The 72,089-nt window shown below is 38.3% G+C and overlaps 1 long non-coding RNA gene and 1 gene segment (V, D, J or C); both read right to left on the minus strand.

Annotated features, from left to right (window-relative positions):
- Positions 1 to 21,828: 21,828 nt before the first annotated feature.
- On the minus strand, positions 21,829 to 27,561 carry LOC101434079 (uncharacterized). The gene is made up of 3 exons (XR_011648393.1): positions 27,355 to 27,561; positions 27,135 to 27,249; positions 21,829 to 21,920 (listed from the first exon to the last, which is right to left on the minus strand). It is a non-coding gene; the product is annotated as an uncharacterized lncRNA (long non-coding RNA).
- A 12,019-nt stretch (positions 27,562 to 39,580) lies between these two features.
- LOC101433219 (T cell receptor alpha variable 20-like) lies at positions 39,581 to 40,145 on the minus strand. The segment is given in 2 exon segments: positions 39,581 to 39,927; positions 40,094 to 40,145. Coding segments are annotated over 2 exon segments (399 nt in total).
- Positions 40,146 to 72,089: the final 31,944 nt, after the last annotated feature.

Raw genomic sequence — 72,089 nt, forward strand, 5'->3', positions numbered from 1 at the left:
CTGGCAGTGGAATTGTTGGATCATATGGCAGTTCTATAGTTAGTTTTTTGAGGAACAGCCAAACTGTCCTCCACACTGGCTGGACCATTCTACATTCCCACCCGCAGTGGGTGGCGGTTCTCATTCCTCCACATCCTCTCCAACAATTGTATTCCTCTGTTTTTTAATAGCCACCAGTGTAATGGGTATAAGATGGTATCTCATTGTAGTTTTGACTTGCATTTCCCTAATAGCTAGTGATTTTGAGCATCTTTTTATTTGCTTTTAGCCATTTGTATTTCTTCTTTGGAGAAGCTGTGGTTGAAATCTCTTGCCCATTTTTTAAATGGATTGTTTGACTTTTCATTTTTTGAGATATAGGATTTCCTTATATATGCTGGATATTAGGCTCCTACCAGATATATGGGTACCAAACATTTTCTCCCATGGGGTAGGCTGCATTTTTACTTTCTTGACAAACTCCTTTGAGGTACAAAAATTTCTAATTTTAAGAGGTTCCATTTATCTACTTTTTCTTTTTTTTTTTAAGATTTTTTATTTATCTCTCTTCCTTTCCATGCCCCCCCCCCACCCCAGTTGTCTGCTCTCTGTGTCCATTCGCTATGTGTTCTTTGTGTCCGCTTCCATTGTTGTATTGTTGTCAGCGGCACCAGGAATCTGTGTCTATTCTTGTTGCGTCATCTTGCTGAGTCAGCTCTCCACGTGTGCGGCTGCCACTCCTGGGCTGGCTCTCCCTACGGGGTGCACTCCTTGCGTGTGGGGCTCCCCCACTCAGGGGACACCCCTGAGTGGCACAGCACTCCTTGAACAACATCAGCACTGCACGTGGGCCAGCTCCACATGGGTCAAGGAGACCCAGGGTTTGAACTGCAGACCTCCCATGTGGTAGGTGGATGCCCTATCCATTGGGCCAAGTCTGCTTCTCTTTACTTTTTCTTTTGCTGCTCATGCTTTGGGTGTGAAGTTCATGAAGCCATTTCCTATTACAAGATCCTGTAGATGCTTCCCTACATTATCTTCCAAAGTCTTTATGGTCTTGGCTCTTATATTTAGATCTTTGATCCATCTTAGGTTGATTTTTTATAAAGTGTGAGATGGTGTTCATTTCTCATTCTTTTGCATATGGATACCCAGTTCTCCAAACCAACCATTTGTTGAAGAGGCCAGTCTCTCTCCTAGTTGAGTGGGCTTGGTGGTCTTGTTGAATATAAGATGACTGTATATGCAAGATTCTATATCAGAACTCTCAATTCAGTTCCATTGGTTAGTATGATTGTCCTTGTGCCAATATTATGCAGTTTTGACCACTGTAGTTTTGTAGTATGTTTTAAAGTCAGGTAGAGTGATTTCTCTGATTTCATTTTTCTCTTTCAGTATGTCTTTGGCTATTCAGGGCCTCTTTCCTTTCCAAATAAATTTCATAGTTATTCTTCCAATTCAATAAAAATGCTGTGTTGATTTTTATTGGGATTGCATTCAATCAATAAATCAGTTTGTGAAGGATAGACATTTTAATGATGTTTAGTCTTCCTATCCATGAACAAAGAAAATTTTTCCATTTATTTAAGTCTTCTTTGATTTCCTTGAACAGTGTTTTGTAGTTTTCTGTGTTTAAGTCATTTACATCTTTAGTTAAACTTATCCCTAGGTATTTGATGCTTTTAGTTACTATTGTAAATGGTATTTTTTTTCTTTATTTCCTGTTCAGATTGCTCATTACTGGTGTAGGAGAAATGCTATTTTGCAAATTGATTTTATAACCTCAACTTTACTGAACTCATTTATAAGTTCTAAAAACTTTGTTGCAGATTTCTCAGGGCTTCCTATGTGTAGGATCATGTCGTCTGCAAATAGTGAAATTTTTACTCCTTCTTTTCCAATTTGGATGCCTTATATATCTTTTTCTCAGTGCTCAAGTAAGTATGTCTAACACAATGTTAAACAGGAGGGATGATAGTGGGCATACTTGCCTTGTTCCTGATCTTAGAGGGAGAGCTTTTAGGATTTCACCATTGTATATGATGTTAGCTGTGGGTTTTTCATGTATACTTTTTATCACATTCAGAAAGTTTCCTTCTATTCCTATCTTTTGCAGTGTTTTTATAAGTAAATGGTTCTGAATTTTGTCAAATGCTTTTTCTGCATCTATAGAGATCATCATGTGATTTTTTTCTTTCAAAATGTTTATATGGTGTATAACACTGATTGATTTTCTTGTATTGAACCATCCCTGCATACCCAGGATGAAACCCACTTGGTGTATAATTCATTTCATGATTTGTTGAATATAATTATCAAGTATTTTGTTGAGGATTTTAGTATCTAGGTTCATTATAGAGATTCATCTGTAATTTTCCTTTCTTGTGGAGTCTTTGTTTGGCTTTAGTATTAGGGTAATACTGGCATCATAGAAAGAGTTAGGCAACGTTCCCTCTACTTCTGCTTTTTGGAAGAGTTTAAGCAGAATTGGCATTAGTTCTTTCTGGAATATTTGATAGAATTCACCTGTGAAGCCATCTGGTCCTGGTTTCTTCTTAGTTGGGGGGGTTTTGATGACCCATTCTATCTGTTTACTTGTGATTGGTCTGTTGAGTTCATGAATTTCTTCTTTCATCAATGTAGGCTGCTTGTGTGTTTCTAGGAAACTATCCATTTCCTCTAAATTGTCCTTCTTGTTGGCATATAATTTTTCAAAGTATCCTCTTATAATACTCTTTATTTCTGTGGGGTCAGTGGTGATATCCCCTTCCTCATTTCTTATTTTGTGTATTTGCATCTTCTCTCTTTTTTTCTTTGTTAGTCTAGTTAAAGGTTTGTTGATTTTATTGATCTTCTTGAAGAACCAGCTTTTCATTTTATCTTTTCTAGTGCTTTCTTATTTTGTATTTCATTTAGTTCTGCTCTAAGCTTTGTTATTTCTTTTTTTCTACTTCCTTTGGGGCTAGTTTGTTGTTCTTTTTCTAATTTCTCTAGGTATGCAATTAGGTTTTCAGTTTTAGCTTTTTCTTCTTTTTTGACATATGCAGAGCTTTGAACTTCCCTCTCAGTACAGCTTTTGCTGCATCTCATAGGTTATTTTTATGTCATGTTGCCATTTTCATTCATTTCAAGGTAGTTACTGATTTCTTTTGAGATTTCCTCCTTGACCCAATGTTTGTCTAAGAAAGTATTGTTTAACTTCCATATCTTTGTGCCTAATCTGGTTCTCTGGTCTTTACTGATTTCCAGTTTCATTCCATTGTGGTCAGAGAAATTATTTTATGTAATTTCAATCTTTCTTAATTCACAGAGACTTGTTCTGTGGCCTATCTTGGAGAATGATCCACGTGCACTTGACCAGACAGTATATCCCCTTGTATTTGGGTTTAGTGATCTGTATGTCTATTAAGTCCAGATCCTCTAATGTATTATTCAAAATCTGTTTCTTTATTGATTTTCTCTCAAGATACTCTGTCTAATGGCAATAATTCTGTATTAAAGTCCTCCACTTTAATTGTAGAAGCATCTATTTCTCCTTTTAGTTTTTCCAGTGTTTGCCTCATGTATTTTGAGGTGCCCTGGTTAGGTGCATAAATTTTTTTGATTGCTCTTTCTTATTGAAAGATTAGCCCTTTTACTAATATACAGTATCCATCTTTGTCTCTTTCAATAGTTTTGCATTTTAAGTCTATTTGTCTAATATTAGTATAACTACTCCTGCCCTTTTTTGGTTATTGTTTGCTTGTAAAGATTGTTTTCCAGCCATTCTTGAATGGCCTCCTTGAATCCCTGAGCCTAAGGTGGGTTTCTTGTAGACCACATATAAATGGGCCATATTTCTTTACCCATTCTTCCAATCTATGTCTCTTGACTGGTGAGTTTAATCCATTAACTTTCAGGATTATTACTCTCAAGGATTAATTTACATTAGACATATATTCTTTAGGTTTATGTTGTCATGTGGTTTTTTTAGTTTTTCTTTTTTTTTTTTTAATTTTTTTATTTTTTATTGACTTTGTAATAATATTACATTAAAAATATATATGTGAGGTCCCATTCAACCCCACCCCCCCACCCCCCCTCTCCCCCCCCCCAACAACACTCGTTCCCATCATCATGACACATCCATTGGATTTGGTAAGTACATCTTTGGGCACCTCTGCACCTCATATACATTGGTTCACATCATGGCCCATACTCTCCTCTATTCCATCAAGTGGGCCCTGTGAGGATTTACAATGTCCGGTGATTACCTCTGAAGCACCATCCAGGGCAGCTCCATGTCCCGAAGATGCCTCCACCTCTCATCTCTTCCTGCCTTTCCCCATACCCTTTGTCCATTATGTCCACTTTTCCCAATCCAATGCCACCTCTTCTATGTGGACATTGGATTGGTTGTGTCCATTGCACCTCTATGTCAAGAGGAGGGTCAGATTCCACCTGGATGCTGGATGCAATCCTCCCATTTTCAGTTGTAATCACTCTAGGCTCCATGGTGTGGTGGTTGTCCTTCTTCAACTCCATCTTAGCTGAGTGTGGTAAGTCCAATAAATCAGATTGTAGGTGCTGGAGTCTGTTGAGGCTCAGGATCTGGCTATCACATTGTCAGTCCAGAGATTCAAATCCCCTAAATATATCTTAAACCCCAACATTAACTGCACCTCCAGCACATTAGCATGAAAGTCTTATGAAGGGAGATCCCATCTGAGTCCAGATTCATCACACATAAACACCAGTTCCAAAGAGGGGCCATCTGACCTGGTAGTTAACCCCATCGGCCATGACCATAACTCCCATGGGTCTCTTTAGCCCTCAAAGGAACCAATAACCGGGGGTTGTATCTGCTTTATCTGTCTCTCTGACTCTGCTCAGTTGTGCATGAGGGCAAACCTTCTGCCAGCCTCCAGACTCTTTTTTAGAAACTCGTAGCCATATAAACTCATTTCTCCTTTCCATTTCCCCCTTACTTTAGGTCAAACAGCATTTTAAAGTCATGGTATTTTATGTAGACATGGATATTCTGCTGATCCGCATTGAACCTTCCGTATAAGGTCATTTTCCAGTTGCATCATCAGTTGGTAGTTGATAGTGGTCCCTCGTTGCCAGGGAGGCTCATCCCCGGGTGTCATGTCCCGCGCTGGGGGGAAGGCATTGCATTTACATGCTGAGTTTGGCTTCGAGACTGGCCACATTTGAGTAACATGAAGGCTGACAGAAGGAAATTCCCAGGCACAAAGTTGCTCTAGGCCTTGTTCTTATTTTGGGTTTATCAGCTCACAAGCATAGTCATTAGCATGTGGGGCTCACTGTTGAACCCTCACTCCCTCCCGGTCCCCACCACTGTACCTGGGAGACTGTCGCTGCTCCCCTAGGGACCACGACAGAGCACCACTGGCCAGGAACCCAGTACCCCCCCTACTGTGGTTTTTAATTTAGTTTTTCTTTTTATCTTTTTAGTTATTCTTACACTGTCTTCCAACTCTCCCTCTCCTGTTTTTTTCCTTTCAACCTGCACAACTCCCTTTAGTATTTCTTGAAGAGCAGGTTTCTTATAGGCATATTCCCTTAATTTCTGTTTATCTGTGAATATCTCGAACTCTCCATCATTTTTGAATGCCAGCTTTGCTGGAATGAGAATTCTTGGCTGGAAGTGTCTTTCTTTTAGCACCTTAACTATGTCATACACTGTCTTCTTGCCTCCATGGTTTCTGATGAGAAATCAGCACTTAATCTTATTGAGCTTCCCTTGTATTTGATGGTTCTCTTTTCTCTTTCTGCTCTCAGTATTCTCTCTTTGTCTCGACCATTAGACAATTTAACAAGTATACGTCTTGGAGTAGGCCTGTCAGGATTTATACTGTTTGGGTGCACTGAAAAAGCACAGCTCTTATAGCTCAGTAATCCCACTTCAAGGTGTACAGGATACAATATTCTGCATCTGTATACAAGGAAACATTTATAATTATATTCATTGCAGGAACTCTTAAAGTCTGGGTGGCCAGTATGGAGTTGTTCCCTCATACCTGAGTACTTGGCACTGGAAGCTGAGGAGTTACAAAAAGATTAGTCACTGAAACCCTGCATGGACATTTGAGGGGGCTCCCTTTGAAAATTCTCCTGCATTTCTTGTCCTATTCTGAGGGAAATCAATGCATATGTGGCCTGTTGTGCTTTTTAAATTTTATTGTCCAGCAGAGCCCAAGACTTTCATTGGTGGCATGGCCAACCCCAATGCCCGTCAAAAACACATGGCATATCCATAAAATGGAAGAATACATAGCAGTTAAAATCAATGAAATATACCTAAATATGTATACATTTTTCTATATCTCAAATTTTAGTGAAAAAAGTTGATTAAATACACAAATAATGGGGTATCATTTGAGTAAATTTTAAAAGCACATTTATAAACATATATGAATTAGAATAAAAAAGATGGATTTAACAAAGTTCATAGTAAGTTTGCCTTGGGAAAGAGAGGAAGAGAATGGGACTGAGAAGAAAAAATAAAAGAGACAGCAATTTTAACTGAAATGCTTATTTTTTTAATTTACATTTTATTCTAGATTATTAATATGGAAAGATATGGATAATATAATATTTTGAAAGATGTTACAGTTTGTTCATATGGCATAACACAACTGCTAAAATAATTAGAGATTTCTCCTCAATATATTTAAGTATTATATAAATTTTTTCACAATTATAATTTTCTTAGCAATAATTTTATACTTCTTACTCCACTTCCAGCAATCCCCACAATTGCATATGCCACAAATAGCCATGTCACTATGACTTGAAAAATAATGCTGATCCCACTGATGTCCCATTTGTCTAAGGCAAATCATTGACCTCAATCTACTGTTATTCTCTTTATCTTTAAATTCCTGTTTCCTTAGACTCTTACTTACCACAGGATCAGGAAGTATACAACTAAAAAGCCCATTCCTCCTTCTCCTTCTCTTTACTGTCCTTCAAAGTCATTTAGGCTTCAAGCACTAAAGGATATAAAGTCTTCTTATAGAGTTTATTTCATCCCAGCCAGGGGAAAGGTATCCATCTATCCCACGCTCTCTGACTTTTTGGTTCCCAATGCAAGCCCTAATCAGTAGGAACTGAACATTACTAAACTTAGCACATCACTAATTACAGCAATGTTAAACAGATGAGAATAGACTTCTAGTATTCCAACTGTGAAATCATATGAAAATAGGATAAGAGTAAAAGGGGGGTTGGGGTGGGGATGAAAGCATTTGGGAAAATTGGCAAAAGTTATCCCACCAATATGGAATATTTCTGGTGTGAATTTGAAGAATTTAAGATAACAAAAGAATAGAATCTATTCTTACAAATGGGAGAAATGAAACAACCTCTATTTTAAAATGTAATTAGCTATCGAAATTTAGCATCTCCTCTCTCCTTAACATTTGAGAAATGCTAAAGAACTTGAATCATTCACTCCTCCTTCTGCAATATTCCCAATAAGTTACTAAAATCCACATGAGTATACCTTGTTCTAAGCTGTGCACCAACACAAACAATCTTCTCCATCCTAATGGGAGCACCTGTATCTGAGGGCAAATTGTCAGCACAGAGTGGAGCCAGGAAGAAAGACTTCAGGAATGCCGTGTTAAAATTACAAGGTTGAGAAGGCAGAACATTTGCAAGAAGCCTCCCAAAGGAGCTCATCTTTTATTTTGGGATTATTGAAAGAGAAAATGATGGATGAAAAGCAAGACTCTCCTGGCCATGTCATGGTTCCATATCCAGTCACCTGCTCCTGCAAGCCCCTGAGCACCTCCACACTGAGGGCTAAGAACACCAAGTTGCAACCGTGTCAGAATCCAGACTCTTTCAAATGCACTTGCCTCAGGGACTGAGAGAAGTCTCTCCTCTGTACCAGTTCTCCTTCGTGTCTCATGAGGTTTGTGCTCAGCTCCCCCTACAGGCCCAGGCACTGTGTCACTCACAGCACAAAAGTATTCAGCAGAATCTCTCCAATGGATAGAGGGTTTCCTCAAGTTGAAGGAAGATTCATTCTTCCGAAATTCAGCCTCAAAATCATTGATGCCTTTAACTAGTGTGTCCCCTGAAAAGTACCTGAGGAGAAGCTGGAGACCTCGGCTGGGGTACTGGACATACCAGTAGAGATAAGTAATTCCACCAAAAGAATGGTTGCATCTCAACTCCAGGGAGGCTCCTTCAGAAATAGAGACGTGGACTTGAGGCTGGGTCACTGACTGGGCTCTGGCATCTCCTGCAAAACCAATATCATATCAGAGAATGCAGAACAAATTTGACTATGGAAAACATATGTGCTAAGACTCAAATTAGAAAACAGTTACTTTTATGGAATAAAGACCATAGAATAATTTTACTTACTCGCTGTGAAAATCATCTCGAGAACTGGGATGAATAACAAGATCATGACTGAGCAGTGGAAATGCTGCAGGCGCCTGTCTGGGAAACCTCTCCTGAGCAGAAAAGCAAGTGGCCGTCAGAAATAGGAGGTTTGAGGAAATTTGGGTAGACAAATCCCCTGCTGCTGAATAACTGCTGAAATGATCCTGGATGCTTTCTGACCCCTGAATCTCCTCACTTGCCCTGGTCTTCAAAGTACTCCGTATAGGTACCTCAGCCAGCTCTAAGGAGGGGCTGAGCAGAAGGCGCTCCTTGTTGTAGGGACCAGCATCTCCAGTGTGTGCAACATCGCCCTCTGGTGGCAAGATGCAGAGAAGAGGCGCCACACTCCGTGCAAGAAGCTAATCCGTGGTTTCCTTCTGTTTTGAAACATAGCAAAACTTCCACTGAACATGTTTCTTCCTTCCCTAATCCATAATCTTATTTCCCTCTGAAGTAAATAATATTAATCCTGGTCTCCATGAGAAATAGAACCTTTCCCCTTTAATGAAAAAAGAATAAAGAATAGAGAAGTAATTTATTTTACAGAGAAACTGATTACACAATAAATCCATCAGACGTTCAAATCCTAGTCCATTAGAGACTTGCGTAAAGGCATTGGGAACATTCTTTCAGCAGAGATGATCGGATCACCTGTCTTAGGCTAAGCTTTGTTGTGCTGGCGATGAGCATCAGATTTGAAAGGAGGGTGTGGTACAGTGTAATCATGACCTTGGCTGGTGTTGAAATTAAAGGCCAGGCATACAAAGCAGCCAAGAACCTCACCTATGAAAATGAAGTAATATTATCATTATCTACTTCAAGCAGAATCATGGAGATTCAGTGGCTTTAGATCAAACAACAATAATAAAATATTCAGTAAAAGGAAGTAATCCATTTTCAATGCTCAGAATATGACTAAAGAATTATACCCAATTCTGGGAACCATACCATCAAGGGATCTTTGATAGACATGAGCATATATACACAAATTCTGCAGACTATGAAGACATTACAAAACATAACATAAAAATTAATTTTGAAGAAATTAAGGGCAGAGTAAAAATGTATCTGCATTAACCTTTGAACCTGGCAGGAGTGCCATCAGCAGACCAGAGTTAAAAGAACCTTCTGCAGGGAATAAAAGACAGAAGCATTATGATAATGAAATTCATCATAGCAAGGCAGCCAGCAGTTTTATATGGATGAAAGACATTAGAAAGGATGTGGAAAAATAGGAATACTCATTCATTGCTGGTGGCAATGTTAAATGAAAACATCTACCTAAACAATGGTAGAGGGAATCCAAATAGTTCCATACTCTTTTTTTCTTATAATATGAAGGATAGCAAAGAGATTAGTAGTAAGTATAACACAAGATGTATGAATTTATAATTTAAAATTTTTAAAAACAAGATGCAAAAGAAAACAGCAAATTTGGTAATAAAGAGAATGTTCAAAATATCTAATTAATATAACTTGAAAGCATAAAGAATATATTATACTCATAAAACAGGAATTAAGTTATGAAAATTAATAATCAGAATACCAGGAAGAGATCTTAGAGACTAACAATTTTTGTTAAAACTTAAAAAATCAACACATGATCTGAAAAACAAAATTGAGAAAATCTCTCAAGACATAAAAAAAAAAGACAAAAGAAGCAAAAAACTAGCCTAAAATTAATACTACATAGAAATTCAATCCTGGAGATAAAATAGGCAAATAATGTGTGTCCTAGAAGAAGATAACCAGAAGAGAGGGAGAAATTTATAAATAAAGTGGTATAACAAATTTTCCTGCAACTAAAGGACATTCATTGAGTCTTCAATTAAAATATAGCCCATGAAGTGTGGATATCACTAATTAAACAGACTTACACTGAAACTCATCCTAGTTCTAAAACTACAGAACACCAAGGATAAAGAAAAATCTGAGATGTGTATGGAGAGAAAAATAAAAAGGATCACCAATAAGCACAAAGAAGAATGACATTAGTATCAGATTTCTTATCAACATCAATAAACATTAGAAGATAACATGGTGACGAAAAATTGTTTGAAAAACTATAACTGTAAACCTCGCCAACTTACTAGTCAAGTATGAGAGTATACTGAAGATATATTCAGAAATGCAAAGCCACAAAAAATGTATTCACCCCACAATACCTTTTCTTAGAAATTTGCTTAATGGAGATATATTTCTTTTGGGATATGAAGTAAACACCACTAAGGCTTTGGAAATAAACAAATAAATCTTTTAAAAAATTAATAATAACAGTAGTTGAAGGATAAGTACCCAAGTTCCCTTCCATCTCAGGTGGTACAGCTCAGAGGTGTTCTACATTACCAAAGCTCTCTAGCAGATTTGAGCTCTATTTTCCCACAATGTAACATAGCCAAGGATGCACCCTTCATTGACTTTTTTCCCTTCCCTGTTTCACCCACTGAGAGCTGGAAAATGTCCTTATTAAAATTTCTTCACTTAAGCCACACTGAGAATTCTAAAACTAATTGAGTTGGTGTTCTATTAATCTAATCTTAGAAGTTTACTCTTCACACTTAGATCCCTGAAGGATATTAACCAGACCTTCTCTATTTTGCTTACAGGAATAAGATAATGTCTCAAAGTAAAACCAGACAGAACGGTGTACATTTGTAACTTTTCTCAGAGACAAAACCCTGGTATCCTTGAGTGGTTGACTGAAAAAGGAACCATGAAGGCCTTGTACCTGCACAGCACAACTATACCTAAACTGTGGTTTATTAGCCATTGAAATCAAGGATAAGTTTGATGTGCTTGTGATAGCACAGCACTGAGAAATTGCACGTACCTTCACAAGACCCCTGGCATAACTTGTTTTTCTCTCAAATACCCCCTTTTTTTCCCCTACCAAAACCCTAGCTCCCATTTTCACTTTGAACTGGTTTGGGAAAGATTTCCCCAGTTTCTTGCTTCTTCACTTGCTATAAACTACCTTCTCACTGAGAGAAATGTTTCTCCTTTGCAGCACTGGATCAGGCAGGCCTTTCTATTGGAAATAGCCAATTCCCAAATGGTGTTTGTTGCAATCATATCTCAAATAAACTCACACTTGAATCCTTATCTCTGGGTCTACATCCAGAACATCCAACCTAAGACATAAAGTATTTCCTAGTGTTTCTCTGATGGTCAGATTTTAACATATGATTCTATATATTACACAATTTCCTTTTATGTGTGGGAGGAGGTATGTGCTCATTACATGCCCAGTGAAGAGGTGATGTCCAGCATGGAGCAATGCCCACACAATCAGAATGTTTAGTACTTGATTCTTATCCTGCATGGAGATAATGCCATGTCCTATTGCTAACTGGGAACAGTAAATGTGCTGCCTATAGACAACTGGAAACCTAGGGCAACATACAGTCTTATCTTTCTCTTTTTTTTGGAATTGTATTTTTTTATTTGAGAAGTTATGAGTTTACAAAGCAATCATATATCCCATACAAGCCTAATCTCTTGCCTTTCCCAAACTTTTAAATATTTTCAAAACCATTTATCAATAACAAGATTCTTCATCCTAAGAACTGAGAACAGCTCTGATAAAAATTAAAACAAAGAAATTGGAGTTTTTATAAGCGTTTTCCTTTAACATAATTTTAAATAAAATAATTCCTCTGAAAAATACCATAACTAAAATTAACAACTCAGCAGATTAGAAATAGTTGAAGGAAGAATTCATTAATTAAAAGATTGACCATAACAGCATATCCAGATTGAAGCAGGGAGATATTTTTTGTAAAATATTGAAAATACACAAGGGAAAGTCAGAAGCCTAGAAAATACAACAGAATGTCTGTCATGAGACTGAAGCAATGTTTGAAAAAATAATTGCTTAGAATTTTCAAAACTTTGAAGATATTAGCATGCAAGTACAAATTCAAAAAGCTCAAGAGGAACAAAAATTAAAAAAACATACACCTAGATTCCACAAAGTGCAACTGCAGAAAACCAAAGAGGAAAAATCTTTAAAGCAGCCAGAATAATAAGAAGAAGATTATCTTCAAAAGTAAGGAAGACAGATAATTCCCCAAAAGTAACAATAGAAACCAGAATAATTTCCAAGGAAGGTCAAATTAATCTGAAAGAATTAAAATATCATTTAATTGTAATTGTGAAATACATACATTTTCAGACATTCAAAAACTGAAAGAGTTCATAAATAACAGATTCTCCCAGAAAGGAAAATTCTGAAGGATCTGCTGCAGGTATATGGAAAACAAACTCAGTGGAAATCCTAAGATGCAAGAATGAATAAAAGCAAAGAAAGCTGAGATATTTTTCAAAACTGAATGTATATTGATATGTAAAGCAAAAAGAATATTGTCTTATGGGGTTTTAAATAAAAATAACATTAAATACATAACAACCACAGGTTTCCATTTTCTCTCTCTGCTAACCCAGTTATCACTTCTCCATTTGCTTTCCAACCCATTAACTGTATCTTGACATCTCTTGTGCTGTCACCATAGATTCTGTCCCTGTATACTTTTGTATTTATATATGTTTGAATTTCTTTATTAGCATATTACTAAGGTTTCAGGAGGGACCAGGGATAACCATGAATATTCAGCTGAGCAGGCGGCGGACTTGGCCCAGTGGTTAGGGCGTCCGTCTACCACATGGGAGGTACGCGGTTCAAACCCCGGGCCTCCTTGACCTGTGTGGAGCTGGCCCGGGCGCAGTGCTGAGTGTGCAAGGAGTGCCCTGCCATGCAGGCGTGTCCCCCGCGTAGGGGAGCCCCACATGCAAGGAGTGCATCCCGTAAGGAGAACCGCCCAGTGTGAAAGAAATTGCAGCCTGCCCAGGAATGGTGCCGCACACACAGAGAGCTGACACAACAACATGACACAACAAAAAGAAACACAGATTCCCGTGCCGCTGACAACAACAGAAGCAGACAAAGAAGACACAGCAAATAGACAGAGAAAAGACAATTGGGATGGAGGGATGGGGGAGATGGATAAATAAATAAATAAATCTTAAAAAAAAAAAATTCAGCTGAGCATAGTCAACCAAAGTCTTCGACTTTTTAAAAAAATTTTACCAATAATCTTTAGTAGAAAAATGCCATTAAACACATTGCATTACTTTTGAAATTTCTCATTCTATCGTTTGTAATACAGATATTTTAAGTTCAGTTTATTTAATATTTGATTTTTTTAAAGTTTTATTCTAGTAACATATATACAACCTAAATTTTCCGTAGTAACGTAGATACAATCTAAAATTTCCACATTCAAATAAATAATTCAATACTGTTAATTACATTCACAATGTGGTGCTAGCATCACCGTGATCCATTACCTGAAACCGTTTTTTATGATATATCCCTTTGCACTTTTTAAAGTATTGTGTTTACCAGATATATGTTTTATTTTTTATTAAAAGAGATGTCACTTAAAAACAGAGGTCTACAAAAAACGAATTTGCAGAAGCAAAATATATTAGAGGTCACCAGATGATAGGGGGGCAAGAGGAGTGAGTCTATGTCTGGTGGATGATATGGAGTGCAAATAAATAAATAAGAATTTTAAAAATTTAAACCAAGAAGGCAGAACTACTAAAAAATTTAGAAAATAAATGAATGAGAGGTTATTACTTCAGCTTATTTATTAGACTCACAGAGAGGGCCAATGATAAAAGGAAATGTTAGAAAAGTCTAAGGAAGGAGAAGCATTAAGAGGAGATTAGAGGGAAAGGACACTTCAATGATAATGGCATTTTCCCTAGCTTCCACAGTTGCCTTCCACCGCAGCCCCTGAGAGAGTGAGACACACTAAACACCTCTATCACTCCTCTGCCTTAACATGGACCTTTCTTTCTTAAAAAAAATGTTTTTAGTTTAATGGGTGAGAAAATGAATAATTAAATGTCAGTGATATACAAGGAATGTTACCCCAATATTTTCAGAGCCCCCCCGGGAAAATCTGCAATGCAATCCAGGGAAACCTCTTCTTTCCCTTTCACTCTCTTCTGCTACCCACTCTACTACCTCCCACTTCTTCAATTATCCTCTGGGAGGAAAAGGAAAGACTTAAAATGAGTTAAAGAAGCTACAGGACTTCCCCTTAACCACCATCCCCCAACTATACTGTCTTGAAGAATTTGAGTGTGAATGTTTTCCTTTTTCTGACTTATGGGCACTGCCCATCTCTGTCTCCAGTAAGGATTGGCTTTAGGAAGCCAACTAATCAGGATACAGTCGGGAGAGTGGAAGGGGAGAGAGTGCGTACAGGATCTGGGCATGGGCCTCGTTCAATTATGCATTTGTTTCCAATTTTATGAAAATTAAGGCTCAGAAATAGCAGTCTGTGTCTGGTATTTGATTTGCACTAAAATAATTTGTGGTAAATGTAATTGGCCTTCCATTATCTGTTTACGGTGGACTTCCGTCCCTCTTCCTTACTCCCTCACGTTTTCTTTTTTCCTTAAAAAACTGCTTTGAGGGCTGCAAAATCCTTAGGAAAACTCCCTTTTTCTGTGAGAGCGTTATTAAGCAGAAACATGGTGTGTCTGCAGATTAAATAATATACAACAATATCTCTCTGACTGAACTGCTGCAAGGCCACGGACCCGACTTAGGTTGAGGACATATTCCCTTCTTGTTCTTCTGCCGTGTTCTTAAGGTAGATCTGGATGATCTTCACATCTGCCAGAGTACCTGAGTGTCAAACCACAGTAGACTGTCCTGAGACCAGAGTGAAGCACAAAGTCCAGTCCTCCGCGCCTGGGTCCCGCTGGCGTCCTGGGGGTTTGTGCTCCCCGCGCTGGCCCTCTCACTGCGGCATGGCTCACAGCCCAGCAGTACACAGCAGCATCTGAGAGTTAGACTGAAGGTTTCTCCCAATGAAAGGAAGTTTTCTCTTCATGATACATGGCTTCAAAACCTTAGTTGCTTCCAATATCATTTTCTTTTGTAGTTCTCAAGAGGAGCTACAGAGTTTCACCAGGACATTGAGCATACCAGAAAAGGGTAGGGTACCAGAAAAGGCCGCGGCAGCATAAGAGCAGTTCACAATAAGGAAAGTCCCTTCAGAGAGAGTCACCTGGTTTTCCGTCTAGGTCACTGAGTCTCCACTGTTTCTATCCCTGGGGGGAGGTGGGGAGCTGCATATTGACTTGGGTATGAACTGGACAAAATTGTGGTTCATTATTATACCCACATAACTGATTACAAGTATCCAAATTATAAGAGCCATTTTATTTCCCAAACTTAAAAACTTACCAAACATTAAAATATCATAATCACTGAACTTGGTGAAAAAAATCATCTTTAAACCCTGTAGTGTTCTCAATTCTTAGCTGCTTAGCAGGAAGAAATGTCACAACAAAATGCTGAATGTGAACCTAGAATTCCAGCAGGAAAATGGCTTGTTTTAGGAAACTGTGCTCCCTTGTAGGCTAGGGACTACTGAAGGAATGCATATTACTTCCCAAAATACAGTTCCACCTCCTCGCCTCATTTCAAAGTCACTTCAGCTGTCAGGTGACTCTTTTCAAATATGGAGAAGACCCATCAGCATCCTCAGATTCTTATTTTATTTCCAATACTACTGGCATGGAAACTCTTTACTGGAGAACCCAAGCCTAAAAAAGGACCACTTTTACTTTAATGTAAAAACAAACTTTTTCTTCTCTTTTTTTTTCAAATTAGAGAAGCTGTAGGTTTACAGAAAAATCATGCATTAAAAATATAGAGTTCCCATATACCACCCTATTATTATTAATACCTCACATTAGTGTGCTATATGTGTTATAATTCATAAAAGGACATTTTTATAATTGTGCTTTTAATATAAACTTTTACATTCTCGTTTTTTTCTTTTTTAGGTGACCCTAGATTCAAATGAAGTTTCATTTTTATGATTTAGTAGGAGGAAACAGAGAAAGCAACAGTAACCCATATTAAATCATTGGTAGTTGATTTTAGATGACAAGAACCTGATCTGCCCTTTTTATCACTATATCCTTCGCACCCTAGAACAACAGTTAATAAATATTTGAACAGATGAATTGTCTTTGATGAATTGCAGCTACTTAAAATACTACACATATCCTCAATTCTATGGCAATAACCATGATAAGAAACATTGCCAATTAAACAGTAAGTTGTAATTTAATGAGGTTTCGGAAGCCATTATATTATGATTCACTTATAATGAAGGCCCTGGTTTCGCATCCCAGGGCCTCTTCGCAAAGGCAGACTGGCTGGCATGCCCTGTAGAGCCACCAGCCCCCAAGCTCTGCAGAGAGCTGACTCAGCCATTGGACACAACAAAAAGGGAGACAAGTAAAAACACAGAAGAGCTTGCAGCAAATGGACACAGAGAGCAAACAACAAGCAAGCCACAAGGAGGGGTGGGGATAAATAAAAAATAAATACAGACACAGAAGAACGCACAGCGAATGGACAGAGAGAGCAGACAGCAAGCCAGCCGCAAGGGGGGGAGGGATAATTTTTTTTTAATTATTAAAAAAAAAGTGGTATAATAATATGCATCTTAGAGTTGAGGAAATACAGTATTTAGAATTGTTGACTTTCTGTTAATTACCTATTACCTGAGCTCAAGTGTTTACCCTTGGATTTCAATGACTCTCAGATAAAGTAATTGGCTTTTGTAAGTCAGGCAAAAATCCTGATTCTAATTTGTTACAAAGATCATGCCTCAAGGATTCTCCCTATTTGCATTCTTTTGCCAACATTATTTACCAGTAAACTGAAACTTAATTGTTTTCATGCAGAGGATAAAAATAAGCAGGTGATGATGATTTGCTTCAAAATACTGCAGAGTGAGATCAGACATTCTTCTGCCCCATCTTGTCGGATTGGTGGACACATTCCCGGAAGTTCAGAAGCATGTAACAGTAATGGTTCTCACACCTGGCTGTGTTTCAGAATTAGCTAGTGAGCATAGTAAAAAGTACAGCTTCTGGGATTCCCCTATTCTCACTAAACAAATAACTCCATGACAGATACTTGAGAAAGTTGTATTTTTTAAACATTTGACAGATGATTTGTGTTTCAATCACATGCTAACCTGACATTTGGGGTCACTGACCAGGAAGATCATCAAGATTCAGTGACAGAGTCCCAGGATCATTATGGGAGTATGCTCCCAAACTTCCCAACTCTTAGAAAAGAATGTGCTCTCCATGGTAAAAATAAATAAACACTGTTTAGTTTGTTCTTCTTCGCTTTTCAGCTTACAGTAAAGCTGCTAAGTGTTAAGGGGAGAGAGGGTCATCTTTCTGGAAAGCCCTGTAAAATTTTATCCTTGGACATAGAAGTTTTTCTCAGTGTATTTCCTGCTCAACCCGTTCTTCTAGGTTTTTTTTAGAGAAGTGTCCCTTCTCCTCTTTTCCTCCTTCCTTCTTCCTTGTATCTTATCTTCACGGAGGTCAGAGGCAGTATGTCTTCCTTTTCCTGATCCCCTGGACCCATGCTTCTAACCTATTCAGCTTGTCTCAGCATAGTTGTAAAGTGAGCAGACTCCATTTTCATAATGGGCTTCACCTTTTCAAGTGAACACAGATGAACAAAGATGATATAAGGGAAAAAATAAGGAAATGAGATGACAAAGTTATTAACTGAGCAACTGCAGTCACCAAGAAATGTTGCCATGCCAGTCTCGAAGCCAAACTCAGCATGTAAATGCACTGCCTTCCTCCCAGCATGGGACATGACTACCGGGGATGAGCCTCCCTGGCGTCAAGGGATCACTACCAAGTACCAGCTGATGATGTAACTAGAAAATGACCTTGAATAAAAGGGTCAACTTGGGCCAGCAGAATATCTCTGTCTACATATAATAACAGGAGTTAAAAATGCTTTTTGAACTAAATCAAGGGGGAAATTGAAAGGACAAATGAGTTTATATGGCTATGAGTCTCTAAAAAAGAGCTGGGAGGTTATCAGAGGAGTTGCCCTTATGCACACTTGAGCAGAGTCCCAGAGACAGATAACGTAGATACAACCCCAGGTATTGGTTCTTCTGAGGGCTACAGAGACCCACAGATTTTATGGTCATGGCAGATGGAGTTCAGTGCCATGTCAGTTGGCCCTTCTTTGGAGTTGGTGTTTCTGTGTGATGGAGCTGGACTCAGATGTGATCTCTTTTCACAAGCCTTTCCTGTTACTTTACCAGACTTGTAGTTGGTGCTGGGGTTTAATATATACCCAGGGGATCTGAATCTCTGGACTGACCATATGATAGCCAGGCCCTGAGTCTCAACAGACTTCAGCTCCTACACTCTGGTTTGTTGGACTTACCCCACTCAGCTAACATGGAGTTGAAGAAGGTCAACCACCACACCATGGAACCAGGAGTGCCTACAACTGAAAGCAGGAGGATTGCATCCAGCATCCATGTGGAATCTAAGCCCCCTCTTGACATAGATGTGGAATGGACACAACCAATCCAAGGTCCACAGGATGGAATATGGATTAGAGTGGGCTTACTGATATTCTATTCATGAACTATTGTGATTAGTAATCAGAGAAAATGTGGCATTGGTGTGGAGAAAGTGGCCATGGTGGCTGCTGGGTGTGGAGAATGGGAGGAAGAGATGAGATGCGGAGGCATTTTCGGGACTTGGAGTTGTCCTGGGTGGTGCTGCAGGGACAATTACCAGACATTGTAAGTCCTCCCATGGCCCACTGAATGGAGCGCAGGAGAGTGTGGGCTATGGTGTGGACCATTGACCATGAGGTGCAGCAATGCTCAGAGATGTATTCACCAAATTCAATGAATGTCTCATGATGATGGAGAATGTTGCTATGGGGGGAATAGTGGGGTAAGGGGGGTGGGGAGTATATGGGGACCTCATATTTTTTTAATGTAATATTAAAAAAATGAATAAAGACAAAAAAATAAAAAAGAAATGTTGCCATGAAGCAAATAAAAATTCTGAAAACAATATTTTGCCCTGAAATGAAGGGCAGAATAGTTATGCAATGGGAAACAAATAAACACTTATGGGGGTCTCTGGAAATAAAGGAAGCCAGATGAAAAGCTAGATCATAGTTAAAGATATAATTAAAGGAATCTTTCCCATAATATAAGAAATAATCTTGAATCAAAATATTGAATGTGTGTACTATATTCCAGGGCCAACTGAGACATTGAGGAGATAGTATGTGAAGTTATTGGGCCTCAAAGATAAATTGATTCCTATCAGTCTATTCTTTCTATTAGTCTGAGCTCCTTGGGAGCTGTGATAGGTTGAATTATGTACCCCAACAAGCATGTGTTCTCAATCTTAATCCCCATCCCTGTAGGTGTGAACTCATTGTAAATAGGGCCTCTTGAAGATGTTATTTTCAGCTAATGTATGACCCAACTGAATGTAGGCAGGTCATAATCTGGATTACTGGAGGATTTATAAAGAGAAGCTGGAAGTCAGCAAGAACCAGAACAGAAAGGAGAGGACATCCGCCATCACCATGTGATGTGAAACAGAGTTGCAAGCCAAGGAACCCCAAGGATTGCAGCAAGCCTGCTCCAGAATCTACTGACCCCAGGAAGAAGCAGGATTTCGAGCTTCTAAAACCATGAGACAATAAATTTCCATTGTTTAAACCTGCAATGGGTATTTGTTATAGCAGCCTGGCAAACAAAAACAAGACTAGATTGCAGAGTTCCTGGCACTTAGTAAGTGTAATAAATTTTATGAGTAATTGTTAATAATCAACTTTTTCCCAATTACAGAAAGGTTAGCATACTTAAAAGAGGTTCTCTATGTCTGGCTTTTGGTACAAATAACATGTCCAGGTTCATGCTTGCATTTGCAGTTCTTTGGTACAATTTTATGGAAGAGGCAGAACAGTCTCAAAACTTCTTCAACATGTATTTCTGCCAGGCTGGGGAAGAGATGTTCTCTAGACCTGTAGCCTGAGTTGGGCTCTGAGAAGAGAGGAAAGGTCAGGATTGATGTCGGAGTCTTGGTCGGTGACCTGAGGTATCGGGAATGAAAGACAATGAAAGATTGGGTTCAGGGGATCTGAGAGCATTGATTTCTCAAGCTCATCAGACAACTTTATTGAGTCAAGGGGCTAGTATATATACCCCTAACATATGTGACATTCAGCACAAAATCAAGTTACCTATTACCCTTGCCTCATTCTATATTAACTAGTGATTGACGAACACCAACAAACTTTACTGGAACTATTATTATAAAAATCAGTAACTATAATCATAAATCTTGTTGCTCAGGTCGTTCTGTTCTATATGTTATTATTCTGCCTGCAGGTGTGTTTTCCCTGCCAAGATTGTGATCCACACCAATAATCACAAGGGACAGTTTGACTCAGTGGTCAAGGAAGTAACTTGCTTCCATGGAAACAACATGCCTTTGTTTCCCACAGATTGATGCTTTCAAATTGAGGCACAAGGAGAATGTTAAGGAAGTCTGATTATGTATACATTGGTCAAATGACCAGCAACACTCATCTCCTCAAATCATCTGTCATCCCTAACTGCATTAGTCAGTCAAAATGGGTACCGAAGCAAAGTACCAGAAATCTGTTGGCTTTATAAAGGGTATTAATTTGGGGTAGAAGCTTACAGTGACAAGATCTGAAACAGTCCAACTCAAGGTACCATAAGCGGTACTTTCTCACCCAAAGTCATTGGCCACATGTTTAAGCAAGATGGTGGGTTCAGCTTTCCTTCTTCGTCTTAAGGCTCTGTAGTTCCAGGTCTTCCAATCTCAGCTGTAGGCTGGCATACAGCTCATCTCTCAGGGCTTCTCAGCTGCTCTGTTTTCTTCAGCTGAAAACTTTCCGGCTCGTCTCTCTTGCCTGGACCTCTGCCATGTCTATGGGCTGTCTCTCTTCCTCTGTTCTTTTCTGTCTCAACTTCCCTGTTCTTGACTGAGCATCCATTAATATAGCCCACACAGGGGGCAGGAACTCAAACCAGCACATGCTAATGACATGGTCAAATCAAAGCCCTTATCTTAATTTAATAAAGTAAAAGAGAAACCTCTGAATTTAATCTAATCAAAAGGATATCACACCCAGAGGAGCAGACCAGTTTACAAACATAATATCTCTTTTTGGAATTCATAAATAATATCAAACTGCTGCACTAACCCTTACTTCTTCATACCTCTGCAGGCTCAGAGCCCCTGTTACTGCTGCTTCTGTGGTGCTGCTCCTGCCAGCTGCAGGTTTGGTTACAGGCTGCAGGTGCCTGGGGAGCACTGTGCGGCTACAGCACAGAAGTAGGTGGCTGAGTCTCCAGGCTGCAAGGCTGTGATGTGCAAGCTGCTTGCTTTCTGCAGCAATGTTGCTCTGAGTCTGCCTTTCTGCTTCTCATCTCCAGACGAATACATGGAAAATAGGTGTTGGGGACCCATTCCTACATCTTGTCTGTACCACTGCAAACTGTTAAAACCACTGCCAGTGTAAGTACAACTCACGGAGGTGAGGTCTCCTTCCTGGGGCCTCAAGAACCGAGGGCTCTGCTCCACCCGGTCTTCTCCAATCACCCCTGTTCAGAAAGACAGCATCAGAAACAAGGCATAGGTTTTAGTTCAGACTGTTCCTAATTTTGTACCTAAAATGCCAAAAGAGAACAGACCACACCCCTCTCTCTCCCCCTAGGACTTGGATGAATGTCCCCAGGGGCTGCCAGCTCTTAGAACCCTTCAACTCACAACCAACATGAAGCCAAAATGCAATTAATGCAGATCCCAGCATCTTCTCTACCTGATACTTTGTCTTGAAACCTGAACTCCTGACTAAAATTCTTAGCCTGAAAAAGCAATCTTTCTTTCATGGTGTTTTTAGTCCAATAAGGAAAAGGGCCTCTCTGCCCATCAACCAGTCAGAGAAGAGTTTCTCTAACGTAAACCTACTTCCTAGTTAAAAAGAAGTTATTGTATACAAAGTGAAAGAAAGACACTGTCACCATGTGGTCACAAACAGAATCATTAAAAAACTTATTACCACAGTGTGCACCTCTTCCACCATGTGCACAGTGATAATGAGAGGGAATTACTCAATTTCTATAATGGTAGAATTTTTTATCTTATAAGACTGTATAATTAAAGCAGCAGTCATCATTTTTTAAAATGTTTCATTGAGGTCTGACTTGTCTCAAAGCAAAACTATTACCAATGATTATAAAGAATGGGGGCAAAAGGAATAGAAGAATTACATAGGGAGACTCTTCAAAAAGCAACAAGATTCTCAACTGGTAAAGTCAAAGAAGGGCCAACAGAGGAACCTGTGATTCTGCAGAATCACACAGTGCAAGATCACCCATAGGCTCATCAAAGAACAGAGAGTTGGGAAATGCACTTTTTAAGCATCTTAGTTTCCTAGGGTCGCTATAAAATGCTGCAAACTAGGCGGCTTAAAACAGAAATGTATTGCCTCATACTTGTGGAGACAGAAGTCCAAAATCAAGCTGTCGGCAAGGCCATGCTTCATCCAAAATCTGTGGAGAGAATCTGTTTCATGCCTCTCTCCTGGCTTCTGCGGTGCCTGCCAGCAATCCACAGCACTCTCTGCCTCAGTGTCACACAGCATCTCTATCCATCCACCTGCAAGTGTTCAATTCTCCCTTATAAAGACAGCAGTCATACTGGATTAAAGCCCACCTGCATACAGTTTGGCCTCATTTTAACTAATCCCATCATCAAAGATCCTATTTCCAAATAGGATCACAGCCATAGGACAGGGCTGAGGACTTTGAAATATCTTTTCCCCCCATAACATTAAGGAACATGTGAACATCTCTGTAGGATCAAAGATGGGCCTGCTGAGAATAAGCACACCAGAAATCTTTTGCATGAGGTAAGAGAACATGATGATAAACTTTAGTCACTCGGTCAAGAATGCAGTGTAAGGAAGAAATCTCCTTCTCTAATCAGAAAGTAAAACATATATTTAAAACTTCACTATTACATTGATAGGCAGTAGCATCTGATTATATCATTGAGGTATAAAATTAATATTTAATAAAAATATTGGTGACTTCATATGCCCCTCTTTATCAGTATCTTGATTTAAATTGCAAATTGCATGTGTTTTAAGTAATGAATTATACTACCAAGGAGTAATCCAGAGTACATCTCTTTTGACAAAATCAAAATCCATTTTATTTTATTCACGTCATTACAGATAACATTATAAAAATGTTACAAATGACGTACTTTGAAAAAGCCCACTCAAAAATAAAACTAGAGGTTCCCTTTGACTCTGCCAAATGAACACAGCACCCCTGATAGCCACAACCCACAACCCATCCCCCCAAATTAGTGCAGATTTGATGCTTTAGGATTTCCTTTTTCCTCTCTTCTAAACAGCAGAAAGGTAAGCATATGAGGTTGTGTTCATACTAATAGTATAAATCAGTAGGTAATAATGTATATTAAAAATATAAATCCTTTTACAAATGGTTTCTTCATGAAGAATCAAATAGTTTTCCATTTTTACCTGCAATTCCAAATCTAACACGTATAATTATAAAATTGACACATATTTTAGGTTATCTAACAACATTGTGGCTTTTATAAATCTCCCCAAAAAGCAGCTCTTCATATATACTTTTTAGATATGCCCATCTGGAAAATAGTGGGAAAAAATGATACAAAATAAATGCAGATTGCCTGGAAAACCAGCACTGTAGATTAGATGTGCCCCTTCGCAGGAGCCTGTGGATCAGGTTAAGTCCTGAAGGAATCAGAATATCTATTTTTGAAGCAAAGTTAGCATGATAAAAATATATCTTAATATTTGTTTATTTGGAAATTAATCTAAAATATCATTTAAAATATAATGTTAATTTAACATTTACTTTCAAATGCTTCTGTAAAAATTATTTCATAATAAATGAGAAAGAGGATGTGGTGATATTCCTTTTCCTGTCAAGGTGTAATAAAAAAGACTTTGGATTTACTCTCCCTCCTGAAACAAGCCAAAAAACAGACAAAATATATAGAACAACACTTGTCAAGACACTGCATCACACAATAAAGGACGATGAGCCCCAAGAGAAAGGAAGTAAATGAGGCAAGCCCAACAATTGCCTCAGTTTTACCACCTTGAGAGAGAGTCCAGGGAAAGAGAATGAAGAAAAAATGGGTTCTGCAAGTTCAAAGCCCTGGAGTTTGGTATGGGCTCACTCAATGCAGACACATACACTGTTGTTTCTCCCAACAGTTGCTGAGAAATAAAAAGCATAACCTTGCAGAAAAAATACCTAATGAGCCACTCCTGCTCCAGCTTCTGTAAATCAGCCCGTGAGAACATGTGAGAAAATGGCCTAGCAGGAGAATATCACAGAATGACTCTTGCACCCTGTTTCTGTAATCTAACAAACCATTCCAGCCCCCTATTTCTGTAAATCAGCCCACAACCTTGCACCTGCATTCTGCTTCTGTAACCCTGCTTGCAAAATTTCGCTTAGCAATGCATTAGCCAATGAGCAAAAGTCATGCTGATCCTACATAAAATCCTACATAAACCTATGAAAACTGAAAAATGGGGCTCAGAATTTGGAGATTGACTCTCCTCTGGGCCCACACATAGTAAATCTGTTCCTCTCCTTCTCCTGAGTGCTGGATTTGGGTTTCTCTGCAGTTCAGTATTCCTGGATTTGCTGCAACACAGTCACTAGTAAGATATGAGAATTCCTGTTACTCTACATCCTAGCCAATACTTGGAATTGTTGGTCTTTTAAATTTTAGCCTTTCTCAGTGATGAGTTGTGGTCTCTTATTGTTGTTTTAATTTGCATTCTCCCAGTGACTGCGATGTTGAGCATATTTTCATGTGCTTAATGGCCATTCATAAAACTTCTTTTATGAAGTGTCTATTCAGTGTCTTTTGTCACTTGTAACTTTTTCTCTTTTTATGTTGAGGTGTAGGAGTTCTTTATCTATTTTGGAAACAAGTCTTGGTCAGATATAAGCATTGAGAATATGAGAATGTTTTCTCCCAATCTTAAGCTTGCCTTATCTTTACCATTCCAAAGTTGTGAAGATTTCCCCCTATATGTTCTTCTAGAGGTTATATGGTTATCCTCTTTACCTTTAAGTCTATGGTTCAATTTGAGGGAATTTTGGTGTACAGAGTGAAATAAGGATCAAAGTTTATTTTTAACCTCTGTATGAACACCCAGTTGTTTGATTGCCATTTGCTAAAACTTCTTTTTGGATTAACTATCCCTTAATTCAATAACAATGACATTTGAAAATACACATAGGTAAATTTTAATGTTGAAAGGAAAATAGATAATTCAACCACCCACTATATTCAGCTATTTCATGTTATGGAGTATTGGGTGTTTATAATAAACACTATTTATAATGGGCTGGGAAGCTTCTTGAGACCAGTCATCCCTGTTCAGAAAAACCAGAGCTTGATCCTTAGGTTATCAAGTCTATGGAGCATTAAGTCATCAAGTCCTTGAAATTACTTTGTTCCCACAACCCTAATGGAACCCCAGTAAGGCCACTCTGAACTCCTAGTTTGCATCCACAAGCACTTCGGGAATATTTCTTGGGTTTTTCCTCTCTCTCCTTATAAATCCTCATTACCCGGCTGAAATCATAGGGTCAATGCTGTAGCTCCCAGTGTCTTCTCTGATTGTCATTAAGCCAACTAGAGGCTAAGTTTTGGGATCAAAAATATGTGTCCAGTTCACAGTGAAGGATTCTTTTTCTTTGTTTCCTAGTCCTCAGAAATACAGATTCATTATACTAGTTTGATTTCCAAACCACTAAAAGAAATGGTTCATCCTCTTTGTACACTTCTCATTCCTCAGCACTTTCATGGAATTAGTACCCAAGTTGACTTAAAACAGCACTATAAAGAGATCAGGATTCACTTCCAGACAAAGAAGTACAAAGAATACTAATGAATAGAAAATTATCTTAAACCACACAGGAAGAGCTGGCTTCAAATCAAAAGTCTTCTTATTCCAAATAATGGAATAGATTCAAAGTCCTAAATGAAGGATCCAGGACTTTACCTACAGCACTTTTTTTAGAATTTAAATAAAAAGCCCAGGTGAAGTTAGTGTTGAAGAGATAGAGGCTGGGAATAAGCAAAACTTTCCACAGCAACACTGCCTTTCCTGACAGGGCTCCCCCTCATTGGCTAAGCCAATAAGAAGATGGAAAGAGACTCCGAGCTGAGGTCTCTCCTTTCCTAACAGTGTTTTTGTGCAGTTGCAAAGGAAAAGAAGGGCTGGACTTGTGAGGATGCCAACATCCCTCAGAACATGTGCTACTTTTCAATCTGGGAGAATTGCATTCTGATTGAAAATAGGAGCACTTCTGGCAATTGGAACTCAAGTTTTCACCGAGATTGTCTCTCCCCATTCCTAGCTCAGAGTAGCACCAGGGATCTTGAGTTCTGAAACATCAGCTGGAATTATTCCTTTTCCTCTAGTTGTCCACAGCCCAAGACACTACCTGGGGAATAAACCATAACATGTCCTCCCAGGGCTGCCCACCCCCAGGCCCCACCTGTGCTTAGGGTTTACGCTCAGCTCCTCCCCAGGCCCTCTCACTGTGTCTCTCAGAACACAGTAGTACACGGCCGAGTCTGACATTTGGGCTGGGGATTTCTTCAGGTGGAAGGAGCTGTCACTCTTAACATGAGTGGCCTGAAATCCTCTGCTGTCCATCTCCTGGTTTTCCAATGAGCTTTTCAGGAGGAGTTGAAGTGCTTTGTTTTGATGCTGGACATACCAGAAAAGGAAAGCTGAATAGCTGGTCTGGTAAGTGCAGTTCAGGGTCAGAGGTGCGCCCTCAGGGAGGACAATCAGGTCTGCTGTCTGGGTCACTGAGTCTCCAGTGGTCTTTCCTAAAAAATAAAGGCTTGTTATATTGTCACCGTTAGAGGGAGTTAAAGATCTTCCTAAAATCAAGGACTAGAACATCTTCAAAGTTCTGGATAAACATTACTCACCAAATATCAGCAAGATTATAAGTCCTGAGCAGGAAGCTGAGAGCATGGCTGCCTGGGAAGCAGCAGCAGGTTTTGTTCTGGAACACACCAAAGCCGAGAGGGCTCTTTCTCTAGCTTCTTGACTCTTTGGTGAAATCTTGTAGACTCTCTGTGCTCGTGTGTTAAGCAAGACTAACCGCCCTGCAAGTTCATGCCATGGGCTGTAGGAGAGAGATGTGCACAGAAATGGAGGAGGAGTTTGTGTCAAACCACTACCTGAAGGGAGCAGCGCCCTCTTGTGGTTGCTCCTCGGGCCCTGCAGCCTGCTCTACATATTTGAGTTTGATCCTATTACCTTGGAATGGAGCTTACATTGCAGGCATAGGAGGGAAATGGGTGTCTGGGGTCATGGGTGGAGCTCCAGGAAGGACACAGTACACATTTTCTTTACAGACTATATAGCAGTGCCTGGGGCAGAAGCAAGGGGAAATCCTCTGTCACCCTGAGGTGCAGGGCAGTATGGCACCCTTGAGTCTCCCCAGCACCAGCACCTAATGTCCATCCACACTAAGCCAGTTTTAGGGTGTCCTGAGAGCATGGAAAGGAATGTTCTGAGATATTTTCTTGGCATATTACCCACCAGGCCCTGGAACCAGGGAATGAGTGCCTTTGCCTAGAATGCCTCCCTTCTCTCCCCTATGCTTTGCCTGGATCATGCCTTTTCATTCTTTAAGAGCCAGTTTGCAGCTATGTCCTTGTGAAAGCATCCACCTTCAGCCTGAGGTATGCCCATCTCTTTTCCTACCATACCTGTGTACAAATCTACCACTGTCTTTACCACACCCTATTAGAATCATTTGTGTTCTGTGTCTCAAACTGGACTTGGTGCTCCTGAGATCAGAACTTAACTCAAATCAGTCTCAGTAGTCAATTCCCAAAATATACAGGCCCTTAGCTCATAGTATGTGCTCAAAAAAATATCTGAAGAGTGAATGCATAAATGAAGATGTGAATATATCTGGTGAGTACAATTGTCTTCTGATAAGGAAGAGTCTGTGTGAAGGGCTATTGTCTTAGGTCCTGGCTTGACCATCTTCTTCCAGGAAAAAACTGCAGGACCTGGATAACAGATGCCTCTCATAATTACCCCAGTGTTTCTCTAAGTTAAGTAAGGTATGGGTATTCTTAAAAGGCCCCACTCTCACTGGTAGAGAGTGTAAACTACAATGTAAACTATAATCCATGCTGTACAGCAGTGCTCCAAAATGTATCCATCAATTGCAATGAATGTACCACACTAATGAAAGAAGTTGTTGATGTGGGAAAAGTGGGGAGCGTGGGTAGTGTGGCATATGGGAACCTCCTGTATTTTTTAATGTAATATTTTGTGTGATCCATGTATCTTTTAAAATATATTTTTTATATTCTCATGGTGGCTATTTTTTTTTAAGTGCTGGTATCTTAATATATATAATAATCAAATTAGGTATAAATTTCTTAAGCTCATAGATCTTATACAGCTACCAAGCAGACTATAAATCCATAAAATGCAAATGAAAACATTAATGTGAGGGATGTCTTTTGCTGAAACTTACGGGTTAGTATAGAAGTAATAAAAAATCTGTCAAAGTGTGTCAATTATGAACTTGTTTAAAGTGATATGCAGTTTGATGTCATCTGAGTGATTGAAGTTAGTAACTGATGCTATTTTTACTTTTACTTTTCAAAAATATTCAAGTTCTCACTATACAAATTTGTTATTTGATGAAGCACCTAAAAACTAAATGCTGAAAAATACATAATGAGCATTTACTACTATTCTTGCATCTAATGAATTGCATGTTGATACATACCTACCCTGAATGTAAGCAACACATCCTCTTTCAATGAAAGATGGTGGTAACTCTGGTAACACAGATTCTTTGGCTCATGGCCTGTTTGTAATACCTTGTGTGATAGAATAACCAAAAATTTAGGGTACTTCTCTCCATTTTAAGCACAGTGATGCCTTAATGTGTAGAATGCCATTATACCATATGCCCTTTATTTGATAAAAATTCCATAGAAAACACAAAAGCAAACTCAGGCATCAAAACCAAGGGAGTATTCTGTTATAAGGTGATCATACAGATCACTGGAACTATGCCTTTTTATTGTATTTTGTTGTCATCAAAAAGAAACCTCCAAATCTAAAAGTTCGCATGTATGACTCTACCCCAGGGTTTGACAAACTATTTTTCTATACAGGACCAGCAGTAGATCTTTTATGTCTTGTGGGTCATATGGTCTTTGCTGCAGCTTCTCAACTGTGCTTTGTAGCCACAAAGTAACCATAGGCCATGTGTGTATGAATCTGTATGGGTATTTTCTGATATAACTTTCTTTGCAAAACCAGGTGGCCTACTGCTTTGACCTATGGGCCATAGTTTGCCTCTACTATGCCCTAGAATTTATCTACATACCTCAAAAGATCCATGGACTGCAGTCTGAGAAATCCAGGCTTATTTTCTTGTTGTTTTTTTCACTATTACAACTCTTTGAAGAGGCTTAAAATAAAGGTTTATATTAAATAAGTTAATGAATAGAAAGAAGGAGATTTGATGATCTTAATGCCTAAGACACTTTGCTGCTGAAGATTCCAGGACAAGAAACACAGATATGACCCCTACCATAAAGGAGCACCCAGGGTGTCAGTGGAGACAGCTATTCTAGATACTAATCAAATAACCAAAGGAATAAAGGAACAAGTGAAAGTTTGAAAAGGCAGAGGAACATGATTCTAAGAGAGCACATTGAACTCTCTTCAGTTACTGACTTTTGAACAGATGTGCAAGTATCAGTAGACATTTACTAGTTTTTACACTTTTGAGAGGAAGAAAATAATTTTAGGAAAAAGAAAAAGAAAAGAAAAATGGCTACTGGGAGAGAGTAATAAGAAGGAATGAGGTGCTTTCAAGAAACTTGTATTAGGCTAGTATTGAAGAAAAGGAAAAGAGAAGGGAATGGGGTGTGAAAGAGAATGAGAGAGTACACTGTGGAATGAGTCTGAAGAGGTAGCAAGGGCTACTAAGCTATGCAAAGTTTTATAGCTCTCATTAAAAAGTTTTTCTTTGTGCGAAGAGCAAATGGGGTCCAGGTGCCTAGCATGATCAAATTTGTACTCTGACAAGATCACCCTTGCTGCAGTAAAAAGAAGAGTTTTGAGAAGTGACAGGGTATGTCAAGTGTGTGAGGGACAGGAGAGCAAAAAAGGGTGAAGGTAGATTTTTAGTTAGAGTTGTGGAGATGAAAATGAAGAGAATGGCTATCTTCTGGAAGACTTTTAGGAGATAAATTCAACATTAGCAGAAGATAGTTTGGATATGGTGTGTCAAAGAGGAATAATTATGTACCAAAAAATCATGAGTTCTATTTGCCCTAAACTGAGGTTATGGAAGAAAGTGCTAGTTGCCCAACAATTTCCACTCTCCATATTTCTTACTAATAGAACAACACTTGTGATGTGGAGGGAAACATGCTCAGATAAAATATTTATATGTATTTTTGATATCCCAGGCTCCCTTGCAAATGGGAGAGTATGGAGACATTGGATAACACAAGTAAATGAAACTTAAGTGGAAGATTTTTGATGAGACTTCTGGAAATGATTGACTCAGCTGACATGTACCACTTGCTCTTTGTCTTCCTTCTTTGTGCCTGGAAGGTGTATACATTGGATGACTCCCTAGCAGTTTCTTGAAAGCATAATAACAAGGTGACATTTTAAGATTGAGAAATAGAATGACTCCAGATCCTTGATAATAAAATGAAGCCATCACACAAGGCCTGGACTGTATAGCATAGAGCTTCTTTATGTGTGAGAAGAATAAAATCCATTGGTTAAGACATTCTTATTTGAGTTTTCTGTAACAGAAAATTGAACCAATCTGTAATAGACACAAATGATGTTCATTAATAATACAAACTCCTGGGACACTTCATGAAAGATTGATTGAATAAGCTGGGCTAGAGTCTGGAAATCCAGTCTTCAAGGATGCTCTAGGTGATTCAGATGTGGGTGATGATGATGTTTCAAGGTCTAGTATTTGGGAACCCCTGCCCTTTACAAGCTTGCCCCTGGCCCCTAAATTTTCTCACAACAATGCACATAAAAACAAATTCCCTTGTTTCCTCTGCAAGCACATTTTAATTAGTATTAAAACTATGTTGCATGAACTTTAGTTAGCATTTATTTATCTGACTAGAAGCAAGAATAAATGGAAAGAAAACTGTAAGTATTTGACAATAGATATACCCACTTTCAAAAATACGTTTCAGAATCTAGTAGTGGAAAACATATATATATCTCACTGGATGGGAAAAAAATATATGACTTTCTTAGAAGTTCCCATTTTCCTTGCAGAGAAATTGAAGCTTGAAAAGCACACAATCAGTAAAAACCTCAATGATACTCAGGTCTATGTCTCTGTTACTCCAGAGTTCAGGTGCTTTCAACAACACAATGTTTCCACTCCCTCGGCTGTAAAATAAAAAGTTAGAGAGTACTAAGACCCCTCTAATGTCAATGCCTGATAAATCTACTGTTTCCTATACAGGAATTAGAGGAATATAATAATAATCTCATCCATCTCAAAGGCCCATCTTGGACTCAGGGAGCTGTGCATAGGAGAGACGAGACCTTCTAATACTGGACGGTTCCTCTCATAATGTTCAATGCTTCTTCTTCTCCTTCTCCTTCTCCTTCTTTTAAATTAGAGGTTGAAAGATATTTTCAGCTCATCAATCCAAATCCTTCATTTCAGGTAAGGAAATTGAAGGTTGTTATAATAATGATGTGTCTAATTTGCATACTCAGTATTGGCAGAACTGAGTCTGATATTTCACTTTCCACTCCAAATTTGTTGTCCTTTGCCCCAGGTTAAGATATTTCCAGAGCATCATGAATTTAAGAGGATACTACATTTCACATTGCCAGCTGCTTCTAACTCTCCTTATTAGGAAGATATAACCACTGACTCTACCCACCCATGTAGAAGTCAGAGCTTCCAAACAACAGCTCAGGAAGGGTTTGGGTAGGGGCTGCAGGTGCCTGGTGAACACTGTGCATCCACAGCACAGAAGTAAGCCGTGGTGTCTGCAGTCTGAGAAGCCATGATGAACAGTGAACTGAACTGGGTGGAGGTGTCAAGCGTGGCTCTTAGTCTTCCACTGAGTTTCTCCCTCTCATTTGTACGTATTAGAATTAGTAAGGAAAGGCCTCTGCCTGAATCTTGTCTATACCATTGTAAGCTCTCTATACTGGTTTTATAACTGCAGTTCATGGTGGCATTTTCACCCTCCTGGATGTTCAAGGCCTGGGGACTCTGTTCTACTTGGCTGTTCACACCTAGGAAGAAACACAAGGCAGAGACCAGCAGTCACTCGTGGCATTTTCATTCTCTAGTGTTTGCATTTTCCCTAATCCCTTGTACATTTCCAAATTAGCAAGAACCCTTTATCCCTCAGTTTTCTTGACTCTGTTCCCATCACCAAGAGCCCGCAACTCACTGGCTAGAAGAAGCAATAAAATCACCAAAGACATTCCCAGAAGTTTCTCCATTCTTCTTCTAATTGTGCTCAAGAAGACCCAGTTCTGGAACTGAAATGGAGCCAAGGTCCAAGAGTCAGTTCTCGTAACAGAGTATGTATCAAATTCTTGCCTTCCACCCCACCCCTAGTGTGATATTCAGTTGTCTTACCTCACCAATCAGAGGAAAGCTCAATCCTTTGCTTTCAATACACACATGCTGATTTCAAAGCAAGTAGGTGACTCTGAGAAGGGAGAGGCACTGCCACCTTGTGGTGGCAACATCATCACGCTAATAGACTGCTCTGGTGGAAGAGTGCACTGCCTAATTCTGAAGAAATTATACAGGTGTTCCATCTTCTCTGTCTTTATTGAACTCTTCTGTTGCTCCTTTTTGCATGCTGGGAAAGATTGCATGATTTCCAGATAAGGCAAAGCCCCAGGATAACAATTGTATTTGCTAATCTTTACTTTACCCTTAACATATACTTTTCTAAGGACTTTAGTGTGGGAAACAAAGGCATGCTGTTTCCATGGTAACAAGTTACTTTCTGACCACTGGGTCATGCTGTCCCTGGAGATGTACCTGCAGGTGGCTAATCTCTCTGGGAAATATAACATTCCAGCAGAACCCAGACTTGATATCTCAAGTAACCTGGGCAACAAGATTTATGAGTATATTTGTTTCAATAACATAATAGAACATCTTGGGCTTTAGTTACTATCTTAACTGTGCACTGTGTTTTCATTAATGAAGTTATGGAAATAGTTAGCTAGAATAGTTGCTGGTTCTCACGGTTGCTTGGGGTATATAAAGAAGCCCCTGATATTAATAAACTTGTCTGATGAGCTTGAGGCTTCAATGCTCTCAGATCCCCTGATTCCAATCTCTCTTTGTCTTTCATTCCTGATACCCTTCAGGTCCGTGACTCCGACACTTTAGAGTTATTTTATTTAACCCTCACAACAAGTCCTATAAAGTAAATATTACTATTAATTCCAAATTTACATGAGAAGACTAGAGTTTGTGATAAGCACTGTTAGGTTTCTTACAAATATTGCAACCTCTGAAAATGTATGTTGAGCGTCCTTTTCTTCCTCTTTCCTAAATTGCCTAATGCTGGAATAAGATTACATACACATCAAAGTTTTAACTGACTCTGGCTGAATTAAAGTAGAAAAGGAATAAATGAAATGATTGTTGGGTTTGCCTCTGAGTCTCCAGTAGTGTCTTAGAACTCGACTCAAAAGTTACCTAGTTAGGAATGATGCAGAAAATAACTTTGGAGAATTCTCCCTGAGAGTATACAGCTGGCTCCTTTTCTGAGCTCCAGGCGTGGCAGTTTCTGCCTTTAAGGCTGCTGGTGCAGGACACTGCTTGCCATTGCAGTTCCACTGCCCCTGCTGCCCAGGAAATTGTGATCTACACCTTGTTGCAACTAATGTTATTCCTCAAAAAGAAAACTCTTGGTCTTTTCCTTTTTGCATAAGACAACATGAGTAAAAGTGTGATGATGATGTGTCTGATTGTTGGATCCCAAGCCTTGTGCCCACATCTATCTGTGTAGGAGGCTGATATGTGAATATTTGATATTTCCAGTTTCTGTGGCAGAATGCAGTAGTGTACAAGACAAAAAGGTCTGCAGGCAGACCATCTAGGCCAATTTTAGATGTCCCTATGCAATATATATCCTCAGTATATATCCTTTTGACTGTAAAATATGAGTGATGGGTATTAATTTGTTGAAAAGTATGAATGAGATTAAAAAATATATAAACTATTTGAAGCAGGGCCTGGCATTTACTTGTTAACTACTCAAAAATTTTATTATTGTAACAAGAAAATGGGTCTTGATTCTGGGCAGTCAAAAAGAATGACAACAATCTTCTAAAGTATTTTATAAATGTTTTAAAAACTGGCTTTGAGATGTTCTATACATAAAATAGGAAGAGTGGAGAAGAGGAGAGAAGGAAGGGGGGAGAGAGGAAGGAAGGAAGGGAGGGAGGGAGGATGGAAAGAAAGAAGGAAGGAGACTAGAGAAATGGTTTGGGGTTGCATGATTGCCAAAATAAATTTGTATATTTATCAGTATATCAGTAGGAAACAAATATTGAACAAGCAACAATTGTTGTTTAATTTTAAATTTTAGTCTGTCTGCTATCTGCTAGCTAGTTCTGAAAAAGTTGTTCTTGAAGAAATTTAGAATAGTGGTTAAAAGATACCCTCTAAGGTGGGGGAGAGTTTGGGGTCACCTTACTCTTTTATCCCTTCTCTCAAGCTCAAGAACTCTTTGTGACTCTTCAGTAGCTCTGTGATGTGGACCTGGAACTCTAGCCCAGAACGCAGATTCTCATTGTTCAGTTGCCTGAGGCAACAATTTGCCTCACATGACGCAGAACATTGGTTTGTTTATTCTGTGTTTTAGTGAGCTCTGGAGCTTTGGTTTCATATTTTTTGTTTGTATGGGAGTTGGAATCTTTTTTATGTCATGCTACTCTAGTAGTGTCCATACTTATGTGAAAAATATATCTGGAAGTTTACTAAGTAAGAGCATACATAGTAAGAAAAATAAAATATATCTTAATAATAAATGAATCTTAACAATAAATACACCATAGTAACTATGATAAAATAAAATAAATATAAGTAAGATATATTTTGTGTGATCTATGTATCTTATAAAAAAGATAATAATAGAACAATAATAAAATAAAATAAATGCGTAAGATATATAAAAACTATCTGGAGGCACAATAAATGACTAACAACAATGTTGTCCTCTGGGGAACAGTAAGGTTTTCAACATTAGAATATCTATTAAGATAATTTGTCAGGCTAAAAAAAAAGAAAAGAGAAAATCCATATAACCATGCAAGATAAGAAAAAAGTCAATACATTTTGAAATATGTTCCTGATGTGAATTTTCAATTAATTAAACCTTATGTAACACTGTAATACTGTTATAAGATAAAGCCAATGTATTCAAGATTATCAGAAAATGTTATTCCAACAGTCAAAATCTAATGCCATGTATCTTAAAATTAAGACAAAAAATAAGATTACTAACATATTCACTGAGTGAATTCCCAACAATAATCACATAACAGTATAATACAGAGAGATTCTATTAAAAAAAAAAAAGAGCAATAAAATTCTATAGTCTAGTAGGAAACATAAGCAAATTAAGACAACAACAAAGTCTTTACAAGAAATCTAAAAGAGATGTGCAACAGTAAAATTATATGGGAAATGGACAAGAAAATATAAATTATGACATGTATGGCTGCTTGAAAAATAATTTTTAAATTTAATAGAACACATACCAGAGAAACAAAGAGTTTTCAGATAAATTAATCCAGAAAGCATTTGACGTAGCCTTTGATAAAAATATTATCTGAAGAAATATCATTTTTTTCCTTCCTATTTGGAAATTTGGAGAAATTTCCTTTTTATACATAGAAGTCACAAATTTGACAGAACACAGCTCTGTGTTGGGGTGCCCACCTCCAATCCTACTAAGCATTTGGTCAGCCTTTTTGACTTGATGCTAAGTTTTTTACCTCAAATTAAGGACAAAGTTTTATTTGCTCCTGGTCAGAAGAAGAAAATTACCTACTGTGATGGTTAGGCAAGAACGCCATGGTAGTTTTCTGATCTTCTCCTCTTAATGCAAGATATATACATTGTGCAGACTGTAAGGCTGTGAGCTGAAAAGGTTAATAAACAACAAAACCAGATGATATGAGTAAAAGGACATTTCTATCTCTCTCCATAAATCAGGAAGTTTCTACTCTTCTTTTCCTTCTAGACATTCCCTCATCCCCCTCACCACAAAGGAGATGTAGGGATAATTAATTTTGTTTAGACTCCATTAATGAGTGAGTGATTAGTCATCAGTCCTTTTTTTTTTTTCAAGATTTATTTATTTATTATTTATTTCTCTTCCCACCCCCAGCCCGGTTGTCTGTTCTCTGTGTCTATTTGCTGCGTCTTCTTCTTTGTCCGCTTCTGTTGTTGTCAGCAGCATGGGAATCTGTGTTTCTTTTTTTGTTGTGTCATCTTGTGTCAGCTCTCCATGTGTCAGACACCGTTCCTGGGCAGGCTGCACTTTCTTTCGTGCTGGGCGCCTCTCCTTACGGGGCGCACTCCTTGCATGTGTGGCTCTCTTACGTGGGGGACACCCCTGCGTGGCAGGGCACTCCTTGTGCACATCAGCACTGCACATGGGCCAGTTACACACAGGTCAAGGAGGCCCGGGGTTTGAACCGCAAACCTCCTACGTGGTAGATAGACGCCCTAACCACTGGGCCAAGTCCCCCACCAGTCATCAGTCTTCATCAAAAGGTAGTCAGATTACACTCAGTGTCTTTACATCTCTTGCATTTTTAAATCCCTGCCTCCCTATGATGAGCAAATCTATTGATTTAATGCAACCCAAATCAAGATCACTGCAGAAATTTTGTGGAAATTGTAAAGCTGATTTTAGAATTTCTATGGAATTGTAAAGGAGCTAGAATAGCTAAAACAATATTGAGAATAGAACAAGCATGAAGAAAAAACACTAATGGGTAAGAGCTACATTAATAAAAACCTTATGGTATAGGTGGAATAATGGACAAATAGACGAAATAAAACAGAGAATCTAGAAAAATACCTACTTAGGTATGGTCTCTTGATTTATGACAAAGTAACCACTGCAGTTTAGCTGGAGAAAAGTGGTCTTTTCATTAAATGGTCATGGAGAAATTGGACATTCCTATGGTAATATGAATAATATATATATGATCTGTGATGTCTATTTCCCACTATACATGAAAATTGATTTGAGGTAGAATGTGGTCCTAAATGGAAAAACATGCCCATGCTGTGAAGTAGGCAAAGATTTTGAAACAGGACCTAAAACTTATTCATAAATGAAAATGATAGATTAACTAGACTTTATTAAAATTAGGAACTTCTATACATCAGAGGATATCATTAAGAAAATAAATAGTCAAGCAGCAGATTGTAAGAGAACTCATAACACAAGTTTTTGACAAAGGTTCTTAACCAGTATGTAGAAATAATGCCTAAAATGAATAGTAAGTGGACAAATAACCCATCTAAAAAAATAAGTAAAAGACTTGAACGGATATTGAACAGAAAAGAACATTCAGATGGACTATGATCATATTTAAAAAGTGTCCAACATATTATTCAAGGAAAAAAATTATAACCACAATGAGATACACTACACATCATCAGAATGGCTTAAATTAAAAACAAAGAACAAAAGTGTAGATACCATTTGTTGGTGAAAATATGGAGTAATTGGGACCCCCATACATTGCTCTTCAGAGTGTATGCTGGTTCAACCTTTTGGAAAACCATTTTCCAATACCACTAAAGCTATACGTACCTCAAAAGACTTAGTAAGTCCACAATGGTGGAATTACCCAAGAGTAATAAGTGTACATGTTAAATGAAAGATATTTAAATGAATGTTTATAGCAGACTTTTTCATAATGGCCCTAAACTATAAACAATAAAAGCAACTCACACGTCTGTTTCAAGGAGAATGGATCACTGCATATTCATATAGAGAAATTCTGCACATCAATAACCAAGAACCAATGATATAAATAACATTAATGAATTGTAAAGGTATATTGAATGAAGGAATTCATATAAGACAGTACATATTATATAATTTCAGTTTCATGAAGTTCATGAAGTGAGAGAAGTGAGAATAGTGGTTACTTGGGGGTGGGGAGTGGGCAGTTGGAAGGGGCACTTGGAAATCTGCAGTGGCAGAAAATTTCAATATATAGATATAAGTGATATTACATGGATATAAATAAATACAACATTCCATTGAGCTGTGCACTTTGTGTATGATATGCAGCAATTTCAAAATTAGAAGAAAAAGCAAATAAACATCTCAAAAATACTGAGATAAATATCGATACCATCAACAGAATTAAAAATGGTTCCATCAGGGAGGCAGGACCAGGGTGTGTGGAGGGGTGGGGCAAAGGACAGTGCTACTCGATTTTGTAAATACATGTGTGTATTGTTTTGATAAAAATAAAAAATGATTTTAAAAAGAAGGGAGGAAAGATCATTGCAAAGTACTGCTGTCAATCTCAGATGAGATGAGGACTAAAAAATACCAATTAGCTATATCACACTAAAGTCACTGATGTTAAAGTGGAATCTTTTCTGGAGGAGTGATGCCAACAGCGGCAAATGCTACCAGATGCCGGATTCAAGTGCGGTGAACAATGGCAGATGAGGAAATGGAGACAGTGCATATAGACAATTCTTTCAATTAATTTGATTACAAAGGAAAGGAGACATGTAGGGATGTGGAAGGTGGTATTAAAACAGAAAAAGATTTACTTATAGGCATGTGTCCACATTATTCTGAAAACTGCAAGAGAAAAAACAATATTTCATGGAAATGTGTGTGTGCCTGTGCAGGGTCTCCTCTCTCTTCTGAATTTATGAGCAAGAAGCTCTGGACTGTTTTAAGGGCAGACTGATTCATGAACATGTTGCACCAAATTAACTGGACAGGATCAGCCTTAATGTGGATTTATGCATCTCTGCCCACTGGCTAAGTCACAAGACCTTATTCTCCATGGGATCCCTTGCTAAATACTCCTTTGTGGAGAAAATACAACAAAGATGCCTCTGCCCTATTCCAGAGCTCTCACTGCAGAGTTTTGATACAGATTGCAGGTGCCAGGGGAGCACTGTGTCTTCACAGCACAGAAGTAAGTGGCTGAGTCTTCAGGTGTAGAGTCTGAGATGTGCAGGAAACTTTCCTTCTTTGATAATGTGGCTGTTAGTCTTTCTTTCTGCTTTTCATCTCCAACTGAATACAGAAATAACAGGAGTTCAGGGCCTTTCCCAGGATCCTGCCTATACCACTGCAGCCCTTGAAAATTGCTGACTGAGTAACTGCAGTTGAGGCTGGAACGGTCTCCCTCCTGGGGTCTCAGAATCTGAGGATGCTGTTCTACCCGGTCTTCTCCACTCAACACTGTTCAGGGAAAAAATCAGAAATGAGAAAAAGCTTTCATTTCAGCAGTGTAGCAACTTTGAAAACATCCAACAGGAAACCTAGGATGACCTGGGACTAAAACCCCAGATGGCCCCCACTTCGGATGAATGTGCCCTTCTGATTTGCATCTCAGCCTCCAACTTACAGCCAAACTGAAGCCACAGGACTATTAATGGGAAGTCCAGCACGTTCTCCATCCTGTTATCTCAGTCTTGATACAATTTTTGATGATCCTAAGGCTTCTGTTCACAGAGGAGCTGTTTCTGTGTTTTATTTCTTGTTCTCAAATGCTCAAAAAGATGCTTTCTGTTGGTGGCTCAGCCAATCAAAAGCCCTCTAGAAACTTTCATGCTTTTGAAATTCAAGACATCAGTGAAATGACGGCCATGGAACCACTGCCACCTTGTGGCCACAAACTCAATCTCACTGCACCTACTTCATAACATTACAAAGACAGAAGTATTGAGATTAGAACATTTTTCTTATTTGGTGGGATAATGTTTATGAGGTTTAAATTATTATTCAGGATAGCCTTCTCTTGATGCACTTTTGTTTCATTGTTCTTTGAGAGGACTTTAAAGCTAAGTTGCTCCAGAAGTTATAAATAATTGATCCAAAATTGTAGGTATAATGGATTATGTTTCCCTTTAAAGAATGCAAAATGTCAGCAGGAGACACCTTAAAAGGACAACTCTAAAAAAATACAGGAATCAAATAGCTTGTGGATATGTCTAGAAATCTCTGATGCAATTTGCACAGAATGGGGATATAAATTAAGAAATCCTTCTGCAAATAATTGTATGGCTGGCTACAGGGACCAAGACCACATGTGCTGAGGTGGCAAACTGATAACTCTTAGAAGAGAGGGAGGGAAGAGCAAAGTAAGGGGAAAAAGAGCTCTCCATTTCTGGACCCCAAACACACTCATAAGTTACTGTGTGTGTTTGGAGTTGGGAGAGTATTATTATCCATGCAAATGATACACACTTCACACTATGTAAATAAGATAAAGGAAAAGTAATTCTTCCCTCTCCATTTGACTTTCAGTACCACAGCTCTCATTCACAGAGGCAACTACTCTCATTGCATGCTCACGCTCACACACACACGCACACTATTTTTCAGACAAATCTTTGCACTCCATTCTTTGCCTTGTTTTTTGCCAGTCAAAATATCACTTAGGCATTCCCTATCATTTAAAGGCTACACAGGGAAACTGACTTGGCCCAGTGGTTAGGGCGTCTGTCTACCACATGGGAGGTCTGCGGTTCAAACCCCGGGCCTCCTTGACCCGTGTAGAGCTGGCCCATGCGCAGTGCTGATGCGCGCAAGGAGTGCAGCACCACGCAGGGGTGTCCCCCGCGTAGGGGAGCCCCACGCGCAAGGAGTGCGCCCCGTAAGGAGAGCCGCCCAGTGCGAAAGAAAATGCAGCCTGCCCAGGAATGGCGCCGCCCACACTTCCCGTGCCGCTGACTACAACAGAAGCGGACAAAGAAGCAAGACGCAGCAAATAGACACAGAGAACAGACAACTGGGGGAGGGGGGGAATTAAATAAATAAATAAATCTTTTAAAAAATAAATAAATAAATAAATAAAGGCTACACAGTATTTTGCTCCATAGATGTACCATATTTTACTTTAAAAGTTTTGTATTTTTGCAGTATTAGGTTGTGTCCAATCTTTTGCTACCACAAATTATGCTGAAATAAATATCCTGTACAATGATGCTTGCCACACTCCCTAAAAAATTTATTGAAAGTAGAAAAACTATGACAGAGTTTTCATGCATTTTTGTTTAATAAATATTGCCAAAATTTATCTAAACAAGCAATAGCAATTTATACATCTACAGCATATCAGTGTTTGCTTCTCCATTCCCTTGCCAACATGTTATATTACCAGTCTTTTATTTCCTTGATTAATAGGTAAAACTTCCTAATTCAGAGTATGCTTACCATGAGTGAAGCTAGGTTTTTAAAAAAATAATTAAAAATATATTTGCATTTATCTCTTTGAAAAGTCTATTCAAAATTCTGTTTAATTGTAAGCTTTGGAGTCAGAATGCCTGAGATCAAACTCCAGCTCTATGATTTATTTGCTGCATAATTCAGAACAAGGTCTCAGTGACTCTCTCTGGGACTTAGTTTCCTCAACTGAGTTATGGAGAAAGAACAGTATATGCCTCAGAGAACTGCTTTGAGAATCATTTGAAATATATATTGACATATGGGTGGATTGGTGAATGGATAACTAGCTAGCTAATTAGATCAACTATCTCTCCATAGATAGAGACAGGCAGATAGGTATATGAATATACCAACTCTCTCTCTCCATAAATTTAGATTGAGATAGATTGGTAGATAGATGATAGATAGATAGATAGATAGATAGATAGATAGGTAGATAGGTAGATAGATAGGTAGATAGATAGATAGATTACTATTACAATCTATCTATATAGATATATAATATAGAATAATGGCTAGAACATAGCGAGATTTCAATTAATATTCATTATTATTATTCTTAGTGCAATTTCTCTTTGTGGTAGTTTGAAGCTGTATGTACCCCAGAAAGACATGTTCTTAAATTTAATGGATTCCTGTGGGTGTGAAATCCATTGTGAATAGAACATTTTGATGAGACTACTTCAGTTAAGGCATGACCTACCTCATTTACGATGGGTCTTAATCCTCTTACTGGAGTGCTTTGTAAACAAAATGAAATTCAGTCAAATAGGGAGAAAGCCACAGAAGCAAGAAATTGAAAGCAATGAAACCCAGAAGAGAAGGGAGAAACCAGTAGATGACTCCATGTTCCTTGCCATGTGGCAGAGAAGTCCAGGATCCTAGTAGCTGATCTTTAGGATAGGAAGAAAGCATCACCTTGATGATACCTTGATTTGGACATTTTCCCAGACTCTAACTGTAAGTGAATGAATTCCTATTGTTGCAGCCAAACAATCTCATGGTACATTGCTTTAAGTAGCCTAGGAAACTGAAATACTCTTCATATTGCAAGAACATCTTTTCCCTATAATCTGAAACTTTTGTTCTATTTTCACAGTTGAATTTGGCTTTTATATGGTGCTTCAGTCTGGAAGGCTGCCGAAAACAGATACCATAAAATGGATTGGCTTTTAAAAATAGGAATTTATTAGTTTACAAACTTATAGTTTTAGACTGAGAAAAATGTCCATATCAAGGCATCATCAGGCAATGTTTTCTCCCTGAAGAACAGCTACCAGAGATCCCAGACACTTTTGTCACATACTGGTGTGTCCTGGTCTCTCCCTTCTCTTACCGGTTTCATTGCTTTCAGTTTCTTGCTTCTGTGGCTTTCTCTCTCTTTCTGTATTCACCCCATTTATAAAGGACTCCAGAAAAAGGATTAAGACCCATGCTAGGCCATGCTTTAACTGAAGTAACATAATCAAAAAGCACTACTTATAATAGGTTTCCACCCACCGGAATGGATTAGCTTTAAGAACAAGAGTTTCTGGGATACATGCATTTTCAAACCACCACATATGGTAATCTTTTCATGTAGAAATGTTTGCTTTTGTGTATTTTCATGTAGTCACCTTTACTATGCCTTCGGAAGTTTGGGCCTTGCTTAGAAAGTCTGAACCCACCTAAGACTATTTTTAAGATCACAAAACTTTATAGTATGTTTAAGATTTAATCCTTACATCTAAAATGTTAGCCACATGGAATTATTTTTATCTAAAGAGTAAGATAAGGGGTCAATTTTTTCATGTGACTAGCCAATTGTCCCAATATTATCTGCTGAATAATCCATTGTTTTATCCCTGATTAGAATTACCTTTGTAGGATAGTAATTTCCTTTATGTAATTTGGGTCTATTTTGTCTTCTCTCTTTTCTACCATCAATCAAATCTATCTAGTTATACTTTCAATAATAACAACTATAGTTATTCCTGTTTTATAATATTATGTAATATCAGTTAGGGCTTGTCTCTATCTCATCCCTATTATTTTTCTGCTTCAAAACTGTTTCTTATTTTCTGCATATTTAGTCTTCATTTGACTTTAAAAATCAGCAGGTCTAGTTCCAAATATATATATACAAATTCCAAGGTAATCATATTTTAGAGAGTAGAACATTCCTATAAAAAGGAGAGCTATTGAATTTAAAGATTAGTTACCTTATGAAATTTAACCTTAGTAATCTCCTGACTTAAATTATAAACTCTTTTTATAAGGATATTACAATTAGAAACACTAGGCTAAGATATCTATGACAAAAGTAGTATTACCCAATCTATTTTATTTTTATGACCTGCCACTGGTTTTGTAATTGAGCATGTGTTTATCTTAATTAATTAAAAATCATTTGTATAAATTGTCTTTGAATTTTCACCATTACCTCATTCTGTCCCCATTAGTCACATCTCAGAAAAAAAGAATCAGCTTTCAGATTCATTGCTTATGTGTCACATCATCCCACTTAGAAACAAGAAAAAATGAACTACTCTGAATTTATTGTACTAGGAGTATAAACAGTTGTTCTTTGGGTTTTGCTTTGATTTGTAGATAAATCATTACTCTAACTTGTGTACAATTTCTCTTCCACTGATTTGATTTATTTTAGCCTCACTTAGAAAACTCCTTCTTACGAATCATTTTTAAAAGGCACTTTTTTTCTCTGTTTCTGAATACATGTACCTCAAAAAAGAAGATAAAAAAGATAAATTACAAGATTAGTGCAGGAGCTCTTTGCTGTAGGGACTAAGTGAACCAAGAGGCTGAATATGTGATATGTAACAGACCAACCAAAGGAGATGACTCACAGTTGTTTAACTCAAAATTATGTTTATTTTTAAATATATGAACTTTTTATTTTTAAATAATTCTTGATTCACAGACAGCTTCATTATGTATGGGAAACCTCCCCACTGGTAATATCTTGAGAGTAGCAGTACAGCATCTAAACCTAGAAATGAACATTGGGAAAATCTACTGGACTTATCTAGATTTCCCCCTTTTTACATACACTTATTTGCATGTGAATGTGTGTATGTTGTTCAATGCAATTTCATCACGTGAGCACAGCCTCCATTCAGATACTCAACTGCTCATTCTATGACAACACAGCTTCTCCCTGTTGCCCTTTGTAGCCACATTCATCCCATCACTGCAGTGTTAACCTCTGACAACCACTAATCTGTTCTTTATCTCTATCATTTTGTTATTTCAAGAATATTGTTATATTCTATATTAGAAATTGATTTTTTTTCACCAAGTTATTGGGTGTAGTCACATTGCTTTTTCCTTTATATTGCTGAATGATATTCCATGGTATAGATATGCCACAGTTTGCTTCACCCTTTGCTCATTGAAGGGCATTTGGGTTATTTCTAGCTTTTAGCATTCATGTACAGGTTTTTGAATGTGAACATAAACTTTCATATGTCTAGGATAAATGCTTAAGAGTGCAATTGCTGGGTCATATGAAAGCATATAATCAGTTTCATTAGAATCTGTGAAACTATTTTCCAGAAGCCTATGCTCATACCAGCAATGTATGAGTGATCCAGTTTTTCCACATTTTTGCCAGCATTTGGTGTTATCATTATATTTTATTTTCACTACTCTGATATGTAGATAGTGATACCTCCTTCTGGTTTTAATTTACATTTCCCTGAAGTTAAGCATCTGTCCGTGTATTGCCAAACTGTTTTCCAGAGTATAATATGTATCTCCTCTTTGGTGAAATATCTGTTCATATTTGCTCACATTTTAATTGGATAGCTTTATTGTTTCTCTGTTGAGTTTTAAGAGTTCTTTATATAATCTAGATTCCAATCTTCAGCTTCTCTTTTCTCCCTTTAATATGGTATTTTGAAGACTAGACGTTTTAATTTGTGAGATCCAATTTTCTTTACTCTTCATTTATTTATTTATTTTTTCTTTTTTCTTTTATGGACTATGCTTTTGGTCCCATATCTAAGAACTCTTTGCCAAGTCCCAGTTCCCAAAATTTCCACCTATGCATTTTGCTAAAATGTTAACAGTTTTACATTTTATGGTTAAATCCAGATCCATTTTTAGTTAATTTATGTATAGTGCTTATTTATTAAAAGAAATTTTTATAAAAAGGGGTGATGTATGGTTAGTTTTGTCATAAAGTTGCTTTAGCTATGTGCTGTGATCAGAAACTACCTCAAAGTAGCATAACTAATTGGCAGTTGAAAACTTAGAGGAGTGAATAAACTTCTCTTATATTTTGAGCCTACAAATTTACCTTTTTATACTTATCATATGTTTTAGTTTGCCAAAAGGCTGTCAACGCAAAGTACCAGAAAAGGGTACTTTTATAATGGAAATTTATTTGTGTAAAAGCTAGTTCTGAGGCTGTGAAATGTCCAAATCAAGGCACCACCAGTGGTTCTTTCCCACAAAAGTTAACCACTCTTGATCCTGATGTCTGGTCACGAGGCGAAGCAAGATGCTGCCAATCTCTGCAAAGTTCTCTGCATTCCCCTCCAGAATCGACCTTCTCCCAGAGTTCAGGTGTGGGCAACCAAGCACGGGGCTTGTCTCTTTTTGGGCCTCCTCTTTCAGTCTTGACTGCTCCACTTTCTTTCTGAATTCAGTTGTGAGTTATCAGGCATATAGATCATCTCTCCCTGGGCCTCAGCTCCTTGAGCCTCTTGGCCTTCCGTTTTCCTGTAGTCCTCTCTCTCAAATGGCAGGATCAGTATAATATGTCAGCTCCCTTTTCCTGTCTCTGCTTTTATCAGACCCAGAAAGAGAGTGGAGACTCAACCTGAGTATGCCTCACTGACATCGTCCAGTCAAATGGGTCTTACATCCACAGGAGTAGATTAGTTCAAAAGCATAATTTTTCTCTTTTTTGGGATTCAGAAAAGAATTTTGAACTATACCATAATTTCTCTACCTGAAAAATACATTTTGGAATTTAGAACCCAAACCAAACCCTTCTCAAGCCATCAACCTCTGAAATCCCCTATTATGTACAATAGGGCAATATTTTCCAAGATAGATTTGGAAAATAGTTATATCTATCTTACAGATAACTGTAATCTCTCCTAACATCCATTTTTTCAGCCTTTAAAATCCCCTAAGAAAAATGTCCATCCATCTTTAATTCATCAAATTGAATTAGAAATGAGATTCTCTTTCTTCATCTATAGTTTCTTTCTTCGTACTTGATCACATGTTTCTTAAAGAGAATATCCTCTTCAAATTGCCCCAAGAATGAGAAATTCCTTTCTATGGTTATTGTTTTTTTGCTAAAATTACATGCTTTCATCAACCTGTTTTCACAATCATAGTTTCAAGGCCAAATAGCTTGACTCCCCAGGTTGCAGTACTGTGTCCTGTTTTTTGACCCACATGGGTTAATTTTGAAAAGGCCAATATTATAATTGAGATAATATTTTCTAAAAATCTTCTTAAGGGTTAATAAACCAAAGATCATTACAGGTTTTTCAATTTAACTCATTCAGCTTTTGGAACCAGAGTGAGAAAATTAGAAAAACCAATTCATTCCCTTTAAACCTTAGGCTGGGATTCCCAATAGTAGGAATATCTAGCCAAAAGCTAAGTAAATCAACAAGTCACTGGATTTGAAAGAAAAAATATGCAAAGAAGCAACATGAGTCGTTGATATGGTAAAGTCAAATGGCAGTAGATGGTTTGACCCCCATCCCACTGTACCCAAGGCCAGAATCATTTGTGCTCCAGAATTAAGGATGAAAAGGAAAAGTATGGGAAGACAGAATGAATTGAGTTAATTGAGGTTTTTTTTTTTTCAGTTTGCCCCCACACCCTACTCCCACCCCTAGCTTCATAGGAATCATATTGTTACTGAGCAAAAGCTGGGTTCTTTGCCTGATGCACTTCAAATGACCAGTTCCTAAGACATTGGGGTTTCAAAGAGAAAGAGTTTATTCCAAGGTATGCAAGGAGCTCAGATGGCCTGGAGATCTAAAATTTGTCTCCTTGAGTTTGAGGAGTGAAGGGTTTTTATTGATTCAAACAGGGGTGGGTGGGCTGATTATCATTACAATAGGAAGTATAAACAAAACTAAGATCAGTTTAGAATAACTATAAATAAGGGTGAGACCAGTGAGTTTCAGTAATTTCAGGTGTTAACTTTTGGCTACTCTATAATTTACTGGAAAAGTAAGAATAAAAGTATCTATATAATAATTCAATTATCGTAATCAACTGTTTATTCTTAACTCTCAGTTACAATATCTTCAGCCATAGTCGGTAAATTTTTAAGGTTTAAGTCCTAAAATATAAACCTTGGAGGTGAAGCCAGAGAAGAAATAGGATGTCAAGAAGAATCAGCCTACAGGTACAGGAGGGACTTTCATGTCCGCAGGAAACTGAACTAGGTATGCACCTTCCTATAGAATCACTCATAGGATGAAGATCCCCCTTCTACACCAACAAGGTCTTGAGACCCTCTAAATTGCAAATGTGGGAATAGTGCCACAGAGAATCAGTGGGTACTCTGCATGTCAGTTTAAGGTAGTACTGTTTGGAAATCAAGGCCATCTGAAGTCATTAGGAGTATTGGGAAAATGCAAGACTGCTTAGTGGTTGTGTTGCCAGATTTTCTCTAGGTTCTTTGCTATGTTACAAGAAAAGAATTTTAAGTATGTGCCAGTTTAGTTAGGCCAGTGGTTTATTAAGAAAATGAGAGAAGAGAAATGCAAGAAAATAACAGATTATGGGTCTCAGATATACTTGCAGGGTGGTCCAGGCAGAGACAGGAAAAGGGCTAAAAAGGGGTAAAAAAGCCTGATTTACAGACTACAAATCTCTGTTGCAGATTAAAAGTCCCCAGGTCTACTTGCATGCTAATCTGGGGAGGGAGGAAAAGGGCAAACATGACAAGTTTGGCTTCTGCACTTGCTTTTTAAACCATTAATGATTCTGCCCCTTTGCTAATACCCAGCTAGGCATCCCTGTTGCTGGTAGTTTGACTGGTTACTCTACCTGTCAATCACCCAGGAACGCCCAATGATAAGGCCCCTTGAGAATATCTGGGGCTTTTCCTTAATCCAGGATGACTTCCTGTTCTGCATGGGGCTTCGTGCTGGGTTCTTCCAGCAGCGGTCTTGTGGGGTCTCCATGGCTACATGTTCCACAGCCGTGTTTTTGTGCCAGATCCCAGACGTGTCTCTTTATTCCCTAATCTAATCTGCCTCAGTGCAGAGTGAAAATGTACTATACTCCAGGATCACAAGAAATAATCAGGAATCCATACCAGAGAGACTTACAGGTAACCCCAGCTATTCAACTCTTGGGAAATATCTAGGATATCATCAAACATATGTGTTCATCTTAACATTATTTATTATAGTGAGTAACTAAAACAAAATGCAATTGGATAAATAAAGTATGTAAATATCAAATATTGGAGTGTCATATAACTATTAAAAGTTTTGACATTGATCTGTGAGTAATTGTGATATAGCAAAAACCTTGGCCAGTCTTTTTCCCCTGCTCTTGGGGACATAACCTCTGAATCTTTGGAATTTCCTGTGATAGGAGTGTCTTGTTCTTCATGGTAGGGCCAGGAGCACACCTGATAATTGCAGGGTGGGTCCAGCCAAACCTTAGGGTAGGGGCTAGCCACATCAGGAAAACCAACCATGTGATTAGGAGTTTGGGGCTTTGAGCCACAGCATATCAGCCAACCTCCCTGACTTCTGGGAGGGAACAGGGGGCTGATTGAGTTCAATCATTGATTTTATCAATCATGCCTACTTAATGAGACCCTGTACAAACTGGGAACACTTGAAGTCCCGAAAAGCTTCCTTGTTTTTGATAAGATCCATCATCGTACCTGGAGGGTAATGCATCTTGACTCCACCTGGAGAGGACATAGAAGCTTACATTTGAAACGCTACCAGACTGCCCTGTGTGTCTCCTCTTTTGGCTTCTTATGTGTATCATTTTACAGTAACAAAACTATAATCATTTAAGTAGAGTTCTGTGAGTCAGTCTAGTAGATTATCAAACTTGAGTGGGGGGGAGGGGGTGAGAGTGGAAAACCCCCAAATTTGTATCCTGTTGGTCAGAAGTTCAGGTGACCAGGGCCCCAGAACTTGTGACTGGTACCTGAAGGATAATCTTGTGTAGAGCTGCCCTCAACCTGCGGGGTATGAACTAACTCCGGGTAGAGTCAGAACTGAATGGAACCTGGTTACTGCAGTTTGCAGTTGCTGGTTGAACTTTTGATATCCAACACAGTAATGTTATACCAAAAGTTATTTCACAATATTGTGTTAGGTAAAAACGCAGATAAAAGAACATTGTATATCATCTGATTCCATAATATAAGTTTTTATTTCATTTTACAGGTTTTATTTTATTTTACAGTTTTTACAGTTTTATTTTATTTTACAGTTTTTATTTTACAGATGGAAGGATTTGGGAGTCATTATATTTTATTTTTAGCATTGGTTCTTTGAGTATTCTATTCTTCTCTACCAATAACATGCATAACTTTGGAATTCCATATAAAGAATGTGACCAAACCTTGAGGTTAGCTCTGAAGGAAATGAATAGCTTTGTTTCTCCTGAAGTATAAGATCTGTGGTAACATTTATTCTATACACATCATTCCAAGTCGTTTATAACACAGCAGAGAGGCAAAGAGACAGGCACTATCCAAGAAGTGTTATTTCAGGGACATTTCAGATCTGTCACAGTGCCCAGACGTACTAAGCAATGCATAAATATTTGTGGAGCAAGCCTGAATAATCTCACAATTTGGGTGTAGGTTTGGTCAATTGTTTCTGAACTTTCTAAGCCAGTCTCCTACTTTATGGAATCCCACACCCATACACACACACACACACACAAAGTTTTCAAAAATCATTTGCTAAATGATCCACTTTCAAAAATCTGCTAAATGACAAAGAATTAAAGACAAAGATGCTTTTGCTAAATGACACTACTAGATATGCTCTTTGAGCCAGAGAGGCTGTGTTTTCCTCGAGTGAATTTTTCTTCTAACCTCCCATTTCTGCTGACACATGTCCTGCCTCTTCCTGTCTATGCTGTGAGTCTTACCCAGGTTCAAAGCAGAATGCCTCAGGTTGAGTTCTGTGGTTTTTCTGGGGCTTCTGCAGGCACCTATTTCCATGTGGCCTCTCTCAGAGCATTGAAATACACTGCTGAGTCGCTGAACCATAAGGTTGTGGTGGCATGGCTGATGAATTTGTCTGGTTTCTTAAAGTTGGAGAATACCAATCCTCTGTTACATTCTCCTCATTATTGGACCCTGAAGAATAAGGGAAATTGTTTCCACATGTGGTGGTTGTTTATACCAGAATAAATAATGTTTGCCAGTACTAGCTTCGAACACACAGTTTAACTTCACAATGTCCTTTCCCAGCATAGAAATTGCAATATTAGCTTGAGTTACCTTCTGGGCCCTGCCAGATGCTACAAGAAAAAAGAATTAGTGTGATGCTCCTCGAGGCATTCGTGCAATTGTAAGTAATTAAAGTAGGAATGAGGTCTATGATTCCCAAGCCCAATGCCCTACTCTCCTAAGCCCATTAGACAATAACAACCTGCCCCTGCCTCCGAACTTGGGAGTTGAGGGGAGCCTGAGTCTTGTGTTTGAGGCAGATGAAGGCTATAGCTGCCCTCACAGTCTGGAACAGAGTGTTGGAAGTTCTTCCCATGGTGAAATGTGCTGTTTCCTTTCTCAAATATAGGTCTATATGCCTGTCCTGTGCCTGAGAAGACACATGCACAGTTTCTGAGCTGTGAGAAGCTTCTGTACCAGAATGGGAAATACAATCTCGTATCTCAGTTTGCTTGTGCTACCATGGCTTTTTCACACAGTTGAAGATTCTCACCAGGAAGATTTCTACTCTCCCAGGAATCAGGCTTGGGAAACCTTTGCATTTATGAACAACAAGTACTTATTACTGAGATGTATTTCCCCCACACCCCCAATTTCAGTATTGCTGGTGTATTATTGTTTGTTTGTTCGTTTTGTTTTGTTGCTTCTAGCTAGTCATATTTGAGCTTAAGAAAAATAAAAAGTTTTCCAGGAGGAAACATGCATAAAAAATATATTATAATAATTGGTTGGACAGCAATTATATCCAGACATGTACATGAGTTAATTTGAATTGAATGATGCAACCATTTGCCGTATTCAGCCAATGCATCCAAGATAGGATTTTTCATCTCATGAGAAATGCAATTCATTATGAACTATGGTGACTGCTGAGAACAAATAGTGATCCATCATTTTGTATGTTATAGTCTTTCTTGTTTCCAGCCAAAGTCTACAATGAAATATACTCGCAGATTTTCCTTCCAGACAAATATAAAACTATTCATTCCAATCATCATAACTTTTCCTTTCTACTCTCCAAACCATTAGATTCTAGGGGCATTTATATCAGATAAAGTTCCTAGTCTGCTTAATGCAGGTTTCCTAATTGACAAAATTTGTCTAGTTGCAGGTGTCCAACAGCAATCAATAGTGAGTATGTTTTATAAACTCTTGCTTTCAAATACTGAACCCTGTAGTCACAACGAGTACAGCCAAATTTGCCAGACCATGCATTCTTATTTTCTTATTTGAAAAATGTAGCTTCACCAGCTTTGCAAATACTTCCTTCAGCCTACTTCTGTAGCATCTAGGGCACAATGGCTTTCTGCCCAAGCCAGTACCAAATTAGTAACTTTGTTTCAAAAGCATGGAAGTTGGTGGTTTGATTTGCTTGGCATCAATGTGCTGATTTATGATTGCAATTCAGTTGACTGCAGCTTTTAACATCTATTTATTTTCTCATCCTTAAATGGTATTTAGTTAGTGACATCTCAAGACCCTGTTATATTATGATAAATTAGATTTTTTTTGAACTCCAGGATGATTCTTCAACTAATGGTTAAAAAAAGTGATTTCCTGTAGGAGGAGAGATTTGATTGGAACGGGGCACAGGAGGACTTTCTCTGGTGAAGAAAATGTTCTATTTATTGTTTTGTGTGGTAGTTATATGAGTGTATATAATTCTCAAAACTTGTTAAACTAAACAAATAAGCTCTGGGCATTTCATTGTAGGAAAATTATATCTCTATAAAAAAAGGTGAACTGAAATAAAATGTACACAAAGAAAAGAAATTTATCCTACATTTTGTATTTGCTACAGAAATTTATTTGTACTTTTATAATTATTGCAGAATAGCTGTGATCTTCTGTGATTACAGCTTACTTGTACCCTTTCTGTCAATTATCTGAGACTTGGAATCAACAAAGGTTAGCAGGACTTCAATTTGCTCTGAGAAGCTAAATAAACACAAATGAGATGATCAAAGAAAATAGAATACTATACAGTTCCTCTCAAAGATCTGTAGCTACCCAAAAAAAGTGAGTAAATCTCACAAAGGTAATTGTGTGAAAGAAGCCAAACACAAAAGCACATGCTAAAAATTCCATTTACACAAAATAACAAGCACAGGTCATTTTGTGAGCCTTTGTTTTCACTTCTCTTGGGTGAATACCTAGAAGTGGACTTGCTGTGCCATAGCAATTTCCCAACATTTTTAAACATTTTACATTCTCATCAGCAAAGCACAAAAGACTCACATGCTCCACAACTTTGCCACTATGTGGGATTGTCAGAATTTTCATTTTTCCTTTATTTTTGGAAGGGTATTTTTGCTGGCTGTAGAATTCTTGGTAGTCATAGATAGTTTTTTTTTTTCCTTCTTTCAGCTCTTTAAATATGCTATATTGTTCTTTTCTGGTGACAAGCATTATTTTTATTACTGTTCATGTATACATGCAATGTGTCTTTTCCCTTTGATTTTAAGATCTGATCTTTATTTTTGTTTCCAGAAGTTTGACTGTTGCATACCCAGATGTGGCCTTCTTTGTATTTATCATGCTTGGGGTACTCTAACCTTCTTAAATCTGTCCACTGATACCTTTCTCCAACGTTCTCAGTCATTATTTCTTTAAATATTTGTTTGCTCCATTCTTTCCTTTCTTTCTGAGGATTTTCAGTTACATATATGTTAGACCATTTGTTGTCCCACTGATCTCAAAAGTTTGTTTTGCTAATTTTCTTGCTCTTTTCCCCCTTTTATTCTAGTTGGGTTATCTTTTGACCTGTCTTCAAGTCCACTAATATTTTCCTCTATTATTACCAAGTTTCTCTTCAGCTTATTTTTATTATTTCTATTTTCAAGTATATATTTCATTCTCTCTTAAAATTCACATCTCAGCATGCATGTTGTCTAAATTTTCTTTGGCTCCATTAGCATTTTTATCTACTTCTGGCAATTCCAATGCCTGGGTCATCCTTGGTTCTGCTTCTTTTGACTATTTTCTCTTTTGCTTCTTTGTGTTTCTCATAATTTTTTATACCAGATAATTTATATAAAAGAATAACAGAAACTGAAGAAAAAACAAATTTGTTTCCAAAGAAGTCCATGTCCTTTCATCTTCATATTGTTATTGTGTGTGTATGTGGTGTAATGAGGGTCTAAATCAATCTGATTTATTGCTCAGCTTAAAGGAAACAGAATCCAACTCAAAAACTTTTATAAATTTAGAGCTGGTATTTGTAAAAGCCATTTTATTTTCCTTCAGAAAGGATCAGGACCTTCCTTCAGCAGGACTTGGGATCTCAACACTAAAAAAATTCTGAAAATCTCTTTATGCTATACAACCAGAATTGCCTCCTTTACAAATTGTGGGAGATCTCTCTTGTTTCCCAATCTGGCAGCCAGCTTTTGAATCACTGTGCAATTTTGCTTCTTAATCAAACTCTCTCTTCCCTGCTGTCTTGCTCCAATCATCAGAGAGCTGTGCCTTATGCTCTGTAAAATCCTAAATGTCTTGGGATTTGTCTCCAATTTCCAGGACTTTCCCAAGCCTTTAGTGTACTACCTGTACACACTGAAGACACATGGGGAATTGTTGGTAGATGGGTATGGGCTTGCTTGGTAACTGGGGTGCCTTAGAAGTCTAATCTGTCATGCCAGCCAATACATGCTTCTTAAAAGTTCTTTAAACATTTAACTGAATCCCCCCTTTCTTTCTCTGTAGAAGATTTCTCCTTCATCCAATACTTCACCAGAGATGAAAACAATCTCTTTCTGGATTTTAGCTCTTTTAGGTTTTTTGCATACTCAGCTCTCTGATAGTTTCATTTTATTTCTTTTAAATTGCATATTCCATAGCTTATCAGAATTATTTTGATTATTGGAGTGAGAGTGGTGGTTATTTGTAATTTTCTGTGCCCTAACTAGAAGCAGATTTCTAAATATACCTTTAACATTTATTGTAAGTTTTATTTTAAAGTCAAAGGAAACAAATTAGCTGCTATTAAGTAGATTAATCACCATTAAGCTGTGTGACATTTCTTAATCTCCATTTTCTTAGTGAATAATAGTCATTGTAGCAAGTTGATATGGTTATGAATTTCAAAAATAGATATTGGATTGTGTTTGTAATCTGGTCTGTACCAGGGCATGATTAATTTATGATTAGGGCTTTGATTGGGCCAAGTCAGTAGGCCCCAAGGGGTGGGGACTCACAGATAAAAAGCATGGCAAAGGACAGAGTTGAGGGTTTCTGATGCTGGAGTTTTGATGATGGAGTCTGATATTGAAGTCTTAAGCTGGAGCCCTAGGAAGTCAGTACGCAGAGGAAAGAAAAGCAAGTCCCAGGAAGAGAGGACCTGAGCCAGGAAAAAAACAGAGAGGAATAGAGATTAATCCTTAGACATGACACAAACCCCAGGGAGAGAGACAGAGACGTTCACCTGGTAGTCTACAGCTGACCTTGTGGAGAGAAGCAAAGTCTAGAGAGCCTCATAGTCTACAGCTGACCTGTGGAGAAAACAGAGGAGCTGAGCCCAGAGAGCCCAGGAATCTGAACCCTCAGACGTCGGCAGCCATCTTGCTCCAATGTGTGGAAACAGACTTTGGTGAGGGAAGTAAATTACGCTTTATGGCCTGGTATTTGTAAGCTCCTACCCCCAGTAAATACCCTTTATAAAAGCCAACAGGCTTCTAGTATTTTGTATCAGCATCCCTTTGGCTGACTAATACAGTCATATTTATCACAAAAAGTATTTTAATGGCTAAATAATAAGATGTCTCTGATTTATGCTAGTGCTTAAAAAGTTTAACTATTAAATTGTGATTTTCATTATTATTTAATAATATAATTCATCTTCTTTAGTACAGATAGTTATAATGGGAGGGTGTTATGATGATAAAATAATGAAGTTATTTTTTGTTTGGTTTGAATATATCCAACTTGGAGGATATTTTTAAAGTACAGGACTCCTACCTCACCAAAGAGAGGACTCTTTCATATACATCATAATATTCCCAGACTTAGCAAAGTGCTTATCCAAAGTATTTCTTAAATGGATTCAGTTATAGATGAGAATAATGTTATCTTACATCAGTATTGTTTAAATGGCATCTCTTCTTGTGTTTTCCCATAATATGTCCTTTAGAAATACATGAGCAATGTAAAACCAAATGACTGGCTGGCATATGTCAAAATAACACACTCAGAAAAGCTCTGGCTTATGACATTTAAAAATTAAGTTTCTAAAAATGATAAAGAGAATTGAAGAGAAGTTGTCACTATCAGAACAGACAAAGAATATTAAAACATACTAATATAGAAACATGTCTCTGAGGAAGGTACATTATTGAAGTCATAACAAGATATGAAGTCAGTTTAGTCTGCATAAGGCTCACAGACTTCTACAGCATATATAATAGGAGAGATTGTAAATTGGGCAAGTGGATGAGGGGGATAAGGGTTCAGATCATAGCTGAAACAAGAATGAAAATTCGATTCAAAAGTCTTTATAAATGTATGGCTCACAGAGGTAGGTAAAGTCAAGAGGACCAAACCAGAATGTTGGGGGAGCAGATGTAGCTCAAGCAGTTGAGTGCCAGCCTCCCACATGAAGTCCCAGTTTCAGTTACCAATGTCTCCTAAAGAAGACAAACAAACAATGAGCAGACAATGAGCAGACATCGAGCAAAAATGAGCAGACAACGAGCACAAAAAAACACAGTGATCAAGACAATAAACAAACAACAAACAATGAGCAAAAACAGAAAATGAGCAGGAAGCAGATGTGGCTCAAGCAGTTGAAAGCCCACCTACCACATGGGAGGTCCTGGGTTCAGTTCCTGGTGCCCAAGGAAAAAACAGACAAACAACAATGAGCAGACAGACAGCAAGCAAAAACAATGAGCAAGCATATGAGGGAGCCATCTCAAGGAGGGGGAAAAAAAGACACTGAGACCATCACTCAATATCTAAAATAAAAAGACAAAGTTAACATAAAAAAAAAAAATGCGAGGGGCTCATAGGTAAGTTTTGATGTTGCGATAGTAGGATGTCATCACCACCTGGGAGTTGAATCATGTACCCCACAGAAGACATGTTCAAGTCTCAATCTATGTTCCTATGGGTGTTAATAGTATCTTTGAGTACATTAAGACGTGAATAAGAACTTCGAAGGTCTTATCTGGTGGCCAACTAAATTAGGGTGGGCCTTAATCTAGATTGCTAGAGGTTTTATAAAGAGAAGCCAGAGAAAGCCAGGAGGGAGACCAAGGAAATTGCCATGTGATGGAAGCAGAGATGAAAGTCAAGGAGCCCTATGAATTGCAGGAAGCTATCATCAGAATACTATAGACTCTGAGAAAGCATGGGCTTGCTGACGCCTTGATTTGGGACTTCTGGTCTCTAAAACTGAGAGCCAATACATGCTTGCTGTTTAAACCACCTCCTTTTGCGGTATTTGTCATAGCAGCTTTAGCAAACTAAGACAGCATATATATCATTCAAAGTGTAGGCAAGAAACAGAAGGCATCTTCAACTGGTCGTATGAAGAAAATTCATTGAATGGCGTATATAGAGTGGTGTGATAGGATTAAAGGAAACAGGAACTCGCTAGTAACAGTGAGGAGTTGTTACCACCCTTCAGCTTAAAGGAGCAAAGGGAAAAAGTGTTACAGGAGCCTAGTAGGAGCTAGAGCTGTGGAAGAGGGGCTTTTCCACAAGATATATAATTAGAGAGGGTGATAGCCAATGCCAGAACCCCACATCTAAGCCAACATGGACCAAAAGGGGACTTTTCCCACACACAGATCTCATGCCACTTTCTTTGCAGTGGCTGAACTCAAAGATGCCAAAAAACAAAGGAAGCCTGACTGATGCCATTCACAGGGTTCAGAGTAAGACAGACAGGGAGCACAGGTTTGGTGAAAGGGCAAACTGAGAATAACTAGCAAGGGGGAAATAAAACTTTGGATATCTTTGCTCTTGTCTCAAAAATTCTTCAACTCATAGCTGTCCAGAAGGCCAATAATAAAAATCCAAGAGAATTCTCCATTAGTACTTATTAACTGAGAGTTTAATTCTCAGGTCAGAAATTGGACCAGTGCTCAGGGAAGTGATTCTTGGTTCCCTATATAGTGCTCTTATAGTTCAAATTTGGAGTCCAGAAACATGGAAATACCTTATCCATTTGGTTCTTTAGTCAATTAGAGACAGTGTATACTTTTCATACTCTTTATACATGCAGACACAAATGAGTCCTTCTAGCAAGAGGCTCCCGTGGTCTTTGCATATAAATCTTTCTTGCTTTATATAGGAATACATAAGAATATTGAATATTTTAGCTTAAAGAATTGAAGCTGGTTCAAATCCTGGCCTCATTTCTACCATTTCTGATAAGTTATCCTAGAACCTAAAACTCAAACCCAAGTAACTGACCATATTACCTCCTCAGGATTTAAAGAGCTTGGTGATGGCAGAAGAGAAGTTGAAGAGTAAACAGTCCCTGGACACAGTCATTTCTGCCTGCCTGGGCAGCTCTTACCTGCTGTGTGGTAAGGCCATGAGGGGGAGACACTTCTCAGTGCCTGGTCCTGTGAGTCCCTCTTTAGCAGTGTTCCCTGAGAAGCTTCAAGCGATGAAGTATTGGTGGGGAGTTGGGTTGAAATTTCTGCAGTAAGGACTGAGCCAGCGATGGGCAATAAATCTTCATTGTGGGAATTTATGTAGGAAATTAAAGACCAGATTCCTTGCTTCAAAAGTTTCTGAGGCTTAAATAGTTAAAATATCTTGGTAGAGAGTAATCCCATAGATACACTTTGTAGAGTATGAAAAGATTTTTCTGGAAATATTTCCTGGGAGAGGTTTTGTAGCCTGGAGAAGGGATGAGCCTTTCTGGCTGAGCATGGGCACTTCTGAGGACCAAAGATTGGGTTTCCTTTAACAGTGACATCCCCTCTACCCGTAGAGTAATTTCAGAGCTCCTAGCTTTCTCAGAATTAGACCTGAGATTTGTTCAAATCCCTGTGGAAACTCTAAACACTGCCTGGGGTAGAATAAAACTGTCCCCTCCTAGAGCTGCTGGCATCTGGCCCTCCCATGCCCTTGAGGGCTTGTGCTCAGCTCCCCCTGCACTTCCTCTCACTGTGTTGCTAGGGCACAGGAGGACACAGCTGAGTCTGATATTTGGACTGAGAGTTTCTTCAGGTAGAAGGAGGTTTCATTTTTAAAGAGATTGGCCTGAAAACTTTGATTTTGTGTCCTTTAGTTTTCTACTGAGCTCTTCAGGAGGCATTAAAGAGCTTTGTTGGAATACTGGACATACCAGAAAAGAAAAGAATCAGAATAAGTGGTCTGCTAACTGCTAAGTGCAGTTCAGGATCACAGGTGCCGTCCTCAGAAAGGGTAACTGAGCCCTCTGTCTCCTGGGTCACTGAGTCTCCACTGGTCCTTCCTAAAAAATAATTATTTCATTATATTGGAAATATACAGCATGACAGTTTTCAGAAAGAGAAGAAAGATAAAGGGTTTTTTTATGATTATGGAAAATGAGAAACCATAATACATAATACATAATACGATATTACTTACTGACTAATAAGAAAATAAAGAGAACTGAGCAGGGGCTGGAATGGGCCTCAGCTGTGCTCGTTGTGCACTGGCCTGTCCACACTTAATAAACGTTCGTTCTGACTTGTATGGGACTCGGGGGTAAAGAAACAAAGATCCACTCCTTAGATAACCTTGTAGGACACCCACTCAACTTGGGAGAAACCTTCAACCTGCAAGAGCACTTTCCTTCATTTCTCTCCCACACAATTTCTTCTGTTTCTGATCTCGAGGCCCAGAATGGCATGAAGACAAGCGTGCCAATGCATCATTGCAGTGTGAGCAAGACATGCCATGTGCCTGGTCTTTACTGTTTTGAAACTGCAGAGTCTTTGACTTATGCGGTATCTGTAGTCAGGAAGCTCTCCTCGTAGAATGTATGGGAGCAGCCACAATGAAAGGAAAGTCAAGAAGAGACTTGAGGTCCCAGTCACTGGAGATGGAGTTTCTGCAGGTAGAACTCAGCAAGACACATAACCCTCGTCCAAATTATAACAACAAGGGAATAGATTCAAAGTCACACTTTTGTCCCTGGACTATCTGCCCTGAGAATTTTTATTAATAAGGTATGATGTAATTCAGTATTGACCAACTGAACAGTCCTGCAGCAGAGTTATTGTGACTTCCTATATATACCATGTGGGGAACAGAGGAACCATCTGGACTGAAAATAGAGGTGTTTCTGGAGAACAGATCTTAGGTTTCTCTTTACCTTGTCTCTCTACCCCCATTTCCTCTTTATTGAGTAATCCAAGGACTCCAAGTAATCCAAGCAAACTTTGAGGATGCTTCTGCCATAAGAACAATGTCTGGAGAGAGAAAACAGCATGCCCTTCCCAGGACTGCCAGCTCCAGGCCCCACCTGTGCTTAGGGTTTTTGCTCAGCTCCTCCCCAGGCCCTCTCACTGTGTCGCTCAGAACACAGTAGTACACAGCCGAGTCTGACATTTGGACTGAGAGTTTCTTCAGGTGGAAGGAGCTGTCACTCTTAACATGAGTGGCCTGAAATCCTCTGCTGTCCATCTCCTGGTTTTCCAATGAGCTTTTCAGGAGGAGCTGAAGTGCTTTGTTTTGATGTTGGACATACCAAAAAAGGAAAACTGAAGAGGTGGTCTGGTAAGTGCAGTTCAAGGGCAGAGGTGCCCCCTCAGGCAGGATAATGAGGCCTGCTGTCTGGGTCACAGAGTCTCCAGTGGTCCCTCCTAAAAAATGTCAGATTTTGTTCTTTTGAAATATATAAACAGAAAGACAGTCTCAGTGGGGAAAGGGAACTAGCTATCATCATCCTAGGAACAGTAAATCATTAGAAAACAAAATTTTACTTACTGAGAATTAGCAGCAGGATCACAAGCACTGAGCAAAAAGCAGAGAGCATGACTGGTTGAACTGTGGGAAATAAAACGGACTTTGTACCTGTGAAAACAGCAAAGCTGATAAGCTACTGTAGTTTCAGATTCTGAATTCTGGGGTAGGATCTTCTAGTGAGTTGCTCCTTTGTAAAGAGCACCTTCACGCCCTGCAGCAACTCTATATTAGTAGAGAGAACAAAAAATGAAGGAGGGACGGTGTCAAACCATCATGTGAATAAGGGAATGAACATCTGAAGAAAGGAGCGCCCTCTTGTGTTTTGCATGAACCTCTGCAGCCTGCATCATTACTTTCTCATCTGTGTCCTTCTTCCCACAATTGGAGTTTAAATGTAGGTAGAGGAGTGAATGTGTTTGAGACAGGGGTTGGGATTCCATGTGGGAAGCACCAACTTTCTAATGTCACAATGCCTAGAGTCTGTTTTGGATGTCATTGCCTATACTCTCACTAAGATGCCAGAGTATGTTTAGATTCCCAAATCTCCTATTTCTTCAACACTAGTTAATTCCATAATTACCTCCAGCCCAGACCATTACTGAAGCCTTCTAGAGAGTATTTTTGCATTTTGCATGTCCAATGGCACCTCCCCAAGTCAGAGTCAGAAGCTATTAAGAGCTTCCATGCCTTATTCATCAATATTTTTCTTTGCTACTGCATCTTTGGAGGCCATGTGCTGTAGATGGAGCAGAATAGAGGAGACCACCCAACCCACTTCATAATTGGCATGAGTAAGAAATAAACCTCATTTGTGTTAAACCACTGAGATTTTTTAACCATTACATATAGATTTATTAGCAATTTGACTCCATAATTGAAATCAATTATGTTTATACATATGCAGTTGACAGAATTGGAAGAGCATATCAATATCTAAGAAGGAGGATTTAGTGCCAATTTTATGGAGCTAAAGCCACGGAGATTTTATGGTTTATTTATTACCACAAAATGTCATAAATCTACCCTAACTAAAGCAAAGAGCAACCAAATTCTTTCAGCTATTGTTCCCAGCTATTGTCTAGTATTTTGAGAAAAGAAGGTTCTATTCAATTATTAAACTTTATTTCAGTGTCTCCCAAATCTGCAATAATGGTCAAACTTCATTTAGAGAGGAAAAAAGCAAGAACACTTTAATAATTTAAATTATTTTTCAGCTGTTACTTCAGTATTACAAACTTAAAACTAGATATACTTGTAGGTCTTATAAAACTGTAAAATGAAAATATACTTACAAATTAATAAGAACAAAATCATAGAACCAATAACATTCAAATTAACAATATCATTTTAATATTATGGATGATGTTTTCTTATTGAAATGAGGTTTTCAATGTCAGATATTTATAGAACAAGATTTATGTTCACATTTTATATTCAACTTGCTGATTTTAATTCTGAGCATAATAATTCTATTATATTTTATCAATTTTATCTTTTTTTCCATTTTGAAAAATATGCTTGTTTCTAATTTTGGCACCCTTATTAAGATGTCCATTCTAGTTGATAAAGCACCTCCAAAATTAAAATACTGAGCATTTCTTAGTTTAATTAAATGCATAACTATTCATTATATGTTTTTGTTCCTTTTCTACTAATGAGCTGTTGCAGGATGTTTTTATAATGAGGGATCATATGATAAATCTGCTAATAATGTGACCGGTAGAGTTATAACCACTTCATTTCTCCTGAGTTTGGCATGACTATACTACCATATAACATATGATGCCTCAACTTTCCTATCACTTTTCTTTATTCTTATTAGTTCAAAAACTTCATCTATATAGTGTACCTTCATATAATTTGGTCATCACTTGCCAATACACAGCTATTTCTACATTAGGGAATTGAAATTGCATAGCCCTGTCCTGATACACTGTAATCATCCAAATAATCAAAAATATCACTTTTTAAAATGATATTTTCTTTTATTTATTTTTATTAATTAAACAAAAAATTTAAAATATTCATAGAACTGTCGCACCCACCATCTCATGTCTGATGCCATCTGTACATTGATGATGCTCAAATTTTTATCTTTAGCCAAACCTTCTCCCCTAACTCCAGACTTTTATTTCCAGCAACCTACACAACATGTCAAACTTCACACATCCACAAACTCCTATCTTCACCTTCCTTTAATTTGCCCCCAAAAAGACTGTCCCATTTGCAATCTTCCTCACCTCACTTGATGGTAATTCCATCTTCCTATTTGCTTACATCAAAAACTTCTTGGTCATTCTTGATTTTTTCACATACCCATTCAAAAGAACAGGAAGTTTGATTGGTCCTACCTTCAAAATATAGAGAGAATTTATATAATTCTCAGCACCTCAACTGCTACTGGCTTGGTCCAAACTACCATTGCCTGCCTGGGTTATTGCAGTAGCCTAACTTCTGCTCTTCACTCCCTACTCTCCATTTTCAACTCACTAACTAGAGTGGTCCTTTTAAAACAAAAGTCAGTTGAATCATTTCCTTCCCAAGCCCTTCCTTTGTCTTCCCTAATTCATTGAGAGTAAAGATCATAGCTGTACATGACCTTTTCTTATATATTTTTTTGAAAGAAGCTTTAGATTACATAAATGTTACATCAGAAATATAGGGGATTCCCTTATGCCCCACACACTTTTCCCCACTAACAACATCTTTCATTAGTATAGTACATTTGTTATGATTGATGAAAACATGTTGAAGCAGTGCTACTAACCATGGTCTAGAGTTTACATTATAGTTTACGCTTTGCACCACACACATGTTTAATGGCCTGTATCTGTCATTTAAATGTCATGCAGTACAATTTATATGTCCCCAAAATGCCCCATGTTACACCTATTCTTCCCTCTCCATCCCCTCTAAACCTCTGGTGGCCACTGCCTTTATATCAGTGTTACAGGTTCTACCATTGGTAGAATATTAATGAGTCTACTTTAGTCCATAGTTGCATTACATTTGTTTATTCCTCAATCTTGAGGATTTGGGGATGGTGATGTCCACTCTTCTTCCAATGAGAGAGGCTTTAGATCCCATGGGGCAGATGCATAGAACTGTCTTGCTTGCAGTTGTACATACTCTCTGCTTTGGGGGATGGGCGTTGTCCATCTTCATCCTTTTGTTAGTTGCCCTGGGCAAGACCAATGAACTGGAGACCAGGTGTTGGCTACAACTCTGCTAAGATTCAGGGCTCAAATGGTATCCGAATAGACTGAAGATTTAAGTGCTAATTATAGGTTCAAATAAAAGGGTCAGAAGAGCCCGTGTGTGATTTTTTCTGATCCTATATGTTACTCCTGTCCTGCTAGCCACTTCAGTCCAGTAACACTGGCCTCCTTGTTGTTCAAGGTCTTTGCACTGGCTCTTTCTTGTGCCTGAAATGCTCTCCTAGATTAACATCTGACCTCTTCCCTCACTTCCTTCATAATTTTATTCAATGAAGATTATAAAGACTTTCTCTCCATTTAAAATTCCCTTTATTCTGCTCTGCTTTCTCCATAACACTTACTATCTTCTAATGTACTACATAATTGATCATTTATCACATTTTTTGTTCGTTCTCTATTGTCCCCGGTAGACTATATGCTCATAAAGGCAGAAATTTTCACTTGATTTATTCACTGACATATTTTCACTGTGGAGAACAGTGACTAGCACATAGAAAGTGCTGAATAATGTTTGTTAATGACTCTGGTTTGTGAAACACAGGTTGTTTTTATATTTACATACACATGTATTGCAAAAAAGATTTTAGTGATTTGCAATAAGATTAATGAAATAGAAAAATGGAAGAAGTAAATAAGTAAATTTAATGACTGGGGCAGAAAACTTGAGTGCGGACTTCCTGAGGGAAAAGAGGAGGGAACCAGTAAAAAAAATAAATTCTACTAAGTACTGTGTGTACTATTGTACCCACTGCCATAGGAGTTATGCTTTCACTTAATCCCAATAATAATTCTATTAGGTCACCCTAATTGCTCTTATTTTACGTAAAAAAGGAAATTGGTACTCAAAGAGCTTGAGGCACTGGCCAAAGATGACACCGCTGGTGCATGGCAGAGTTAGGATTTGAATGGTAACTAAAGAATCTCCAATGCCAGTGACTCAGAGTCCATTATATCCTTATTCTTATCTTCTTCTATTATATTGATTTTGATTAAAATAAGTGACTTGAACTATATAACTGCTAAAGAATATACTTGTCCTCAAATTCAGTTTTTCTAATTTTATCATTTTCCTCCCCTCCTCTCTCACATATACTCTTTCAGCACCTCTTCCTACACTCACACACACTCAGCATAGTGATCATATCATTGTGGCAGTTACTACATGTGACCCAGAGTAAACACAGCAATCCTGTCCCCAAACACATAGACTCTGCTGTGGTTAGTAAATGATCATGCCAGGACATCTGGGGTCTGACCCTCTCACCAATAATCTGAAAATGAGTCAAACAAGGAGGTAATATACTGATGACAGAAATGGCACTTCAAGGTGAAAAAAGGAGGTGTCCTCAACTCAGAACCATGCCTAGCATGAGAGGGTGCAGGTCTCCCACTTTTAGGAATTCTACATATAGACACCTCACTGACACCACACACATAGTCAACAAAGGTTCACAATCCATCTCTGTGATGATTGTGACTTACAGCATGCTGTCCAATATTGTACAGTCATCTGTTCACAAGAAGATATTCACTGAGAATACATGTCTATTTTATCCTTATTATTTCCTTATTATCATTATTATTTTTATTTAGTGTTCAGTTTAGAATTGTCTCAAAATTGTTTGGACCGTTTTTCCGTCTAGTGAATTTCCTTTTTTGTGCTAAAGAAGAATGTATTTAAACCCATGTGTTTCTCCTTCTGTTCTAGATTAGTCACAAAAGAACTGGAGATAGTCAAATGCTTCTTTATAAAAAAAAAAAAAATCCTTGCTCTCAGGCATTCTCAGGGACCTTTTTTTTCTGAAAAATTAGACTCTGAATTTCAGAGCAGGGAGAAACTTGAGACATCACATATTCTAGCCGATCATTTTCAGATAAGAATATTGAGACCTGCAAGTTTCATGAGTTACTCAAGGTCACAGTATCAGTAGATCCCCTTCTCCTGGTCAACCCAATGCCCTGTCCCACATATTTCAATCCCTCCAAATAACCCCACTTTATTTTGTCAGGAGCTTTGGGATTTGCCTTTGTGGAGCTAGCACAGCCACCAGCCCTGTAAAGAGCAGGATTTAGATACAGGAAGCAGGCTCAGGTCACAGCTGTGTGTCTGCAGCACAGACGGAGGTGGCAGAGTCCTCCAGCTTCAAGGCTGAGATTTGAAAGGAGCTCTGCTGGATGGCAGATTGAAGGTGACCCTGAGTCTTCCTTTCTGTTTACTGTCCTCATTTTCACGTATTAGTACCAGAAAGATGAGGCCTCTTCTGGGATCCTGTCTGTACCACTGTATGGCCATTGGAGAACCCGACAGTTAGAGTGGCCTCCTCACCCTCCTTGACGCTCAGGGCCTGAGGCCCCTGCTCCAACTTTGACTGTTCACTCTAGGCAGAAACACACATGAAGCAGGAGGTTCACTCGCTACGTTGGCACCCTTGGAGACACTACTACATCCCCGGATGTGAGCAGAGATGAAGCAGAATGGATCCCGGCCATCCCCCTCCATCCCGTGGCCTGTGTCCCTGGATCACTCAGTCCCCATCACCTGGAAGCCACCGACTCACAGCCCACGTGGAGCCACACGTGGCTCCCAGAAGCAGCTCCATTCTTCTCCCCAGCTGTGGCCTAAAATGCAGACTCAACTACTCAGTCTTCAGTCTGGTGGGTGTTATTGAGGCTCTTTTATCCCCAGAAGGAATTCCAGCCTTCCTACCCAGCCAATCAGTCGCAAGCCTGCTCAGTCCTTTACTTACAACTAACCTGATCCAACTATAAAGTGAGCCTAGCTTCAAATCTTAGAAAGACGCTGAGAGGATAGGAAACACTGTCATCTTGTGTTCAGGTTTTTACCATCATGGAATGTGCTCAGGACAAGGCTTCTCAATTTAAAAGTGCCTACAGATCGCGGAGGGATTTTATTAAGCCGCGAATTCTGTTTCACCAGGGCTGGGGTGGGGCTGAGTAGTCTATATTTTCGGTAAACTTCTTGAGATTCTTATGCTCTTGGTTCTCAGACCACCCTTTTAGGAGCAAGTCTAGAAGAATATTTGTTGAATCTCAGTACATGAAAGTATAATTTGCACTATTAACGTTTGAAATAGAACAAATGATCAATTTTTCCAAGGTCTACATTCCATTGCCTAATTGAGTTATTCTGTTGTTCCCACCACAGTTGCCAAAGGCATTCTAGATAATGGAAAGCACAGGATAATTCATGGCTGGGTTCTAGGAAACTCTCTCATATCCAGGGAGTGAATCTCTTCTCTTTACCCTTGTTGCTTTCCCACAGGTAGAAAAGTACTGCTTTGACTTCAAAGGGTCTTTCTTCTTGATGCTTTTGATCTAGAGTAAACAGACACTTAGTTTAAACAAGAACTCAAATCAGTGAAGATGTTTTGCCTAGTTTAAGCAGAATTCTCTCTGAGGGACCCTGTAAACTGTTTTTTTTTAAAAGATTTATTTATTTATTTATTTCTCTCCCCTCCCCCCGTTGTCTGTTCTTTGTGTCTATTTGCTGTTTCTTCTTCTTTGTCCATTTCTGTTGTTGTCAGTGGCGCGGGAATCGGTTTCTTTTTGTTACATCATCTTGTTGTGTCAGCTCTCCTAGTGTGTGGCACTGTTCCTGGGCAGGCTGCACTTTCTTTCACGCTGGGCGGCTTTCCTTACGGGGCGCACTCCTTGTGCGTGGGGCTCCCCTATGCGGGGGACACCCCTGCGTGGCAGGGCACCCCTTGCGCGCATCAGCACTGCACATGGGCCAGCTCCACATGGGTCACGGAGGCCCCGGGTTTGAACTGCGGACCTCCCATGTGGTAGACGGACGCTCTAACCACTGGGCCAAGTCCCCCACCTGTAAACTGTTTTAGAAATAAACACTCCTCTGAGTGCACATATCAGAAATTCCTTATTTTCTGCTTTACTAATGCTGAATGGATATTTGTAGTCATTTCATCAAATACATTGAAGCCATTTGGTGAAAAGACAGATGATGACTGGGCAGAAGATTGATGGCAGGAAGTAAGGAAAGAAGGGAGGAAGGGAAGAAGGGGCCTGGAATGCAGTGGGAAATAAAATTGGAAAGGGAGTTTGAGTTAGGAAGCAAAATTTAAATGCATGAATTCATTTGTACATTAGTTATTAATAAACAAAGAACTGCTGAGGCTTTTGAGTAAGGGAGTAATATTATGAAAATGGTCATCTATAAACTTAACCTCTCTGCTTGTCTGCAGGAATACTTTGGAAAGGTAGGCTGAAGGGCACTGGGGAATAATAGTTAAAACATTGGGTTCCAGCATTAGAGAATTGGCTTTGAAACTCTCCTCTTCCATTTAATCTGAGTAAATTTGAGTTAATTATTTAATATCTCCAAGTATCAATCTATTTGTCTGTAAAATAGGGATACCATCAGAACGTTAAAGGCAACAGAGGGGTTAATGTACATAGAATGCTTTGTACAGTGCATCAAATTCAGTAAAAACTACTAAATGAAAGCTATTAATATGTGTAAATAAAGAAATACAATGGAGGCTGCACAACCAGTCAGGAGATAATTGATGTCTTCTCCTTCTGAGGTATACATGACTGAACCAGGGTCAATGAACTTCAGATCTAAGAGGAATTTACAGGAAAGGATGGATTAGAAAGACTTTTAATCAAATAAGACTTACATTTGGGAAAATGTATAAAAATAGAATAAAAGAAAAATCACTACTTATCCTGTCAAACAAGGACATGCATTATTAATATCTTGGTGTATTATATTCCTATCGTTTAAAGACAGTTCCCATTCTGAGTAAGTAGTAATCACACCAGCTGATATCTTGTTTCTTTTCAGTTATCACTTTTCAATTATCATTATAGATTTTCCAGGTAAATACTACTTATATCCTAATCATTAAAAATTAGGTTTTCAAAGATTAAATAAAATGCAAAATACCTTGTTTTTTCAGCATCTTTGTGTTAGTCATTACTATTATCCTTATTCTCACTGGCTATTATAATCCAGTGCTATTTCTTGCAGCAGTAGGAAATGAATCACCATTCACTGTGGCAAGTATCCCTTTCATTGCTCTTCCTTGTTGGAAAAGCATTCATTCGCTCAGCGTTTTTCAGGACCTGGGATGTATGAAGCTTTGTTTAACTCTGCGAATACAGCAATGAATAGAATAAACTCCCTGGCCTCATGAGGTTTGCATTCTAGAGAGGAGAAAAAGATATTGATGAGTAAGTAAAATATTAGATGATGATGATGAGCTATGTGGGGAGGAGTAGGAAAGAAGTATGGGATTAATCAAGGCAGATAGGTTGAATTTAAATAAGGTGGCAGAAAAAACTTGATAAATTGAAAATCACTGGGGAAAACTTGAAAATAATGAGGCCAAATGTGGCATGTATATTAAGATAGTTCCAACATTTCAGGCCTGATTGAAAGAAATAAAGAAGTGAGGAGAAAAGCCTTATTTTAAAGACAGATAAATTTTGGGTTTGGACATGTTAATTTATTGAGCACATCAAGATAGACAGAAAAAGTTGAACATACAGCCAGAAATAGGAAGTAGGAGAAAGCTATCTCCTGTTCATTTTCATCTCTCCATCTACATTCATAGTGAGTAGCAGAAATGCTGTGAAGAGATGAAAACCCATCCTGTATTGAGTGAACACAAAAACATGCCAGGATCATGCTAGGTGCTTCATGTAGATAATGGCAAATTTGTAGATTGAACTTGGTGATCAGTGTCCATGTAGTTTACCAAGTCCTTTTCCTAAATTGTAATTGATAAAACATAAAAATATAAAGATGAAGTACATATGTGTGCCTGACCAAGGGAAAGGCACAAGACTAAAAATAAAAAATGAAAATAAAAATTAAAAAAAAAAGATATAGGCTTAAAATACTGAGAAATTTCTTCAAGTGTAGTGTAAAGAAGATGGACTTGAGCCATGGTCCAATCAACCCATGTATTCCTGCATATCTTAAAAAATAAAAGTCCACATGAGAAGTAAGGACATCATACCCTCAGGACACTTTAGCAATGAGCCTCAAGCATATATAACAATGACTGGAGGACTAGAGAACTGGGTAATTAGAAGAGATCAGAAGCTTGAGAAGTAAAAATGATTAAGGATAAATCTGACCACAATTATATCAGGAAGAAGAGTGATGCACTGAATAATAATAATTACAAACTTTGAAAAAAAAAACAAGTAAGTCAGTTTAATGCTAACAGTTGTCTATAAGACATTTCAAAAAGTAAACATCTGCTTTTTTACAATTTTTTTTCTTAGAAGCAAAATATAATTTGTTTGCATGGCCTTAGAAGACTCTCAAATAGCATCATCATCATTATTAAGGAACTAAGTCAACAATTCACTCCACCTACTATAATGGTACATATATGCAAAGAGATAGACATAAAGGAATAATTCAGGCCCAGAAGTGAGTAACACTGTGTTACTATTTAGGAAATTCTTCAACTAACTCAGGTCTCAGCATGGGTGATGGACTATCCCTACCAGCAACAGATACGCTGGCCTCTGACTTGGAAAATAATCCCAAAGCAACCCTAATCTCCTTGTCTGAGTTTGGAAGATTTTTAAAATAAATCCCAATATCATCAGTGCTAAAAAAAACAAAAAGCCTTATTTACTCCCAATGTTAGAAACACACGACTTTTTCTTTACAATGTTAGCAAAATGGAAAAATTATGGGACAGAAGAAAAGATTTAGTACTTCAAGAAAGGGAAGATCACTGAAGGAACAGAGTACATATTAATGAAGAAAAAAATTATGATTAGAAGCAGGAGAAGATTTAAAATTTCCTATGTTTATGAACTTTTAAAAAAATCTATTTAAGTGTTAACATTTGAGTTCAGAAAAATATTGCCTTTCACCAAAAATATAAGGGATGAAGGAGAAATAAAATGGGGACAAAATCACTTCTGAAATAATTAAAAATTACATTTTGTCTGTCATGACCATAGAACCTGTGAGTCTCTGTAGCCCTCAGAAATACCAACACCTGGGTTGTATCTACTTTGGTTGTCTCTGGGATTCTGCTGAGACGTGGGTAAGCGTGACCCCTCTGATAACCTTCCGACTCATTTTAAAGTCCTTTAGCCATAGAAATTCATTTGTCTTTACCGTTTACCCTTTTATTCAAGGTCTGGATTCAGTGCCTTACCAGTGGGCCCTACTTTGGAATTTGTGCTCCTGAGTGTGATGGAGTTGGATTCAAATGTGACCTTTCTACACATGCCTCTTTTGTCACTTTTACTGAAGCTGTGGTTGGCGCTGGTGTTGGTGTATGCTCAGGAAACTTGAATTTCTGGACAGTGTGTGTGCTAGCTGGGCCCTGAGCCTCAGAAGAGTTGCAATTCCTATTGTCCAGTTCATTATACTTATCCAGGTCAGCTAACAGGGAGGTGGTGAGGATGGTCAAACGCCACACCAGGGAACCAAGAGAGTCTACAATTGTAAGCAGGAGAATCCCATCCAACAGCCATGTGGAATCTAAGCCCCCTCTCGATTTAGAGGTGGAGTGGACATCGCCATTCCAGGGTCCTCAGGATGGAAGAATAAAATATGGTTTAGAATGGACTTAATGGTATTCTACTATAGAACTATTGTGACTCTATCAGTGGAAGAGATT

The sequence above is a fragment of the Dasypus novemcinctus genome, chromosome 3, assembly GCF_030445035.2.
Source record: "Dasypus novemcinctus isolate mDasNov1 chromosome 3, mDasNov1.1.hap2, whole genome shotgun sequence".
In the NCBI taxonomy this organism is placed as follows: domain Eukaryota; kingdom Metazoa; phylum Chordata; class Mammalia; order Cingulata; family Dasypodidae; genus Dasypus; species Dasypus novemcinctus.